This window comes from Musa acuminata, chromosome BXJ2-9 (assembly GCF_036884655.1).
Source record: "Musa acuminata AAA Group cultivar baxijiao chromosome BXJ2-9, Cavendish_Baxijiao_AAA, whole genome shotgun sequence".
Classification (NCBI taxonomy): domain Eukaryota; kingdom Viridiplantae; phylum Streptophyta; class Magnoliopsida; order Zingiberales; family Musaceae; genus Musa; species Musa acuminata.
Window position 1 is genome coordinate 39,802,092 of NC_088346.1, and position 72,089 is coordinate 39,874,180.

A 72,089-nucleotide genomic window follows, 5' to 3' on the forward strand; every position below is an offset into this window, starting at 1 on the left:
GCTGGATGGTTGATGATGCCTTATTGTCAGACAACGATTCCGTAGTCCTAGTGGTGTATCTGGTTCTTAGACTTGAGACACCAAGGATGTCCTGTATGAGTGCTCCACTCTTTGATACCAGACTTATAGGTTTGGCTGTTCCCAGATCTAGTACAGCTGGTCATTGGGAGTGGTAGTCGACCTTACGAGGGCTATTGAGTGTCGATAGAGGATCATCCACTCTCGGTATCATGAGAGGAATATCCCATGTGTTCTTGCTCAGACAAATCCCTGGCCAGGGTCATTCGGGTTGAGAGAGAAAGAGTTCTCCGGGAGAATCCGATTAGAGCGAGACTCGAGTAGAAACCGTATGGGTCTGACAGCACCATGCTCGATATACGGTCTCTGGGATATTAGATGGATGAGGGACTATAGGTACATGGTAACTGAGGACAGACAGGTCCAATGGATTGGATTCCCCTGTATCGTCTGGGGACTACGGCGTAGTGGCCTAGTACTTCCGTAGTCGATGAGTCGAGTGAATTATTACAGAGATAATAATTCACTGAGTTAGAAGGAGTTCTGACAGGTATGACTCACGGCCAGCTCGATATTGAGCCTAGAGGGTCACACACATATGGTAGGCATTGCGATGAGTAGAGGTTCGGATATGAGATATCCGACGGAGCCCTTGTCTTATTGGATGCAGATCCAATACCCACTAGGGAAAGGACCCATTAGGGTTTTGACACGGGATCTCTATAAATAGGAGGGATTCACAGCCTCATAGGCTAGAGTCTTTGCTTGCCTTTCCTATTCTCCTCTCCCTCTTCACCTCAGAGTAGGCCTGGAGTTTTGAGGAGCGTCGTCGCAACCCTACTGTGTGGATCACCGCTAGAGAGGAGGACGCTTGACCTCCTTCATCCTCTCCTAAGGATCTGCAAGGAAACAGGGATATACGATCTCCCTAGGTAACACAATCTCTATACGCAGTTTTGTGTTTTTTGCGGATTTTGCGCACCAATCTTCGCACGACGATGAACATCTTTTTGGGAATCGGGGATTTTTGTTTTCTTGTTCTTCCGCTGCGCATATGATGTCGCCCCCTATGATTTCCCAACAGAAACTACTTGATATATGTTATGATTTAATCTGCATTTTGAGTGACGCAAGATGCTTCGATCAGGATGAAACAATTAAAGCAGGAAAACTCATGTTGTGCCGAAGGAACATGTCAGAAGATTACACGTTGGGCCGATGGATCGGTCGACGTATCGACAGAAGGCTTCGGGCCGTGGACTTGGGCATCGAGCCAAGAAGAGTGGGTATTGTGCTAAGGATATCAAAGTTGTGGAGTCAACTGGCTGATTAGGCAATAGGCCGCAGAAGAGGACGATGCGCCGAAGAATCGAACGAAGCGTCGAGGGACCAATGACATGTCGGACAACTAGGTTAATTGCTTAGGAATAATTGTCTCGATCAAAGTTTTGTTTTACATGTGCAGGAATAACTACAATGAAAGTAAGACATGCAGCAGGAGTTACGCCGGAGTCAAGACTATAATCACGGTGGGAGTTCGAGAGTTCGACGGAAGTTCGGACGGTCATCGGAGGTTCTACGAGAACAAATCCGAGAAGTCTAGGAGCTTGCTAAAGAAGCTCGTCGGAACTCGCCAAGTGGATCATCGCAAGTCCAGGAGTTTGCCGGAAGTCCGCAAGAGCATCATCGAGGGTTCATCGGATGATCGACGGAAGTTCGCCGGAAGCTCGCCGGAAGAAGCGATTGACGCACCGGAAGCAAGCTGTAGTAAATGTCTTAAAAAATTCACAGTTAGCACGATGATTAAGTTAGAAATGGGAGGTGATCCCATTAACTTAATCTTGGGGCAATTGGGCCCTTGACAGACCCAAATTGGGCCGAATGGATCAGCCCATTCAGACCCAGATTTCTTGGCCAAAGATGGCACCGCATGGGTCGACGGTGGCACCGCCCAGGGCTCAGTCTCCGAGCTCTGGCAGGAGGTGCAATCGCCCTTGACAGGAGGTGGCACCACCTAGAGGCTCAGTCTTCAAGCTCTGTCAGGCGGTGCAACCGCCCCAGTCAGGCGGTACAACCGCTAGACCCCGAAAATTCGGGAAATGATAGTTTTGAGCTCGAAATTCAAATTGGGTTGGGGCCTATAAATACCCCACCCTTTCAGCAATGAAAGGGCAACCCAAAGGCACCGAAAGCTTGATCTTTCTCTGTGATTTTAAAGCTTAAAAGTGTTGTGAAGTCTAGAAGTTCTCCTCCCTATTTTCTTCCAAGTTTTGATCTTTCAAGAGAGGAGAGAAAAGTTTGTAAGGTTGTCTCCTAAGCTCGTGAAAAGGACTGAAATTGTAAAAGGGTGGTTGGCCTTTGCCTATTGAAGAAAGGCCTCTAGTGGACGTCGGTGACCTCGTCAATGGAGGAAGCCAGAAGTGGATGTAGGTCAAGATTGACCGGACCACTCTAAAATCGCGGTGCTCTCTGGTTTGCATTTACTTTGAGTATATTATCTTTACTGCAAACCTCCTCAATAGCTTACTACCTTCTGCGAATTTACGATCGTGTTTCAAAGTTCAGTATTTTCTGAATCGGTGTTTAGACGTAAATCAGTTTTATCATACGAATATCATATTTTAGTTTGCGCTTACATTCTGATTTCCATCATAACTGCAAACTGCCCTTATAGATTCGCTTTAACTGCATCTTGCTTGATCACAAGTTAAAGTGATTTACGAATCGGCTTTTCTACCGAAATCGCTCTTATCGTATGAACGCAGTTTTATTCGTCGAAAGTTTTCCACTGCACTAATTCCCCCCCCCCCTCTTAGTGCTCCTGATCCTAACAGTTTGGGGATTGCGACGTAGTGGCCTAGTACGTTTGTAGTCAATGAGTCAAGTGAATTATTATCTCCATAATAATTCACTAAACCAAAAGGAGTTTTGATAGGGATGGCTCATGACCAACTTGATATTAGGCCTAGAGGGTCACACATATATGGTAGGTGTTGCAACGACGAGTAAAGGTTCGGATATGAGATATCCGCTGGAGCCCCTATCTTATTGGATATCCAATTAGCCCTTAAATTATTGGATCCCATGTATGAGATCCATAAGAGCTAATAAGAGATTATTGGGTAGAGACCCACTTATCTAAAAGGCTTGGGTAATTAGATGAAGATCCAATACCCAAAAGGGCAGGATCTATTAGGGTTAATTAGGGGCCTCTATAAATAGGAGGGAACTATAAATGCCCATAGGCTAGGGCTTCTTAGTTCTCACCTCGTATTCTCCTCTCCCCTTGTCCTCCTTAGATAGCAAGTATGGAGATTTGAGTAGCGTCGTCGTAATCCTACTATGTAGATTATAGTAAGAGAGGAGGATGCTTGACCTTCTTCAACCACTCATACAGATCTATAAGGATTTAAGGATATACGATCTCCCTAAGTAACATAGCTATCTCACGTGTGATTTTTAGTTTTGCAGATTTTGCACACCAATTTTCACATGATGATAAACACCTTTTGAGAAATTTAAGATTTTTATTTTCTGTTCTTTCGCTACGTATGTGATGTCGCCCCTATTGAATCTCGAATTTTGATGATGAAACCAATTGATGGTGTTTATTAAATTTGTGTTTTGAGTGACGCAGAAAGCATCGATCAAGGAGAGACAATTAAGGTAGGAAGAATCATGTTGGGCTAGGGTAGAATATATCAGAAGATTAGATGTCGAGCCGAAAGATCGATCGACGTATCGGTAGAAGGCTTCAGGTCATGAGTTCAGGTATCGGGCCAAGAAGAGTAGAAATTATGCTAAGGAAATCAAAGTTGCAGAGGTCAACTGGCTGATTGGGTAATAGGCCCCAAGAGAGGACGATGCGCTGAAGAATCGGACGAAGTGTCGATGAACCAATGACATGCCAGATAACATGATTCAAGCTTTGTAATAATTGTCTAGATTAAAGTAGGTTTAATTTGTGCAGGATTAACTATGATAGCGATCAAGGCATAAAGCAAAATGAAGTCCCGGAGTCAAGAATGAGACTTCGTTGGGAGTTCGAGAGTTCGTCAGAAGTTCGGACGTTCATCAAAAGTTCTGCCGGAATTGACCGAGAAGTCTAGGAGCTTGCCGAAGAAGCTCGTCCAAACTCACCAAGAAGATCGTCGTGAAGTCCAGGAGCTTACCAAGACTCTACTGGAACATTGTCGAAAGATCATCGGAAGATCGTCGGAAGATCGCTAGAAGAAACCCAGACTAACCGGACCGAATTTGCTTAGTGTATGCCTTAAATTTCATAGTTAACACATAATTGGGATTAAAATTGGACCAACCTAATTAGGGCCAGTTGGGCCCATGTATAGACTATGTTGGGCCAAGTGAAAGGCCTAAACAGTGACCCAACATGTGGCACCGTCATGGCACTGCCTCCGAGACTATATCAGGTGATGGTACCACCCAGCACAAGTGGTGGTACTGCTAGGACCTAGGAAACCCGGGATAAGACCTTTTTAGGCTCCAAGTTTAAATCAAATTGAGGCCTATAAATACCCCTCTCATCCTTGGTTAACTCACACAAGAATTGAGTGAAAAAAGTAGAAAAACTCTGTTATAATCTTATGAGTATTAGAAACGAGTCAGCACTAAGAGAGGGGGATGAATTAGTACAGTGGTAAAAATTATGTTGGTTCAAAATCTCGTTGCGATTAAAGTCGATTTCAGAAAGATACTTAGAATTGAAAGCGAACGAAAGAGCGTAATGGATGTAAAGCGAATAAGTTTACAATAAAGATAAATTGCATAAATAGAAATATAAATCAAGTTTATAGTGGTTCGGTCATCATGACCTATATCCACTCTGTCGATTTCTCTTTCGTTGAGGCCACCGGCATCCACTTTCGATCTTCCTTCAATAGGCGAAGACCAACCACCTTTTACACCTCTCTTCTCTTTTTCAGAGGTATAGGAGACAACCTTTACAAACACTCACTCCTTTTAAACAGAATTCTAAACTTAGACTAGAGGAGGGGATCTCTCAAGTGATTGCAATAGTGTTTTCCACCACTTGGGAGACTATGTTTGGGTGGTACCATCATCCAGACTAACGATACCACCGTCTAACACTACCACTGGGCGGTACCACCGCCTGACATTGCCATTGGGCAGGACCATTGCCCAGACTGGCGATACCATCACCTGACATAATCTCGGAGATTGTGCCAATACAGTGCCACTTGTTGGGTCACTATTTGGGCCTTTCATTGGTCTCAACACAGTCCATACATGGGCCCAACTAGCTCCTAATTAGGTTGGCCCAATTCCAATCCCAATTATCTGCTAACTTTGAAATTTAAGACATTTATTAAGCTAAACAAGTCCGTAAGTCTAGGTTTCTTCCGGCGAGCTTCCTGTGATCTTCCGGCTAACTTCCGACGATCTCTCGACAATGTTCCAATGGACTCCTAGAAAGCTCCTGGACTTCACGACGATCTTCTTGGCGAGTTCCGATGAGCTTCTTTGGCAAGCTCCTGGACTTCTCGGACAATTTCGACAGAACTTCCGATGAACATCCAGACTTTCGACGAACTCTCAAACTCCAAATGAAATCGCGTTCTTGACTTCGGGTCTTTATTTTGCTTTATGCTTTGCTATCATAGTTAATCCTACACACATAAAACCTACTTCGATCTAGACAATTATTACAAAGCAAATCAAGTATTGTTTGGCATGCCATTGGTTTATCGGCGCTTCGTCCGAATCTTCGACGCATCATCCTCTCTTGTGGCCTATTGCCCAATCGGCCAATTGACCTCCGCAACTCCAATTTACTTGGCACAATTTCTACTCTTTTTGGCCCGATGCCCAAACTCATGGCCTGAAGCCTTTTGCCGATATGTCGACCGATCCTTCGGCTCGACGTCCAATCTTCTGACATGTTTTCTCCGGCCCAACATGATTTTTCTTGCTTTAATTGTCTCTCCCTGATCAAAGCATCCTACGTCACTCAAAACGCAGATTAAATCATAAACATTATTAATTAGTTTCATCATCAAAATCCGAGATTCAACAATCTCTCCCTTTTTTATGATGACAACCAATTGATGATAGAGTTAACCTTAACTCCTCCTATCAATATGTCATATTGATAAAACTCTTGGATTCAAAAATCCAAGCAACATGTTATCATAAACTTATGTATAACATCATCATACTTCTCCCCCTTTGTCATCAACAAAAAAAGAGAAGTTCAACTATCAAGTGTTTGAGATATTACAGTTCAAATCATTAAATAATAAACATTATCTTCAGTTTTATCATCGTATAAGCTAGCAAAAAATTTAAGTTTTGCAAGTTTGTAAATTTTGTTATATGTGTAAGTTTAACATGTTTTGCTTCTTGAGATAGGCAAGATAGCACTTTTGCTTCTCTTAAGAGTGCAAGCTATCAATTTTGCTTTTTAGCAAGTTTTGCTCCCCCTTTGTCATTGTCAAATAGAGAGGAAGAATACAATGTTGTAACTCTTTTCCCTTTACATCAATTTTCAAATCATGACAAAGGTAAACAACAAAAATGAATGTCAAAAGATCATATATCATTTTTGACAAGTTTCTTCTTTTTGTAAATATAAAGTATGATAGGAAACAATCTTGATTCAAAAAGAAAACTCAAGTTATAATTCTAAAAATTCACAAGAAAAATCATGATTCATTTGACAAAAAGATTATTGATTCATACATTTGAATAAATATTTTTAAACCAACATCACTTCAACTCATCATGCATTATTTCAAAATGTAAAATCATCAAACATGATACAAACATTTGTTTTCAAAACCTTCATCATTACTCCCATGCATGATATTAAAGCATTTATGATACCAAACATTAAATCAACATCTTTAAGTATTTATCACTTCATGATTGTTGGTACCAAGCATTCATCATTTAATTTCTCCTCTTAAGTAAATGACAAGAAGAAACAAGGAGATGAAATGATATAATATCTTGATTGATGCATAAGAAATCTTTAGTTATAAATCTAAAAAAATCAAGATAAAGCTCATTCAAATTCAAATCATAAAATCAAAATCATTTTCAAGAGATTCATAAAAAGGACATAGATAGATTCATTAATCTCTCCTTTTTAGAAAAATGGTAAGAAGAAACATAGGAGTTCAAAAATAAGATCTTGATTCATAGAGAAATCTCATGTATCAAATATCAAGAAATCAAGATGATGATTCATATAAAAAAAATATCACAAGTTATAATAAAGAGAAAATCATCATTTATCTTCAAATCGTTCAACTTGTTAAATCAACAAAGTCACTTTTAAGAGATTCATAAAAATGCTACAAATAGATTCATCAAAATCAATAAGATATAGAAAAAAAAATTAAAAAAAAAATATTTTTCTCGTTTTAGTTATTTCAATTTAAGTGATTGATTTCATATAAGCATACTCAAGTTTTTTATATGAAAACCATACATCATGGTTTAAAATCAAAAGAGTAAATCTTATCATTGAAATCATCAAGATTAATAAATCATAAATTACCCAAAAATCATCATGCATAATTTCGAAATATATATTTATTAAGATTGATCATTATGCATAAAATAAAATCATCAATTATGGTATCAAAATATTTAATATTTTCATTACATCATTAAACATGTAATTTTTATATTTATTTTCAAAATTAGCTAGAAAAAGAAAAGCATGATCCCCAATTTTTTTAGCATTTTCATTCATTAAACATGTAATTTTCAAGAAAAATATTTTTTCTAAACTAAATTAAAAATAACTCATAAAAAACATTATGTAATTTCGAAATAAACTAAGGGGATTTTGATTACTTGTCATCGAAAGTCATTAAGGCGTAGTTTGCAATCTCACCTTTGTTGGTCTGTTCTTCATCGGTTTTCTTGTCATCAGATGAGCTCGATTCGTCTCAAAGTGCTTTCCTCTTCTTGCGTTCGTAGCAAGTAATTGTATTCTTTTTGTTCTTTAATTTTTATTTCATGAACTTTTTAAATTTCATAGTAAGGAGTTCAAGTTCACCATCATTTAAGCTTATGCTCGAGTGGTCTTTAATTGTTCTAAGTCTGAAATCCTTCTTGTTCTTTGGAAGGTTGTCCTCAAGTTCATTTTATGCCACATTAGTCAGGTCATTAAAGACCCGATAAATTCTTTGAGTGTAAACTTGTTTAAGTTTTTTACCTCTTGTACTACAGTTACTTTTGAATCCCAATTCTTATGAAGAGAATGAAAAATTTTATTTACAAGTTCAAAATCCGAAAAACTTTACCAAGTGCTTTTAGACTATTGATGACATCCATAAAATAGGTGTACATATCTCCAATAGTCTCACTAGGTTCCATTCGAAATAACTCAAAATCATGCATCAAAATATTAATCTTAGAGTTTTTCCTCTACTAGTGCCTTCATATGTGATTTCAAGAGTGTACCAAATCTCAAAAGTCGTTTCACAAGTCGAAATATGATTAAATTCAATTTTATCCAAAGAGCAAAATAGAGGGTTCATAGCTCTAGCATTTAAGGAAAAAGTTTTCTTCTACAAATCATTTAATTATTTCATTGGAGTAGAAGACTTTTGAAAATCACTTTCGATAATATTCCATAAATTCAAGTCCAACGAAAGCAAGAAAACTCTCATTCAAGTTTTCCAATATGTGTAGTCTGTCCCATTGAACCAGGGAGGACGAATGAGAGAGTGACTCTCTTGAAAGTTGAAAAGAGCCACTTCTATTTGGGTGTTAAACCAAATGAGAAAAACGTAGCTCTGATACCAACTGTTCGGAACGAGTCGACACTAAGAGGGGTGGGTGAATTAGTGCAGGAGTAAAAATTATGTTGGTTCAAAATCTCATTGCGATTAAAGCCGATTTCAGAAAGATACTTAGAATTGAAAGCATACGGAAGAGCGTAGTGGATGTAAAGCAAGTAAGTTTGTAGTAAAGGTAAATTGCACAAATAAAAATACAAACTGAGTTTATAGTGGTTTGGTCGTCGTGACCTACATCCACTCCACTGATTCCTCTTCCGTCGAGGCCACTAGTATCCACTATCGGTCTTCCTTCAATAGGCGAAAACCAACCACGTTTTACACCCATCTTCTCCTTTTCAGAGGTTTAGGAGACAACCTTTACAAGCACTTACTCTTCCTAAATAGAATTCTAAACTTAGACTAGAGGAGGAGATCTCTCAAGTGATTACAACAACGTTTTCCCACTTTTAAGCTCTTTGTGCTTATGTAAGTTAACCAGGGATGAGAGGGGTATTTATAGGCCTCAAGTTGAATCAAACTTGGAGCCTAAAAATGTCTCATCTTGGGTTTCCCAGGTCCTGGCGGTACCACCGCTTGTGCTCGACGGTACCACCGTTAGGGAGACTATGTTTGGGTGGTACCACCGACTAGCGGTACCACCGCCTGACATTGCCACTAGGTGGTACCATTGCCCAAACTAGCGGTACCACCACCTGATAGTCTCGAAGACTGTGCCACGATGATGCCACTTGTTGGGTCATTGTTTGGGCCTTTCATTAGGCCCAACACAGTCTATACATGGGCCCAACTGGCCCTTAATTGGGTTGGCCCAATTCCAATCCCAATTATGTGCTAACTACGAAATTTAAGACATTTACTAATGTAAACAAGTCCGTAAGTCTAGGTTTCTTTCGGCGATCTTCCGGTAAACTTCCGACGATCTCTCGGCAATGTTCCAGCGGACTCTTAGTAAGCTCCTAGACTTCACGATGATCTTCTTGGCGAGTTTTGACGAGCTTCTTTGGCAAGCTCCTAGACTTCTCGGTCAATTCCGGCAGAACTTCCGATGAATGTTCGGACCTTCGACGAACTCTCGAACTCTCAACGAAATTACATTCTTAACTCCGTGACTTCATTTTGCTTTATCCCTTGCTATCGTAGTTAATCCTGCACACATAAACTAATGTCTTGCTGTCATTAGTTTATCAGCGCTTCATTCGAATCTTCGACGTATCGTCCTCTCTTGCGGCCTATTGCCCAATCGGCTAGTTAACCTTCGCAACTCTGATTTACTTGGCGTAATTTCTACTCTTTTTGGCCTGATGCCTGAACTCATGGCCCGAAGCCTTCTATCGATACGTCGACCGATCCTTCGGCTCGACATCCAATCTTCTAACATGTTTTTCTCTAGCCCAACATGATTCTTCCTAGTTTAATTGTCTCTCCCTGATCGAAGCATCCTGTGTCACTCAAAACGCAGATTAAATCATAAACACTATCAATTTCATCATCAAAATCCAAGGTTTAACAGTGAGAACTCCTTTAAAAGCTCTAAGTGTTAGTATAGTTTAAGAGATGAGTGAAGGGTGTGTAAAGGTTATCTCCTAAACCTGTGAAAAGGAGAAGAGAGTTGTAAAAGGATAGTTGATTTTCGCCCATTGAAAGAAGATCGTTAGTGGATACCGGTGGCCTCGATGGAAGAGGAATCGGTGGAGTGGATGTAGGTCACGATGACCAAACCACTATAAATTGGTTTGCATTTCATTTTGAGCAATTTACCTTTACTACAAACTGCTTTAACTTCTTACTACTTTCACTATGCTCCCATACTCTTTCAAGTTAATATCTTTATGAAACAATTTTCATCATAATCGAGTTTAATCGAAATGAAGATTTTTCAAACCGAAGTAATTTTTTCGATGCACTAATTCATCGCCCCCCCCCTCTTAGTGCCGACTCGTTCCTAACAGGCCCTAAATTTTCCTACATTGATAAGGGTGAACAACAAAATAACATCGAAGAACTCTCACATGATGTTGATGTCGAAGCTGATGATATTGTAGAACAATCACAATTAGAGAAGATCTCAAAGGAAAAGGAAATATGTCATTTTTTATGATTATGTGGTATATCTATAAGAATCAGATTATGATATAGGAATAAAAAGAGACCCTTATCGTTTTCACAAGCCATAAAAAGTAATGATTCTAAAAAATGGTATGATATAATGAAAAAAGTGTTAAAATCAATGGTCCAGAATGGTGTTGGGAAACTCATTGAATTAACCAATAATTATAAAAAAGTCAGATGTAAGTGAGTCTTTAAGACAAAACATGACTCAATGGGTAATATCGAACGGTATAAAGCCAAACTTGTGGCCAAAGGTTTTTCTAAGAAAGAAGGCATCGACTATAATGAGACTTTTTTTCTAGTTTCTAGAAAGGACTTGTTGAGAATCGTCATGACATTAGTAGCTCATTCTGAATAGGGATCTAGATGAGGAAATCTATATGGAACAACCTGAAGGATTCATAGAAAAGGAAAAAGAAAGTTAGGCTTGTAAACTTAAGAAATCCATTTATAGCCTTAAACAAGCTTCTAGACAATGGTATATAAAGTTTCATAATACCATTACTTCCTTTGGATTTAAGGAAAACACTTTTGATCAATACATATATATGAAGGTAAGTGGGAGCAAGTTTATTATATTAGTCTTATATGTGGATGATATTTTACTTGCCAATAGTGATCTTGGTTTATTACACGAAACCAAGATATTTCTCAACAAGAACTTTAAAATAGTTGATATGAATGAGGCAACCTATGTTATTAGCATTGAGATATCCAAAGATATATATAAATGATTATTAGGATTGTCTTAAAAATGATATATTACTTATATCTTAAAGAGATTTATTGTGCAGCTTTGCTCAGCTAATGATATACCTATTACTAGAGGTGAAAAATTCAATCAAAACAAATGCTCAAAAAATGACTTAGAAAAGAATCAAATGAAGAATATTCCCTATGGGTGCGTAGTTGGAAGTCTATTATATGCTTAAACATGTACAAGACTAGATATTAGTTTTATAGTTGCAATGTTAAGAAGATACCAAAGCAACTTATGAATGAAATATTGGAAAGCTATAAAAAAAGTAATAAGATATCTGTAGGAGATGAAAGATTATATGCTCGTATATAAGAGATCAGATCAGTTTGAAGTGATAGGATATTCAGATGCTGATTTTATAAATTACCTCAAAGTAGGAAGTCCACTTTAGGATTTGTATTCATATTAGCTAGTGATGTAATTTTTAAAAAAAATGTAAATCAATCACTTATTATATCATTAACAATGGAAGTTGAATTTGTGGCATGCTTTTAAGCCAGTTTTCTTCTCTAAGAATGATAAGTACTCTAGTGGTTCTGAGCACATCGAGATAAAATACATAGTGGTCAGAGAAAGAGTCCAGAAACAACAAATGTCAATTGACAACCTGAGCACCTGTATGATGATTGTTGATCCATTGACAAAAGCTTTACAATATAAAATATTTAAAGAACATATTCTGAGGCTTGTGAATAAGTCATAAAAGATATGGTGATGCATGTTTAGATAGATACTATTATTGATATTTTTCTTGCTTAACTAAAGTTATTTTTCTGTACTATCCTCTTTACATTTATGTTTATGCATATTATAGTTGAATGCAATAATAGGATTATCTTAACAAGACAAATTACAAGAGTCATTATGGACTATATTAAGAAATACTAACAATGTTGTTGTACATATAAGGGAGTATGATTTTGATGAGATATAATTGCTATGACTCGCATTAATAGTTGGACTTAATATAGTATTATTATGTTTATTAGACTTATTGGCTTGTTTTAAAATTCATGACCATGTATAAAATATTTTTTAAAAATTCTTTGGAATCTAATTAGGTAAAATTATTTTTAAATTAATTTTTTTTATTTATTTTGATTTTAAATATCTCTTTATATCTTATTAATTAATAGGCTAAGTGAGAGAATATTAGATTTTGTGACCCTTTATAATTGGATAAGATATTTATAATATAACTAATTGGATGAAGGATAGAAAGAGATGTGAAGGATCTAGTTCTTTTGCATATTGACCATGATCTTGGATCTAAAGACGGTCAAAACATAAATCTCTTTTTCAGATGACATTAAAATGTACACATTATAAAACTAAATCTAATTTTATTTGATTTCAATTCTAACATTGTTTTCGCATTTAATATAATTTTATTACTTACACTTTTCACTTAGTAATTTCAATTATAAGGATACTAATATGATAATATTATGATATCTTATTAGAGAGATAGATATTAAGACCTGTCAAATGATTCATGAGATATTATCTGCGGACTTTAAGATCAATCTATAACACCTCGGGAAAAGAATATTATAAACCTTTAAATTTTTTATCAATGTGAGACTAATATAACATTATGATATAACCCCCACCTTTTTTTTTATGGAAAGCTTTGAACATTATCGATAATGAGATTGATCTCATTTGGGGTGTCTCATAAATATATTTGATGAAACATGAAAGCCACCATGATTTCGTAGATGCTTAATTTTATAGTAGAGATAAGTATCCCATAGGTTATATAGTATACATCACATATTCACATGGACTCATAGGACAATTACAAACTAACATGTCTAATGAACCAAAATATGGCTATGCAGTTTTTGAGCTTTTAATGTAAGCCAAGTTTACTAACACCAAATGCTTAGGTATGGCAAAGTTAGCGATTGGATAGAAAAGCATCACCACCAAATTGCTTTGGCTAATGCTAGATTTAGTGAACAAAATCCTGTCACAATAAAGTTTGCTGGAAAATATTGAAGTTAATACGTAGTTTTTATTTTTAAAATAAAAAAATTACTATATCAAATGAGACACTCAAGAATTGTATCAAAAAATTATTACTGCTTGCAGAAGTAAAAGGTATTGAGAAATGTGAACAGCTCAAGAATTACAGTGATGATTGAACTTTTATATGAAAAGATGTGGCAGTAGGAACCATTACTTATTCAGTATGTATAAGAAACTTAATCAAATAAGCAGCTCTAATATATATATATATATATATATATATATATATATATATATATATATATATATTAGAGCTGCTTATTTGAACACAGGGAGTGCTAACTTCCAACATTCATTTTCTTTATCCACTTGGACTCAACTTGGACTCAACTTGCATCACATGGACTCAATATATATATATATCCATTAAACATTCATTTTCTTTATCCACTTGGACTCAACTTGCATCACATGTCAACATATATTCTCTTACATAATTTTTTTGTAATACATTCCAAAACTTAAATAACATACTAAATTCTAGAAAACAATTGCAACAAACGTACTCAAGAGAAAATAAATATTTACTAACAGTGAATCTGTGGTAGAGGATATAGTCAATAAATAAATATAAGCATATGAAATATGTAGGGACAAAAAAAATCAACTGGTTCTATGATAACTGTATCACATCAGTAGCATATGGTTACACCAATATTGGTCAGAATATTATGCACATAACTGCATCGTACAGGAGCATAAAAGCAACTCGATCCTGATAATGGTGTTGGAAAAGCAAGTAGAAGACTGCAAGTAAACATTTGAACACAGGGAGTGCTAACTTCCAACAACAGAGAACATTCATAAAATCCAACAATCCATTTCTAAAACCAGACATGAAAACAATGATGCTGAGACATTGGTGACCTCCCTATAAGCAATACAAGCTCCTCTACATACAGAGAATATCAGAAAATGAAGTGATGAGGTAGGTACTGGAGAATTAACAAGCTTTATACACGGAGAGTTATAATATGTACATGAACACAGTCTGAGGTCACTGCATCCATAGAAAAGCAGTAAAAATAGTATTTTGAGAACTAAGATATTCAGCAGGTACATAACTAAGAGAAAAATCTATCTTGCCTCATGAGTTGACACCATTTCATTTCCATCAAAAGATAGCATGCTAAACGCTGGCTGTTAAGAACAAATCAGTATAGATCGTGATAAGTTAACACTATCTCATTTCTATCTAAACATAGCATGTTAAACCCCTGATGTTAAGAACGTAACAGTATATATTGTGATATATGTGGGACTGTGTTGATCCTTGCTACAGGCCTATGACTAAATATTCAATTTTCTAACTTAAGGTACTATTCTGACTCAAATTACACCTCTAATCAAATATTCTGGTTTTCTTGTTCTCCAAATGGTCAGTCATACCAATTAAAGCCTTTTATTTCTCCACCTTGTTTACTGAATTTTCACTTGCATACATGTGCAAGCTCACAATGGATAAATAATTCCTCAGCAAAGTCATCTACAAAACCATCAATCTCCCAGAAGAAAGAATCAGAAGAAGATGCAACATGACTGCATGGTTTGATGGGGAAAACAAAAGCAATAGCTAGTGTAACAATCTGGAGCAATTCAAACACGATAACACTTTTGACGAATTGGCTCAACACATTATGTGATTCCATTTTCAGTCTCAGAAATCCATATCTACTTTCCACTCTCATTAAAAATTCAAGTTTCTTTAAGGATAAACACCCTCGAATCACCTCTCAGATTATCAAAGATTTCCTGAACTTCAGCTACCATCCTCAAGCCTTTAAGAATAATCCCAGCAATCTAACCAAAAAAACAGATTGCTATGGCCTTCAAATTTTTCAAAATTGGTCCAGTGTTTCATGTAATCCTCCATGAATCTTCCATAAAAAAATAAATAATTAATATGAAAATTACACTTATCTATCATTTCAGAGATTCATAAAATCATCCTTAAGTTTTGTCATGGAAAGGTGATTACACTAATTGTTCTATGTTACTCAAGATCTTCCTGCTATCTTCCCACACCTAAACTCTGCAACAAAGAAGTTTTGCATTAGCCCATTCAAGTAACAAAAAAAACCTAACATCTGCAGAACATCCATATGCAGAACAGAAAAATACTTGAAAAAATGATTATTGTCCTAGGGGGAAAAAAAGGAGAGAGAGAGAGAGAGAGAGAGAGAGAGAGAGAGTAATAGAAGTGAGGATTAGAAAAAAAAAAAAAGCATAAGGCAAACATATAAAATAAGAGTTGAATGCTAGAATAGATCCACTAGAAAGAATATCGTTGCCATCAGTTCCAGTAGCCTCTGTTGCATGCTTAATTCAAGGCTGATGTTGAGGACAGCTGCTTGATATTAGTGCAAGCACAAAAAATTGTTCTCATGAAGTGCCGAACTATAAAAAAAACTTCGAACGCTGAATTAGCTAACACTTTCTAAGTGCTAGAATATAATAAGAACTATGTGCCTGCAACATCAACCAACCACAAGATAACACCACATTTCGATTTCTAAAATCAAACCACCATTCACAGATAGTGCATTCTAACATGTCTAATGGAAATTCGTCCACTGCTGTACAAATGCAGCTTCGTGGATGCAGCACAGAAGATACTTCCAATGAGATCTACAATAGATGAATAAATATTCTCTAACTCAGTGCCATTCATACCATATATCAAACCATTGATATAGATGTCATTGATATCTATCACATAGCCTCTCTTTACCAACAGATCTTTGCCAAATCTAAAACAGATTTCTATAGTCAATAACTGGTCAATAAGTACTAAACAGATAAGCATTTGCACATCTAAGACAAAATTTCACCTTTGTATGCCCTAATCATCCCCATGCTCGCTCGATGCTGCCATCGTCATCAGTTACCCATTTCCAGAAATGTCTCCTAACAAAAATTGCCTTCTCCATTGCCTCAATGCCTTCCCCGTTCTCTTCAGTCGAGAATTCGCCCTCCTCCGGCAGTCCCTCCACCTCGGCATCAACAGAATGCAAGACGTATCGTGCCGGAAGGCCTGGGTACGAGGCGGAAGTCCTCTCCTCAACCCTCATATTGTATGACCCCGGCACAATCTTCACGACATCCTTCCCCAATTCCTCACGCACTGCACGGGCGACCGCCGCCTCCACGGGTTCCCCGGGCATCATCTTCTCCGAGAGGGGCCGGTAGCGGTGGCGTATAGTGCCGTCGGAGAGGAGTTGGTGCGATTCAACAAGGACGGCGCCGCTAGAGTTGCGGATCCTCACGGCAGCCACGTTGACAACGCGGAGAAGGGTAGAGGAGCCATCTTCGCCGCCTCTTGTCTCATCCTGGGAGTGGGGGAGGAGAAGGAGCGAGGCCTCGCCGTGGAAGATCTCGAGCCAGAGATTATGAAGAGATTTGGTGCCGGGGGAGGCGCCCCACGAGGCCAAAGCGTCGGAGGGGAGGCGGGGTCGGATCCAATCATTGAGCGACTCCGGCGAGGAAAAGGAGAGGGACGGCGGGGGGGAGTCAGCGCGTCTCATCGTCACCGCGTGGTAGGGGCCCCGATGGCGGCGGGAGACAGGGGCGGAAGTAGATAAGGGTGGCCTGAACAAGCAGACGACGGAGAAAGACGCTGCGGCGGCGAAGAAGAGGAGATTAGGAGGAGAGGGGAAGGGGAAGGCGGAGAGGAGGGCGGCGGTGAAACCAGCGGTGACGAGAGAAGGTAGTGGGCGCATCAGGCGGCGGCGGCTACCGGCGCGTGACTCCTAAACTGCATCAGTTGTGGCTCACGGTGGTCAGCCGAAGACCGACGCCCGATTTAGTGGATTTTCTAAGGCTGGAAATCCTCCAATCCCCGGCCGGCACTTCCAGGATTTGGACCAAATCAACCTTTCATGGCCCAAATTTAATGACAGTCTAAATCTTGATGTCATGCAATTTAATCTAAAAGATTATATTCCTTAATATTATCAACATGTCAGTTTTGAAGTCACTGACCCGATGACTTTTACGAATCTCCAAGCAGCAAGTCCCAGATCGGGCGAGGATAGACTCCATGCTTGCTTTTTGATCAGAACGCCCGAATCATGTAAATAGATGACGTCATACCGCTCACCGGGGACCACACTCTTCCGTCAAACCAACACAGGGAACAGCTCTCGCTAGTTTTGTGGACCCGGCGCTGCTTTTATGTGGAGCGGACTCCCCCGCCCCAATGGCAGGAGCTCCAGACGTGTTTTATTGCCGGTTCATGGGCTCGAATGCCGTTTTCCCCCACCCTTTCTCCACCCCTCTTGTTCAGATGGCCCTCCTCGTCGCATGGCGGACACCGACGGTCATCTCACCGTCCCCTCCTGTCCCTCGACCTCCATGACCCGCTCTATCGCCGGAGCATCGCGGATGACCCTCGTGGATATCTTCCGGTACCGCACGCCCTCCATCTCTGGGCTTCAACGGTGGCGTAAAGATGATTGTCTGCCTGCCGCTCGGCTGGTGCCCTTAGCGCTTGCCATCGTGGTAGAGCAAGTCGCCACGGTTGGGCTCTGTCCGGGGGAAGGACGAGAAGAACCCCGTGACACGGTGGCGATCGAGCGTCGTGCGGATCATCAGGATCTGCGCCCGGTGCGTCCTCTTTTCGTTTGCGTGAAACAGGATTCCTTGGTTCTTGGGTCGTGATGCTAATGGTCACCGGAAGTCGAGTGCATTAGGGTTTCATGGTTCTTGATACTGGTCTTTTGGTTCCAGAAGCTAATGGCTTTAGTTTGATCAACAGGCCCAAGCTTTGGTCAAGAATCCCAAGCTTATCTTGTCTCCCTTTTGCAAAGTTTCCCTGCCTTCTCTCGGTACATAAGAGATTGGGCTGTCTTGAATCGTGTCTGTTGATGTGTAAAATTACGCCTAGAGTGACCAAAAATTGACACTGAGATCATATCAAATTATATTGTTTTTAGCTTCTTTTGTAATAATTTTTTAATCTGTTTGGGTCTGGGCATTCCCTTCTCTATGTTTGAAGATAGGATTATTGCACCGTTCTTCAGTAATCAGGAGGGTCAACGCAGGTTGCAGTAACATGATTTTGAAGTCACTGCGCTGATGTCTTTTACGAATCTCCACGCAGATAGTCCCATAATCGGGCGACGAAAGACTTCCTCCTTGCTTTTTGATCGATCAGAACCGTCCGAATGGGATGACGTCATGACATTCTAGATGGCCTCACACCGTTCTATTCTGTCAAAGCGAACTCACCTGTAATGAGCGAGGCAGGGAAGCGCGAGTGTCTCTCGGTCGTGGGCCCCCAAACGAACGGTTGTGGCTCGCCGAAGAGAGGTGACTTTCATGGGGCTCGCGTTCTTTTTCCGCCTTCTCAACCGCCCATTCTTCTTTTCGGTGGCTTTCGCCCTCCCCTTGGCTGATGTAGACGGCGATGTCGCCGTTCCCTCCTCTCCCTCGACCTTAATGACTTCCACTATGCCGGAGCGCCACTGGCGCTGCCGCTGATGATCCTTCGGGTACCATACGCCCGCCGCCTGTGGGTTCAAAGGTTGGCGCAAAGACGGCCCTATGCCTGCCGATTGCCGCCGCTCGGCTGGTGCTCTTGGCGCTGGCGATCGTGGCGGAGCACGTCGCCACAGTTGGCCTATCTTCGGAGGGAAGGACAAGAGGAGCCTCGTGCCACGGTAGCGGCGCAGCGCTGTGTAGATCATCAGGATCTACGCCAGGTGTGTCCATTTCTCGTTTGCATCAAATAGGATTCGTTGGTTTTTGGATCATAATGCTAAAGATCACCGAATCATGGTTAGTGAGTCTGAGTGCATTAGGGTTTCTTGGTTCTTGAGGCTAATGCATGATTCTTTAAAACTGGGGGATGGGTTTAGTTTGAACAAGCTTGACCAAAAGACTCAATCTTTGTTCAAGAATCCCAAGTTGATGTCGATTCGAAGGTTTCATTGTATGACCATGGGCCCAAGCTTGTCCTGTTTACCTCCTTGCAGAGTTTTCCTGCATTCTCGATATATAAAGCTTCGACGTTCTTGAACTACGTAGTTTATATGTGAACCCATGAAATTCCTATTTTCATACTAAGTTCCCTGTACGATTTTTGTAAATATGCACCTAAACTGACCAAATATTGTTTCGTAAATCTTCAATCAAGACCATACCAAATTATTCTATTTGCATTTAGTTTATCTTCTTTTGTAATCATTTTCTTCCCTGTTTGGGTCTTTGCATTTTCTTCCATATCTAGTTTCTTCTCGTCGTTTCCGTTTTTTGCTTATCTATTCTTTTAATGAAAGAAGAACTGATCATGCAAGGCTCCTCTTTTGGACAGAACTAATTGTTAGAGTTCATAGAGGAACGAACATATCTTGTTGCAGGATATATCTTTGTTCTGAAGGTGGACCAACAGTACACAAACCTAGGTATCAGATGAGGTCAACTAGGAACTACCGAAAGTAATAACATGACTTAACAGTAGTGTATGCCAAAGCTCTTTAATCTTTAGGTTATACATAATTCTTTTCATCTTGCGGTAGGAAATACAAGTGGCTTTATCGGATTATTTCATCTTTCAGGATATACACATTTTCTCTCTTTGTGGTAGGAAATAAAGAGCAAGGTTATTGTAATGGTTGGGTGCTGTATGTGCATGGTACCTTACTTTTAGTTATTATCAACTTTTTAATATCATTATGTGCTGTGCATGGTGCTTTTCTTTAATCGTTACCAACTTATTAATATCATTATGTCCAGTGTATGGCACTTTACTTTTAGTTATTATCAATTTGTTAACATCATTATGTGCAATTATTAGGTGCTGTGCAAAATTTTCATGGTTACTGTTTAAGGAATAGATAGACATGTGTAGTGTGCTTCCCTCGAGAGGATTTATGGTACTCCACTTTAGTTCCACACTAGATGTCATAAAATAATTGAATTAATTTATAGATCTAGATAATTCTACTGTCATTATCTTTGGTTTAAGCATTTTGAGTTTGATCAGTTGGTTGGACTTATGAAGATCAAGTTAATAGTTCAGTTCTATTGGTGAGGTCGTGAAAAATAGTCTCAGAATGGATTAATATTTTCAGTGAAGGCACGTCACAACATGGAGCACCTACCAAGTTAGACCTCGTGTGCACCATACTAATGCGTGATTTTGCGCAACGAATTAAGATTTGATATAACGAATCTTAAGTGGGTGAGATTGTGATATATAGTTTAATTTCACATTGGGCATTGCAAGAGAATTGAATTGGTTTGTTGGGCTAGATGGTGTGCTATTAATATTAACTCGAGCTGAAGAATTTTGTGTAGATGGTTCAAGTCTATAAGTTAATGGGTCGGTTACCCATAGTGGCAAGGTACAAATAGAATTGAGGCAACTCTTTGTATGTACAGCATTAACATGCCTACTTTCAGAATATATGGACAAACTGCACACTTTGTAATTGCTCCTTTATGTTATACGGGGTACTACTTTGACCAATAGGGTCAAACTATAATTAGACACAAGAAACTAAACAAATGCATCCATTGTGCAAGGTTGGATCCAAGTTGATTCATCAACAAAACTTAGTTAGCAACAATTAGAACTGATATCAAGTTGAGGATGACTAAACAAGTTTCTAGGGTTCAAACTAAATCAGTTTTAGACAAATCAAAGCTATTTTCCAAATTGTGGAAGAGATAGTCACCATAAAGGTAAACAGGAGCGAGTTGGGAAAGAGTAAGGAAAGAAGGCATCCACTTTTGAGCATTGATGAGCATCACTAGAGTGTTTGTATGAAATCACTTTTTGTGAGGTTGACTGTGAAGACACATATGGAGAAAGATAACAAAAAATAAAACATTGAGTTGGAAAATCATTGATTTAAATTAGGTTTGCAAAGTATGAAATTTTGTGGCAGAGTATGATGAGTTGGCTCATCAATATACATGCATAGTCATAATCATCCTTGTATATTCAAGTTGATGATGCAAATCAAACCTAACTTAGGAGTATACAACACATGCCCAAGCTTTGCTCAAGGCCATGTTGTACATTGTTATTTTCTGCATGGCTTACCGTTGCACCTTTATGCGAGTATTGTCAGACAGATATAGTTTTTTAAATTGATTAAGTACAAAACAACTTTAATACAATTTCATATGCTTATAGGAAAAAGTATAAATGAAGTTATTTTGGTTACTTAGCTTGTGGGGAACAGAATTGTGAGAACTTCCAAATTCCATGTTTGATGTATTTTCTCTACATTAGTGGTCATGAACATTTTCTTTATCCAATTTCTACTTATTTTTGTGATTACATTTTTCATTGTAGGGCTTTGAATTATTTGCTAAGAAACGTTGAGATAAATGCTTAGAAAAGTACAGGATTGGATTTTGCCTTTTTATCTAATTCATCTTTATTATAAATGGTTGTTTGTGTCTGTTACTCTATCAGATATTATTGGATTAATTGAAAGGAAAGGCCTGCTTCAAGGAGCAGTTTGTAGTCATTGCATATACACTGAGATCATATTTTTCTTTGACTATTTCCAACTATGATTGCTTCCAAATTACATGACAAATTACCACCCTTGGAACTATTACTAGAGAGATGCCGGTGGACATATTTTCTTTTGTCCTAGAAGCCTTTCTTATATTGTAGCTTTGTTTGTGTGATTTAGTCATTTTTTATGCTTTACATAACATACTTTGAATGAAAGATTTTATATTAACATGTTTCCTGTGTTATATATGTTGATAGGTTCTCTAACACAATCAAGAAAGCTCACACTTCATGAAATAAAGGTACAAATACTGGATTTTTTATTTCAATGCTATCATTTGTTTCCTCAAGTTTTTATCTCCTGCAATTGTACTTTTGTGTTAAGATGATATGCCTTATTGGACTCACTTATGTCAACTCACTAAAATTACATATATAAATTATTATGAGATATGGCCTGTCTGCTGTTAAAAAGTACATTTTTGCACTAGTAAGTACAAAATTGAGCATAATGTGTATGATCAACAAGCTTGTCATGGTGATGCAGTTTTTTTGAAGATCATAACTAATTTCTGTAGGCTAGTGGTAAACTTAAATGTCTACAAGCTAAATATCACCTCGTGAACAATCTTACTCTGCTTTTTCTTAAGGTTAATGGTTCTCTTTTATAGAAGTCACATGGCCATATAGAGCTGTTGCGACAGCCATCTTAGGGTAAACAAAAATAGGAGGTTGGTTTGCAACAGATTTCAAAAAAGTTGTTTCTTGATCTAACATCTCAAAATTCCAGTGGCAATATTGCTCCTAAACCATAGGTATTGTTATTGTATGTCTATCTAGGTGCAATTTAAGATTTTCCTGACTAACCTTTTTTAGATTTTGAAACAGCGACATCTCATTGGTTTTAGGGATATGCTTATGGTCTCTTAATTGCGATGTATTTTTTAATTATAAGCTTTATTAGAATTCTTGTATGTATATTCTAGATTACTGTTGTTCCTACTAACAAGAAATATTTTCACTTATTGTTATTAACTTCTTAAGATGTTCAATGATCAGATAAATTATGCTGAAGTGATATTTATAAAATTCAAAATTATTAATTGATATAGAGTGAGAGTTATGGAGTTCATGAACCATAGAATCTCTGATGAGATATCGTATGATAGGTGATGCACTTTGGTCAAGGTTACCTTTCCATCATGTCATTATATTATGAAGGTTTGAGTGAACTACTGTCTATGTTTAGGAGGTCTAGTCTTCAGATTTGGTGTAATTATAGGTATCTTATTGATAAAACATACCGTCTGGACTACTTCATCCGCTCTGCGAAACACAAAGTTTTCTGCTCCTCTTCATGATGGAACTAGTTATCTCCAATGCTAAAATGCATTTACTTCTAGTGGTATATTTGTCAAACTCTAATTTATGTTGTTGATATAGTTAGATTTAATAGTCAATTAGAACTTGACATATGGAACCTAGTTAAATCATGGATAGCCAATCGAGGCCTGACACGTATAGCTGAGTTGATTATGTTTGTCTGTCTAGGCAATGATGTGGTGCCACATGAGTGTGCCTAGTCAACTAGGCAATGCTGTGTCCCTTCATAAACATGCTTAGTCATTATAATGTTCAAAAGGAAATATTTCCCACAAATGTCCTAGGTTGTGAATCCCCAACTAATACTCCGATCTGTCACGGACTTAGCTGGAATTGCCTAAGTTGTGAGGCACCCTTGCGGCAAAGATGCGAACTTAGCTTGCGTTGCTTAAGTCGCGCCTCACCCTTGCGATATACGTCCGCAAATATTAGCCCACTTGCAACCTCTCGTAGGTCCCGAAGGATCTGAAAAAGAGAAAGTTGATTAGTTCGAAGAATGAGCGACGGACAAGTCCCGACGTCTCATGAAAATGGGAAGCTTTACAAGCAATTCAGCGAGCACCTTGCGTGCACAAGAGAAAAGAGAGAGAGGAGGAAAACAAGAACTTTAGAAGGTTGAACGAACAGCTGCAAGTCCACAAACAGCCACTCACCGGGTGTCGGGCGCGATAACAAGTTCCCATCAAGGTAACGTGCGAACTTGCGAAAGATTGTTCAACGCCTGACACTATACCGAAGCCCTATCCCCCATGGTGCCACCCGGGTGGTTCTAGGGTGCTGAGATGGCTGACGTTTTGCGTGCGGCAGTGGGCTATAGAAAACAGCCCGTGTCATGCGAAAATGGAGCTGTTTTGGGTTGTTTTGCTTGGTTCAGTGAGCGGTCGCACTATAGCTCTGCAACTTGTTCGAACGTACATTTTTACAAGCAAACGAGCTTAAAACCAAGCCAAAACATGTTGCCACGTAGCTGTACATGTAAACACAAATGACGAATGGTTCGTTGAACAGAGTTGTTGTGGGCGCATGACGACCGTTCGCGACATTCTCCCCCACTCAAACTGTTGACGCCCTCGTTGACACTTTTTGGTAGTTGTTGATGATTGCTTCATGTCGTAGGGCGTCTTCGGGCTCCTAACTGGCTTCAGTTCAGGGAAGCTTTCGCCACTTCACCAAGTACTCGGTCTGCTCAGCTCTAGTGGGTAGCTTTATCTTGCGGTCCGCTAAAATGTTTTCAACTCGCTTCTCGTAGGAGGCTCTAGTGGGGGGTAGTCGAGTTGGAACACTTCGGGAAGCATCTTGCGGATCCGAGCGATAGGCTTTCAAGTTGCTGGCATAAAGAACATTGTGAATTTTGAATCACGCCGGCAGCTCCAACTTGTTGGAGACGTTGCCCACCCTACTGATAATTGGGAAGGGCCCTTCATACTTGCGCATCAATCCTTTATGTACTTTGTTCCTAAAGAATTGGAGTGATGTTGGTTGGAGTTTGACCAACACCAAATCGTCGATCTTGAACTCTTGTAGTCGCTTGCCCAAGTCTGCCCACTTCTTCATTCTTTTTGCCACCTTCTCTAAGTAAGCCCGCACAATATCTGCATTTCGGTGCCACTCCTTTATAAAGTGGTAGGCGGACGAACTACTCCCAGTATACCCGATTACCATGGTGTGAGGAGTTGACGGTTGTTACCCTATAATGATCTCGAAGGGGCTCTTGTTGGACATTGAGTTCCGCTACAAGTTGTAGGAGAATTAGGCAATGTCCAACAACTTCACCCAATCTCGTTGGTTGGCACTCATATCGTGCCAAAGATATTGCTCTAGGAGCGAGTTTATCCTTTCAGTTTGACTATCCATCTGGGGGTGGAGGCTTATGGAGAAGTATAACTTCGACCCCAACAATTTGAATAGCTCGGTCCAGAATCGTCCTAAGAATCGAGCGTCTCGATCACTGATGATATTGTGCAAGACTCCCTAATACTTCACCACATCCTTCATCATCAGTTTGGCCGCCTCCTTCATCATCAGCAACAATGAAAGTTGCATACTTTGAAAATCGATCGATCATCACGAGTATCGATCCGAGTTTCCCTACTGTTGGTAAGCTTGATATGAAATCCAAGGAAATGCTCTCCCACGACCTTTCTGGTACGGGCAATGGCTCCAACAGTCCCATCGACTTCCACTGCTCCACCTTGTCTTGTTGGCAAGTGAGGCACATTCGAACATATTCCTCCACATCAGTCCCCATCTTCGGCCAGTAGAAGGCCCTCTCCACGAGAGCCAAGGTTCTGTGAATGCTTGGGTGTCCCGCCCAAAGGGAATCGTGACACTCTCTTAAGAGTTTACGCCTCAGATTGTCCACTCGAGGAACATAAACCCTATTTCCTTAGGTATAAAAGAGTCCCTCCTGGGCCCAAAACCGTCGTGCCTTGCCTTCTTTGATGAGCTACATCAGGGTTACTGCTTGGGGATCACTGTACAGACCATCCCTGATCTTGGAAAGGAAGTTGGAGTGCAATTGACTTGCTTGGCCTCTGCCCTCCAATTGTACGACATTCACATGCTCCACAATCCGACTCAATGCATCGACCACGACATTTGCCTTTCCGAGCTTGTACTCCATTGCTATATCAAACTCAGCCAGGAAGTTATGCCATCGTGCTTGCTTTGGGGAGAGTTTCTTCTGAGTTTGAAAATAACTCAAAGCGATGTTGTCTGTCCTTAACACAAATCGCTATTCAAGAAGGTAGTGTCGCTAAACTCGTAAACAGTGGATCACCGCTATCATTTCCTTCTTGTGCATCGGATACCGTCGCTCGGTCTCGTTGAGTTTACGACTCTCGTAGGCCACCGGATGACCCTCTTGCATGAGTACTCCCCCAATAACGAAGTCTGAAGCATCTGTATGGACTTCGAAGGGCTCCCCATAGTCTAGTAATTTGAGCACTGGTTCTTCCAACACAGCAGCCTTCAAATCTTGGAATGCAATTTCACATTTATCATACCACCTCCAAGGCTGCTCCTTCAGCAACTCCATCAGTGGAGTTGCATGCTTCGAATACCTCGTTATGAAGCGTCGATAGTAGTTGACGAAACCAAGGAAGGATCTCAACTCTAGCACCTTCTTTGGGGTTCGTCATTCCGCAACTGCCTCCACCTTCGATTTGTCCATCCGAATAGAGTCATCACCGATTCGATGCCCCAAGAATAAGATCTCCGTTTGAGTAAAGTAGCATTTCTCCCTTTTCACGAACAAAGTGTAGAACCTTGAGAACCTTGAAAATTGTTCGAACGTGCTTAACATGCTCCTCGAGCGTTTGATTGTAGACGACGATATCGTCCAAGTAGACAACCATGAACTTATCCAAATACTCTTTGAATAGCTGGTTCATGAGAGTGCAGAACGTGGCCGGAGCATTGGTTAAGCCGAAAGGTATCACCAAGAACTCAAAGGCTCCATACCTGGTCACACATGTAGTCTTCGCTTCGTCGCCTTCAGCAATGCGCAGCTGCCAATACCTCGACCGAAGGTCGAGTTTTGAGAAATACTTGGCTTTGCCCAATTGGTCGAATAAGTTCGCGATGAGCGGGATGAGATCTTTGTTCTTCACCGTCACTTTATTGAGGGCTCGGTAATCGACGCATAGTCTGAGGCTTCCATCTTGTTTCTTCTGGAAGAGAACTGGAGCTCCGAATGGTGCTTTAGAACTACGGATGAGACCACCGCTTAGCAGTTCACCTAACTGCTTTCTGTGCTTTGCCAACTCTGGAGGGGGCATGCGGTAGGGTGGTCTCGCTGGAGGCTTCACTCTTGGCTCCAGCTCGATGTGGTGATCCACGCCTCTGCGTGGCGGCAGAGTCTTCGACAACTCGGGTGGCATAACATCCATGAACTCCTTCAGGACGTTCGCCACCACAGCAGGTTCATGAATGACCTTCTCATCGAGTGGCTCTAGATTCATAACAGCCATGAATGTTAGTTCACCTTTTCGTATCCCTTTCTTCAGTTGTAATGCCGATATATATTGGGGTTCCCTGGTTCCTTTCTGAGAGACGGGAACCACACAGGGGTTGTCACCTCCCATCATACGTAGGGAGTTTAGGAACGACATTGGCACCAACTTCGTCGCGTGCACGAATTTCATTCCAAGAATCACTTGGAAGTCGTCTAATGGCACCGCCATCATGTTTGTTCTCCCGCTCTATGTTCCGATCTTGATGGGAACTCCCTTAGCCAACTTGGAGATTCGCTTGGCCTCCAAGTTCATCGCCTTCATTCGACTTGGGCTCTTCTCCAAGATCAGCCCAAGTCGCTTTGCTTCTCGATCGGCAATAAAGTTGTGGGTAGCGCCCGTGTCCACCATTGCATGGGTCGTTTAGCCATTGAGCTTTATGTCTACGTACATCAGCTCGCCACTTCCTGCTTTTTGTAGCCTTGTCTTCGTGTTCTCCCCCACTTAACCCCACATGGCGTTCAACAAACGCATTGCTCCCATCTGGGGTCCTTACGACTCCTTATTGTCGTTGTTGGATTCAGAACTACTCGAATTAAGAGCGACAGCCTTGCTCTTGTCCGATCGGGGGGGATGGATGGAAGTTGTTAAAGCATTGAGTGCTTGTTTTTGTGGGCACTCTCTTACCATGTGCGTCCCTTCGCATAAGAAGCATCTGCCAAGTTTCGGGGACTTGCCTTTCGGGCTTGGCCCTTTGTGGGAACTCTTCTTCCTTTGTTCGCCCCCGAGCTCCTTCCCTCGAGAATATTTTGGAGGGCGATTGCCTGAAGATTGTTTTTATTTTCTCGGGTCTTCAGAGGAAACAAAGTCGGTGAGCCTTTCTGCGGCATCAATTGCCCCAATCACATCGGCGACATTCCTTCGATGTAGTTCTTGTTGAGCCCATGGCTTCAAACCATCGAGGAAGCTAAACAGTTTATCCTTCTCGGACATGTCCTGTATGTCCAGTATTAGCGCAGAAAATTGCTTTATGTAGTCTCGAATGGAAGTATTTTGGTGGAGTTGTCTCAACTTCCTTCTTGCGACGAACTCTGTGTTCTCCGGTAGGAACTGAGTTCTCAACTCCTGCTTCAAGTCTTCCCATGTGTCAACTCGATACCGACCTTGTTGGATCTTCTCCCAACAGGTTCGCCACCAAAGTTTTGCATCTCCGTTCAGATACATGGTTGCTATAGAAACTTTGGTTTCTTCATAATCAGGCCTTGTAGCTCGAAAGTTTTGTTTCATGTCAAACAAGAAATTCTCGAGCTCTTTGGCATCTCGGGCACCTCCATAACAATGTAGCTCAGGTGCTCTCAAGTTTTGTGCCGGTGCAACGCGGGTGTTGCTTCCTCCCGTATTCAGGGCCCTCGTGAGCATGGTCATCGTGGAAGTGAGTTCCGTCATAACTTCCTGCAGGTGTTGCACGGAGTCTTTGGTGTCATCTGACAATCGGTCGACTAGGGCCTCAACCTTGTCGATCCGGGACTCCGCTTCTTCTTGCGAGCTCTCTACCCCAACAAGCCTTCGTTGGCCATGGTAGAGTTCCTCTAAGCTCGCTTCAAGAACATCCAAGCGGGTTTCCGCCGCTGTGAGTCTCTCCTTACGGCTCTTCTTCCCGGTTTGCGCTCTAGATTGTGCCTCCTCCGCTCGCGGAGAGTAACCAACTTCTCGCTCATCATGTTCGCTGTCGTGCTCCACTTGAGTGACTCCAATGACATGAGAGCGAGTATGCACTTACAGCCCACCTGCAACTGCTTAGGGCAAGGGTCCGGCTTGCCCCGTCTTGCTCGATTCGCCACGATGCTTTGCCATGGCGAAAATGCGAAGTTCCTTCGCTGCTTGCTCGAATTGCTTGCTCGCTCTGATACCACAATGTCACGGACTTAGCTGGAATTGCCTAAGTCGTGAGGCACCCTTGCGGTAAAGACGCGAACTTAGCTTGTGTTGCCTAAGTCGCGCCTCGCCCTTGCGATATACGTCCGCAAAGATCAGCCCACTTGCAACCTCTCACAGGTCCCGAAGGACCTGTAAAAGAGAAAGTTGATTAGTTCGAAGAACGAGCGACAGACAAGTCCCGATGTCTCGCGAAAAGGGGAAGCTTTACAAGTAATTCAGCGAGCACCTTGCATGCACAAGAGAAAAGAGGGAGAGGAGGAAAACAAGGACTTTAGAAAGTTGAACGAAAAGCTGCAAGTCCACAAACAACTGCTCACCGGGTGCCGGGCGCGACAACAAGTTCCCGTCAAGGTAACGTGCGAACTTGCGAAAGATTGTTCAACGCCCGACATTATACCGAAGCCCCATCCCCCATGGTGCCACCCGGGTGGTTCTAGGGTGTTGAGATGGCTGATGTTTCGCAAGCGACAGTAGGCTGCAGAAAACAGCCCATGGCTCGCGAAAACAGAGCTGTTTTTGGCTGTTTTGCTCAGTTCAGTGAGCGATCGCATTGTAGCGCTACAACTTGTTTGAACTTACATTTTTACAAGCAAAAGGGCATAAAACCAAGCCAAAACATGTTGCCACGAAGCTGTACATATAAACACAAATGACGAACGGTTCGTTGAACAGAATTGTTGCGGGCGCGCGACGACCTTTCGTGATAGATCGGCCATATATGCCCAATCAATTAGGTGTAGTATAATCTAAGCATGACCAATGAGTGAGACAATGATGTGGCACCATGAAATATTCTCCACTAATGTGCCGGGCATTCTTAGCTTGGGGTCTATAAAGAGAGGACCTCTTCAGGTATGTAGACATTCCAAACTCACTCAATTAAACTCACTTTCTTGAGCTTTTGCTGACTTATGCATCGTAAGGGATTTGCGGAGCACGTGCTCGGCATAGATTTGTAAGATCTTTTAGCTTGAGAGGAGCTTGGGAGGAGTTTGCCACCAAGGGGATGAGACTACATTTGATATTCCTAGGGAGCGTCTGGCTTTCAATCACGACACATTCGGAAAGTAGACTAGGTCAGGTCAATATCACTACCTTGGGCTGATGACCAAAACCATCACCAACGGATGCTTACTTGTAATATAATGCATACGAAAAGGTTAAGGTTACCAATTTAAGATCAGTAAGAAGCTTCATGTTTGAGCTTCCTTGTTCTGACATATGACCCTATTTGTGTTGCCATATCATATACATTTGTTGATGCAACAAATGTATCTATCTCTTGAACCTTTCTCCCAAAATCATATCTAGATCTATAACGATCTTTTCTGCCTTCACAACAAGTGCACCTCTGACAAACTTCATGATTCCTTGTCTAGCATGGATGCTACAGCCAAACTCATCTAATTGTCCCAGGAGTAAATGGGTTTCCCTCTTACCTGTCACATGTAATACCCCTTGAATAGTGTGAATTATGTTTATCTTGATGGTGTCAATACTAGCAATTCCGAAGGCATAATTATCCAAAAATATACATCCTCTTAAGATAGGTTCTTATTGTTATATCCAGTTTCTTCTGAAGGTCATGTGATAGGTGCTGTTGTATTCACTAGCTAGATATTAACAAACTGTTATCTACCTTCCAAAACTATAGAGCTCTTGTTTAATACTTCACCATCATCTGAGATGCTTGCTACACGTCCTTGGATATTTAGTTACTCAAAACATTCAATATCCTCTATTTTATTATTCATCATTGTAAGGTGAGAGAATAAAATAGAGTTTTGATATGATCCCACTGTCGTGGATTCTAACACTTGAAGAGTGTGGAGCATTTTCTTAAAATTATTTTGTTGTATAGTGACTTGACCTCGTCTAACTTTTTCTTGGCATCCCAAATCTCCTTTACTTGTTGTTACTGTCTGTCTTAATCTGCTTCGCACTCATATACCTCCCACTGTTCAAGGAACCCTAACCCCACGACTAGGCTCTTGATACCATTGTTGGGGACTTCATAGTGTGAAATAGTATCTTGCAACTAAAATTGAAAATGGGAAAAGTGAAACCAACAATCGGGCTCTTGATACTGTTGTTAGGAACTTTATGGGGTGAAACAGTATCTTGCAACTAAAATTGAAATCTAGAAAGGCAACATGCTTTCAGATTTAATATGGTAATTTAGCCTCCGATTAATAGAAGAATTTCACTGTGGCAGAATATATAGATCTCTCTCTCTCTTTCTTTCTCTCTCTCTCTCTCTCTCTTGTAATAGAAGTGATTTTTTTTTTTGAGTGAGCTTTACAAGTGACAAAATTGTCAATTGAGTTGGCTTTATAAGCTTGCAGAACACTTTGGGCAAGGGAGTAGGATTTGGCAGCCAAGAGGATTCTTCCTTCCCTATCTTTCAGGATGAAGCCTAGACCTGCAACTTCAGTAGAGGAGGTGAAAGAAGCATTGCATTCAAGCATATAGTGGAAGCCGAAGGAACAGTGACAAGATAATCAGAATCAGTTGTTCCTCATCCCCCTCTGCACCATGTATGGCATTAACAACTATATTAATAAGGACCGACTTACCCACTTGGGAGTGGAGGTTCCTCTTTCAACCCTAAACCTTATAAACAACCTTGTTAATCAGTTTGTCTTGGAAAGATAAGGAGATTATGAAAGTACCCAAGTACTTCATATGCCAGGTCCCCTCTTTCATGTTGAAGAGGTTATATATTTTAAGTCTGGTTTGGAAGGAAGTAGACTTGGGGAAATAGATAAGTGATTTTGTTGTGTTGACCTTGAGGAGGTTAAAGAATGCAGAATATGAGTCAAAGGGCATTGAGAAGGTTTCTACAGGTTTTGTCACTAGTTGTAACAGCAAGAATGATATCGTCCCCAAACACAAGATGTGAAATGTTTTGCATTAATAACAATGTGAGAGTTCATAGTAGCGAATGGGGATGGCATTAATAACAGCATTAATAGGATCGACTTACCGACTTGGGAGTGGAGGTTCTTCTTAACCCTGAACCTTACAATTAACGAACCTAGGGGGGGAAGTTCATATAGCTTAAGGTAGAGAGGATGGCTTCCTTTAGGTTGATTTTTTTTTAGGAGGATCAAAGGGGTTTTCCTCTTGGACCTATACATTCAATAGATAAGTTCGTTAACGATGATGATGCTGTCATAGATGTTGCGACCTTGGGTGAAGACAGATTGGTTCTGATTAATTATTTTGTCAAGGGAAGGTTTGAGTCTCAAGCGATTAGTCTTTAAGTTTGTAATTTTGGAAAGGGAGAAAATGTTAGAGATAAATGACTAGGAAGGATCTTCCCCAACTCGGAGGGATGAAATCAATCCTGTGAAAAGCATTACATGCATCAAAGATATGATTTTTTTTTTATTACATCTCGTAATAAAATTGAACGTGTTAAAGCCATGAGGATTAGGACTTTTTCGCTTTCCCAATCCAATTAAGAGTGTCAAGAAATTTCAGTCTGAGTAAAAGAGGATAGTGAGGTTGTTGGCGAGATGGTTCTGGACTTCAGGGAGATCAGTAAACTTGACATTGGTGCTGCAGGAGCAGTAGTGTATCTACCTCAAAGAGAGGTGTTCCTTCTTCTCATTAGTTGAGTTGGCCACGTTAATCTATTATTACACCTTGTAGGCATTTATTTGATATCATCAAGTCCTGTACCTATATTCATCTTTTTGTTTGCTGTCCTTTTTATCTTCCTCATGAACCTATAAACTTTGAGCTTATTACTTTTTCAAAATAAGTGGTTCGGAAAAGTTCTTTCTCTTTTCCCTCGTATTCTTCACAAGAATTCTAATGTTATCTTAAATCTCTACTTTTTCTTTGGTGCTTTAGCCTGGAAGCTTTATATGAAACTACTGTTTTTCATTTAGGGCCAGCATGTTTACGTTTCATTAGATCTTTTTTGAAGATACTTTTTTTTTTTTTTAAGATACCATCGTCAACTTTTAATTTAGTTAAAACCTCAGCACAATCGTGTTCTGTTTTTTTTTTATTTACTTTGCACGCGCGAGTTAGTTCTGTGAATCGTTTTCTTCCCATCTTCTGATTTCCTTAATGAAAACATTGAAGCATCACGATTAACCTCTGTTGTGTGGATAAGCTTTCTCTTGCAATCATGATGAAGTTGGAAAACATTCTTTTTGGAAAGCTTGTTCAACAGCTTTGCCAAACTGCAGTGGAGGAGAACTTGACAGTTGATTTTTTGTACGAAACAGGTAATGCTGATATGGCTGCGCATTACTACTACTGTTGTGGGTCGATGACATCGTTCTGATGCGAGTAGTGCGGCTGATCAACTTTATGCTAGCAATCTGAGAGATGGACGATAATCACGATGATGATCAACTTTTGATCGGAAGTCTATTTACATCGTGAAAATTGAGAAATTGAAACCCCCCCCACCCTCCGGCTTCTCCTTATTCGTGAGGCATATTAAAACGTTGTAGTCTTTTTTTTCTTTCTTATTTTATTATTATTATTATTATTATTATTATATATATATATATATTGGACCGTTAAGCTTGAATGAAATAAAAAACGGATGTTAAAATGATGTTCGAGTGTTCTCAAGCAAGAAAAAAAATGTATTTAGACTTTTTAGGACTTATTGCAAACAATGTCCATATTTACACCAAAACTTTAAAAACGGTACAAATTACATGTCACATGACAATGCATTTCTCTTTGGTTTTTGAGTCGCTTTTCTGTGCAGCGCCAGCGTTTCTGGAGACCTGTGGAATTTTGCAAACCCCTTTTAATTAATCTAATTATACAAGTCAACCAAATACTTCAAAAGCAGAAGCAAAAAAAACATATTACATGTGGGGCAGTAAAAACAAATGACATTCAGCTTTACCCAAATATGAGAGAACGACGCAACATGACCCAAAGCAGTACGACACAACCAAGAATAGTTCCTGAACCCGGGGACTTTGGAGATGGTGACAATAATCTCATAACGTACTTCCAACGTGAGACTACTACTGATGGGTAAAGTAATTTACCATTTTTAATCCCCAAGTGCAAATTGTCCTACTAACACTAAAAGAATAAAATCCAAATAGCAGGTGTTTACCAAATATTAAAAGCTGAATGCAGTTTGGAACATAATCAAGTGAAAAGAAACCTACGATTTGAGGTTGAAAAGCACAAACCTGAGGACCAGTGACAAGCCTTGAACGACCACCAATAGATGACTGTTGAGAATGTTGTTGTTGTTGTTGTTGCTGCTGCTGCTGCTGATGTTGCTGCTGTTCAAACTCCTGCTGTTGAAGTGCTATTGCCAGTTGCAAATCAGAACTGCAAGGTCATGCATAAATAAAGGATTAGTGTAAACACAAAAGAAATAATACAGCCAGTTGGATTGTCATTTCATTCAATTAAAAACCATGAAGAAATTAAGATTGCAGTACCAATAATCAACACTAACAAGGGTCACCCAGCTTTAAGACCATGAACTGATTACAAGTCATCCACCTGAGTTGATCGAAAAAGTTATATAGTTAGTTTGTTAACTAGTCCGGTATAGTCACAAGCCATTTAGTTGTTGTCGGGACTTGTTACTCATCTAATTTTAAGTTTTTATTTGATAATCAATCTCAATAAGGCCAACAACAAATTTTATAATCTTGGAGTTTCAGCCACTTCCAGCTGATCTAAAGCAACTCTGCCAAAAACTCATCAGTTTAAGATTAGTTTCCCCAATTTTCAGGATTTTCATAATTTCAGGTGTGTCCAGTCCACTCATGACAGATTTCGGTGTGGTTCACTAGTTTCAACTGAAGCCAATATTGGATAATATATCATTTTAAATAATATATCACTTCATATCGTGTATGCCACTGGCACAGTAATGGAATGTAAGATAAGCACTGATGAGCAATGTCTCATATGAAATATGAAACAGAGGTATACAACACTAAACCATGCCTAAAGCACTTCAATCATTTGTTAAAAGCATTTAAGTGGTTGATCCATGACTTTAACACAATGACAAACATTTTAAGACATTGGTGGAATGAAATCATGCATGTGTTACATTTAGTGCTAATAATTCCAACATCAATATCAGCTCGATTTGCAAAATGTGGTTATGTTACATCCAGAAACCTAGAATTCAATATCTTCTTTCAGTAATAGGTCCTCAAAATTTCTAATATTACTTCCGAGCTCTCAGCGACTATAGGTTGCTTCAAATAATTTTCTAATTTATGTGAATAAACTTTAAGCCTTTGAGCAGACTATAGTTCATGTAAACATGAGAGACAAATGGGCTAGGTTGAAAGAGAAAATATAAAACTTATGCTATTGTTTTTAGGGTCAAGATTCATTTTAACCCATGTGGTTTTGGTCATAGATCACTTAAGCTCTTATGATTTACTCGTGTCTAAAATAATCCTTACATTTTAAAAAACGTAATATATAAGTCCCTCCCGTCAAGTCTGAGTTAATAGACGTTAGAGTCTGCTTACGTGACATACTGACTCACAATAAACTATTAATATAATGACACGTTTAATTTAAATTTAAAAAAAATTAAGATCCATTTTAGCTCTTGTGATTTTGATCATGAATCACTTAAGCCCTTATGATTTACTCGTGTCTAAAATAACCCATATATTTTCAATAACGTAGCATATAAGTCATTCCCGTTAAGTTTGAGTTAACAAACGTTAAAGTCTGCTTTCGTGGTATGCTAACTCACAATAAACCATTAATATAATGACACATGTAATTTAAGTTTAAAAAAGGGTTAAAGTTCATCTTGTCGAGGAAGAGGACGAGCTCAAGATGGTGGTCGCTTCCACGATGACGCCTCCTCCCGCCTTTGATGGTAGTCTTAATTTTTTTTTAAGCTTAAATTACATATGTCATTATATTAATGATTTATTATGAGTCAACATGTTACGTAAGTAAACCCTAACATCCGTTAACTCTGACTTAACAGGAGAGGCTTATATGGTATGCTTTTAAAAATATAGGGATTATTTTAAACACGAATAAATCATAAGGGTTTAAGTGGTCCATGACCAAAACCATAGGAGGTAACATGGACTTTAACTCTTTTTTAAACTTAAATTACACGAATCATTATATTGATGATTTATTGTTAGTCAGCAAGCCATATAAGCAAACTCCAACTTTTATTGACTCAGATTTGACGGAAGGGGCTTATATGCTACGTTTTTTAAAATGTATGAGTTATTTTAGACACAGGTAAACCATAAGAGTTTAAGTGGTCCATGATTAAAACCATAGGAGCTTAAATGAACCTTAACCCTTGTTTTTAATATGAACTTGAGAAACATAACCATTGATGTGAAGTCATATTAAAAGGAAAAGGTAGATGAGTAAAGAATTCTAACATATAGAATTGTTGTCTTACTAATTATATTATTCCATAAAATCTTCAAATCATGGCTACAAGAAATTGATCAGATGTAATTGCTTTATTTTCAAAAATTGCTTTGCCAATATAACAAAACATAAAACTAAAGTTCTGCCCTAGTATCTTAGTAAGAAGTTCCCCCCTACACTCGTTATCATTGAAAAATGTCATGAAATTCTTGTGAATCAACTACCATATATATTTATATATAATGGCTACTACCATCAACTCCATATATATTTAATGGTTTGAGTTTTGTCAATAGTATAAAACTCAAAAGCCTAAAATAAGTTGTTACTTTTTGACAGTAAAATCTGCTCATACAAGTCAACCAAATCCTACAAATCAGAATAAAAAAGAGAGGTGTAAATGCAAGTATACAACCATCCATCACAAATGAATAACATCATCAGAATAAACCAAAAAAGATATTCACAGTTAAAATGCACAGTTATATGATATAAATATGCAATTTTGACATAGATACCCTTGAAGTTGCTGTGATCTCAGTTAGTGTAGGAGTTCCATAGAGATTTCCAGTGAAACTCTGATATATTAGCCACACACCCTCAAAATCCCACCATCAAAATCTCATCATCCAAACACCATTCTCCAAATCCCATGATTTAAGTTCCCAAGTCCATTAGCAATTTGATATCTTAAACTAAACACTCTCCATATCCCACCATACAAATTCTGGGAATCATTATCCAATGGTATCATGGGCAATTCTGGGATTCTCAACTGCTTAAAATTTCCTATTAAGAAATTGCTACTTAGAATTTGGACACTTATTGGAACTTTTGATAAATATCAAAATTTCATACCAAATGGGACCTAAAAGTAGGGTTTTTAATACCGTTCTGTATCGCCTGGTACAGGCGGTACGTACCGGTCTGCTAGCTGACTAGCATGCAGACCGCTCATTACCGGGTGGTATTAGCCTGACTGCAGCAAGGCGAGGCGAGGAAGAAGAGGGCATTTGAAGAAGAGAGAAGCATCAAGAAAGAGGGAGAAGCATTGAGAAAGAGTACCGCAGAGTCATCGATGCATTGTCACCAACGTCTCGATGAACCTGAGCCCATTGAACCTCGGCGTGAACTTGTCTTCCACGCCCTTTCTCAATCCCGATTCGACACCCCCCTCCCTCGACGATCCCGATCTAGGAGGTTACGGTGAGGAGAGTTGTACCTCTTTGGAGGGGGAGCTAGCGGGGATCAGGGGAGGTAACAACGAGAGCAACGGAAGAGGCAACTGCGAGGAAGGTGGTGAAGACCCCGACCTTCATCTCCGAATAGTCTCCTTCGTCCACTACTTCTACACGGAGAACCTTCCGATATCATCTTTCTTCTCTCGACCTCCTAGACATCGAAGGTCGCAGACGAGGCGACGAGGAAAAGAAGGACGAGGCGACGACGATAAGGCGACCGCTCAGTATGTTATATTTTCTTTATATCTTTATATATTGATTTTTCATTTTTATATCTTTTTTATATATTTAATATCGCTCGATACTAGAATTGATTTTTATATTTTTTTTCTAGACGTATTACTTGGTATGTCGTATCATACCATACCGAGAAAAGCTCAGTACACCGATACGATACGAAATTTCAATCCCTGCCTAAAAGTTTCACGCTTCCAAACAACTTTGAAAGTACTTCTGAATAAGCAACCATGCACATAACAAACTATAACATTCCCAAAAATAATAATAATAATAGATAATTAAATACAATAAATATGGAAAATTATAATTTCTACACTTGTGAGATAACCTTTATTCACTTAACCAACTTAGTGTTGAAATCACTACAGTGGATGTAACAAAGACTAGGTATGTTACCCTTCCTGTCACCTACCTGTAGTCTTAGAGACCAAAAAGAAACACAAAATCCCTAGGGGGTATTCCAGATGCTATTTAAGCATGTCAGGGTGAATAAAAATAAATCTAGATGGAGTAAAAGCCCTCCTTAAGAGGCATTTCTTGCTTCCCCTTCAATCATTTGTTATTTTAATCTTTTAAAAAGTTTGTGTGTTTCTTTTGCTTATATCTGCTAACAACCCCTTTTGATGGTTGAGAACATGATAACTCTTCAAGTGTCAAGAAGAGCAATTACAGTGACATCATGTCACAGTTGTGAGGATATTTTGAAGGATTAGCAACTTTGGAGAGGGTTTTATGAGTTCTTTAAGTTCAATTTAACAATGAAGTTTTCTAAGTAGAGTGGTACTCCAAAGGAAGGGGAATCCATGTCTAAATATGGGAAAAGAGATGACATTTGAACATGAAGCAATGACAGTTAAAGAAACTCCTAGATCCAGTATAAGAGAGAAAGGAGCAAGAATTATTGTATACTACTTTCTTCATAAATGCTATTTGTTGTCGTTGGACTCAGCTTCTTGTTCAGACAGATTGATGGTAGGAAGACATTGTTCCTCCCTTGAGTCACTAAGGTCTCTTGTGATAAATCTATCCATTTGCAAGTAATGTATCAAGGCTGTGATCCAGGTTTAGTTGAGAACTATATGTTTTAGTTTCTAGGTCTCTTGTGATAAATCTATCCATTTGCAAGTAATGTATTAAGGTTGTGATCCAGGTTTAGTTGAGAACTATATGCTTTAGTTTCTAGGTTATCCTTGATTGCCATTTAAATTTATATCAATAAACTTCTATTTGTAAAATTTGCAATCAGCAGGCTTCAACTCAATTCTTGTCTTCACATAAAGATCAAAGCATACACAGTAAATCACAAGACATAAAGTAGTTAGAGATAAGTTATTTTTAAATGATCTTGTAATGATCTTTCCTGAACTTCATGAGTTCAGTTTCCCACGATCTTACTATATATGATCACAATAAGTGATTGCTAAGCTGCAGAACATAGCATGCTCCACAGCTGGTGACAATAGTATCTACTCCAAAACCATTTCCAGTAGCTGGTGAAGGCAGTGTACCTTGAAATTGTGAACATTGTGGTTGATCATGAAGTGCTCAGGAGGGATGCACAATCAAGAAATTGCAGAAGAAGCTTATAGAATAAGCACTTATTGGGACTTATTCTGCAAGATGCAATTGCTCCAAATTCTAAATTTACTTACCTCCTCGATTGTAAGTATGAATAATTGTAAACAGATGGAACACTTGTTCTCCAGACCAAGTATTCTAATCGCAAGAGATACAAGAAATACCATGTGGTATGTACTAGTCTGATCAGAGACCAGGTTGTAAACCAGGTGATTCTGATCAGTATCTTCAGATAAAGCAAAGATAGGCAGCTGAACTGATCCTGAATTATATATCAGACTGATATCATGATGTAGCACTTACAAATAATGATCTACACCTTCTTTAATTTAAACAAAACCTGTCAAAACTCTAATATAACAAGTTGTGATTCTTCATAGGAGAAACAGGTTGAGACAACACCGATAACACGTGGAGTGGAGATGAGGAAGAGAGTGAGATGCGGGAGGCTAGGGCCAGGTCTCTTCTCACTTGTTCAAAGACAGCACCAACGAGGAAAGCAAGGAATGGAGGAAAAAGCTAGAGGAAGAAGACAATAATCAAAAGGCATGTTCCTTCCCCCTTTCTCTTTTCCTGTTTTACTGAATTTCATCATATTTTTATTTTAAATTTTATTTTACTTCCAAATCAGACGGTATGCTGGTACCATACTAATCTGACCAGTGGTTAAGATATTGCCATTCAAACCAACTCCTTGTTCCAGATGATAGGTGGCCAATGGAAAGGATGACCTCTGCTGGTTTAAATGATACAACTTAAAAAGCACATGTGAGCCAAGAAAGAATTGAGTATCTCATAGGTTGTAAAACTCTAACTAAAAAAGTATCTATCCATAAAGGTGTAGCATAGTTATCCCTACAAGATTTCTACAATAAAGAAAATTAAAGCATAAACATTATAACTACTTAAAACTTCATATCAATTTTTCTGTAGTGATGACCTCACTCTGCTTATGTAGGCCATAAGCCATATAAAAGAATAAACCTAGAGTACTAATACAAATTTCCTAATCCTAGTAATTAAACCAAACTTAAAATAAAGGAATCAAAGCTAGCTTCATGTTTCTAACAATTCAATAAATGTTGCCCCTTCAGACAACCAAGATCATGTCATATGACTAATACGGACTCCAATACCTATAGGAATAAAAAGAGTTAAAATTACAGTTATACCCAATATTAGCAAATGGTAGAAAATGATACCCTAATTAATTAACTAATATTGATCTGTATTGGATCTTAGACTTCAATACTTTTCTACAAATACATAAAGCATCACCTAGTAAAATTTCAAAAGGAAACCAGTTCAATTTCCTCATGCAACTTATAATCAAACATATGCTACTACAGACATCTAAGAGATGTATTTCCAAACAAAACTAAATTTAAAAGTACAAATACATACTTAAAAGCCGAACTCGAGGGACCTGTGCTCTCAAGTGCTGCTAGATAATCCTGCAAATTGAGAAAACAATTAATCACATATATATATTCAAAGATTTTGATCTACTGACAGTGCTAATACATACAGCTGTACTCGTCATAGCACTTTGTTCATTCCACGAGTCACGGACTTGATTGTCAGCCTTAAATTCCATAAAATTACCAGTCATGAAAACTGTGTCCCCATTGACCTTAAGGATACAAACAGAAGAAATCAACAAAAAACCATTGTAAAGACCATAATGAATTCAGGCAAAATACTTCAATTCAAAATTTGTTAAGCTAAGGTAATATTAATGAGCAAAGCACACTACATAAAAGAAGAAAAAAGGTGTAAGCACCAAGGATTGAAATTTTGTACCGTATTGAAGTTTCGAGATTCGCTCGGTATGATACGGTACTGTATACCGAGTGGTACATTTTGATATCCCGCTTGATATATATATAAGTAGAAAAAAAAAGGCTGATTGCCTCAATCGCCCTTTTTGGCGCATGGGGAGAAGGTTTCTTCTCCCCACGTGGGTAGAAAACCGACGCAACATCTATATATATATATATATATAAGTAAAAAAAATCATTTTCTTCGATGTCGCCTCGGTGACATCGCCTCTTTTCTGCCCACGACGTTGCCTCTCTTCTCCCCGTGACGTCGAGGATTCTTCTCCCTGCACGATTGAGGAGAAGTCGCCGACAGACGAGGAGGGAGAGCAACACCGATCTCCAGATTCTCCTCTTCTTCCTTCTCTTTCTTCCCTCGGTTAATACCACCCTTCTCCCTCTTCTTTTTCTCCCTCGGTCACTGCCCGATTTAGGACGATAATAGGGCGGAAACAACGCCAATCAATGGTACCGCCCGATAGCGGGCGGTCCGTATACCAGTCTATTGGTGGACCGGTATGTACCGCCCGATATGGGTGGTATTATTCAAAATTAAAATCATTGGTAAGCACGCATCAACCAAACATCAAATAGAGCATACCTCATTCAGCTTTTCCCAAACCAAATCTGGCTGGTTCATATAACCTTGATCAGTAGCCAATAGATACAGTTCACCATTGAACTACACAACAAGTACAAAATTTGTAAGAGATCCCTCAGTATGGATTCAATAAATAAGAATTTCACAATCTTATCCTGTTACAAGTAAAATGTACATAATCAATACAAATCAAAGAAATTAAAGAGCAGACATACATGATCCACTTTATCATTTTACCTTGAACATAGTGCTGAAATGATTATTTCGGAAGAAAACACAGAGTTCTCTCTCCTTAAGGCCTTCTTGCAAACAGAACAGCCTGCAAAAACAGAGTCTTTGAACAATATAAACTCCAATCACATTTACATTGCATAAGAAAATAGCATGCACATTAGAAAGCGATGACACTTCACCCGTAAATTGTCAATTGGCTTGCATTATGTTCCAGAAAATTCTTTATAAGTTGCCCTAGAAACAAATACAACAAACAATTTTCAAGGATTTTTTGTCAGCATTAAAGGAGTCATAAGAACCCCCAATACTAAACAAGAAGCTTTCAATAAGGCCCAGAAATTGTCTTACAATGCTTGTGTGCAACCTCATCACTTGTATTTGCAAGGTGCCTATTCTCTTCTGTTTGTTCAGCCTGTTCAGCAAGAACCATCTCACCTTCATAGACTGGTTCCCGATCTGCATAGATAGTTAGTCCAGATTCAAGGATACATTCTTCTCCTTCATATATCGGCTCACCCCCAGGACATGAAGTGACAACCTCAGAAACATTTGAAAGCTCTTCAATTCCATTTGAGGATTGCAAATTGTATGGTGAAGCTTTATTTAAAATATCAGTGGAATTTTCATGAATTTGAGAGTTGCAAGTGTCTCCAGAGCAAGCTTTTGAGATAGACTCATCATTTGCTGAAACAATCATCAGGTCCTTGTAACTGCAATACCTGTCTGAACCACCATTATCAGGAGACTGGAAATTTGTGGCCTGGTTGGGCATTACCATATCAATTTCCTCTGATTTATTAGATATATCATAAATTACAGATCCTTCATGGTCTGTCTGACACGTATCGTTCCCAGCAACAACATTGGAAAGCACAGAACCATCTTCTGCAAACACAATACCCTTGCAATCAGCAGATGCATTGCATTCTTGCAATGCAAAGGAATCTGAGTGGTTGCTTTTGTTACAATCATCTCTGGCTTGTTCCCCAAAAGTATCAGCACAATTTCCAGCACAAGATCTCTTATTATTTGCATCTAAACCAAGAGATGAATCACTCAAACCACCAACAGATGATACAGAAGCACTAACAGGATTTGAAACTTCATCCCTTGAGAGATTTAAGACCCTCATCAGCTCCTCTTCTTCTTGGATATCACCTTTCCCTTTTCTTTGATCGTCAAGGACTGGAACCTGATGATCATCAAATGATATACCTCTTGAAAGGTTTGGTGAGGGAACTCCTAAGGTAGCAGTTGTAGCTGCAGCAAAATCAACACAATCTTCTTCGTCTTCACCCCTACTATCTCCTTCAGATCTTTTTGTTTCAAAAGCAACAAGCTCAGCAACTAGAGTATTGTACGACTTTGACCCAATTGCAGCTGCAGTATCAGTGTCCTGAGATACAGCATAGATAAGTTAAATGCCTTTGCTAGCGATTCATCTATACTAACAACGGCTAAACTAGTCAGCATTACAACTGTATGCTCAGCTTAGTGCCCAAATATTGACAACTAAATACCAAAAATAAGTGTCGATTTATTTGAACAAAAGAGGTTTAGAATTAATAGGGCAAGTGCTCGAATATAGGGTGAAAGTTTTTAAATTAAAAAAATTCAAGTGCAAAGAAAAAAGGGATGAATATGAGAAATATAAAAATTATAAACTCAACGAAACAAAAAACGATCAAAGTTGAATAGCACCATAGATTCAATATAAAAGAACAGGCACAAGAAACAATGTAGTGAATATCAATGCTGAAGCACTGCAAGCTTAAGTGTAAGTAAGAGGAATAATGGCTTATATTAAGAGGACATGTAACAACCACAGAAATCTTGGAGAACAAAGACCCTTCTTGACATATTCTAAGCATTGTTAGAGATATTAAATTGAACTTTTTGTAGAATACACAATCTCTCATATCTTTAGAAGGTAACACTGTTGCTAGGCTTGCTAATTTTGCCATCCAATCATTGGAACAGGATCTTGAATTGTCTATTGCTCCTATCTGCAGTTTTTGTTATGTTCCAACAAGAGGGGCTTAGGATGTATGCATATAGTTAAGTAAAATATTTACCTTTTATTGGAAAAAAAGGTTACTGTGGATTCTATTTTGTCCACTGTCCAATATATGTTTTACTTCTCATGCTCAACCACAAACAGTTTGGAATCCTCTACAGCTTTTGATTTGACATAAGAACAACTTGTGAGCAGCTTATATTTTTATTAAAGCGGTGTCTCTAAAAAATCTCTATAACCAGTTTAACAACATTAAAAATATATAGAAATATCAGATTCCTATGTTTAGTATACCTCCAATCTTTTGTCTTAATTGATCACATCAAATATCCATCATTGTGCTATCATTATTGATTTGATTCGTATTTCTAGCCATCACATCCAATTTGTATCTACATCCACCCCATCCAGAATTCTATATACGCCACATGTCATATTTGATTAGGATTTCATTTTGAACAAATAGTGTCAACATCTAGTGTATATCAAATACACATACCAGTATATTCATATCTGCTCATTAGAAGTGACTAAAAATTTGTGTTTTTTTGACTACTTGTTCCATATTGTATCTGTTTTCATCCTTGATAAAGATGCAAGTAACAAGAAGTATGAAAAGAAGTGATTCTTTAAATAAAAGGTACCCATTGATAGATAATGGCCCATATTAGGCATGATGCATCCCACAAATAAAGTGAGTAACCAAACCATAAATAATAGAAAAGAACATGATTAATACACAATCTACGCTATGTACACTGGAAGAGGCCTGATAAACAAAAGAAGAAGAATAATAAAGAGAACAATCACATTTGGTATGTAGGAACAAAAGAAGCACTTGAGAAGGTCCAAGATCTTTCGATCTCCCAAAAGTTGATATTACTTAGGTATTTTTAACAAAAATGTAAATCAACTTATCTTCGAATGTAAGAGATCAGAAACAGGGAAGTAAATTCAAAGGATTAGTCAAGAATTTAGAACAGGCAAAGAACTGTATATAGACCAAAACTATGAGAACCACAACAATTAGAATGTAGCAGCATAGGAATAGAGATTGTCCTTGTATGTTTCTCCCCTCCAAATAAATAAGAAAGTTTTACCAAGTTCTCTTATATTTTTTATATAGATTTTTTCGGTTCAAGAGTAGCATAGATATCATGCTTGTTCTTCATGTAAACAAACAGCCACATAACTTGGTTATTCCATGTATGCCATGTGCTTGGTCACACAAGGAATATCCCTAGTGTAACTTTCTTAATGCACATCAGACATGCTATAAACAAATATTAAGAAGTTGAACTTGAGAAAATCATTTTCTACAAACATGAATTAATGCCTGACACTGGTCTTAATTTTACCAAAAATGAACTTTTGATAAAGAACAGGAGGCACTGTATCTACTTAATCAGATAACTCTCCAGCATGTACACAAAATCAAAGCAAAAGCAAGTCAAGTACATCTCTCATGAGCTGTAGAACTTTGAACTGCAATACAATTCATTTTAAAGCTTGCAATTCAAGGTCTTAATTTAAAAAAATAAAAAAAAAGGAATAGAACCAAGATCTCTGGATATATCAATCAAAGATAATGTCTACTAGCATGCGCATCCAGAAAATGTACAAAAAAATGTACACCAGCTCACTGATAAATAGCACTTAGATCTACACATTCATAAAACATTTTTCAAAATAAAATTTCAAAATTACTTATGTTAACTGCTTAGTAAACTAACGGCTCCTTCAAGGATCCCCAGAGAATCAATGAGCCAGAAAGACTTATTTTTTCTTCGCCTGGTATTGTCAAATCTATGAAGCAGAAATCCAAATATACAAAAATGGAGACTGTAAAGTCAACAACACAAAAGAAAATGCAATAAAAAGCAAAGTATGAGAAATGAGAAAGTGAATCAAGAATATTTGGCAGTATGTTTACAGAAAAATCTGGAATAGTAAACAAAGATAACCTTCAACCATCACCAGTAATATGCCACTTGCATTTACATTTATGGCGCATGAAAAGCTCACCAGAGGTTAAATGTTCAAGATTCTAATGCAAAGGCATGCACTCGACTTCCACACATCATGGTAGCAAACCAAAATAATAAATGCAAAGGCATGCACTCAGCATAGCCCAAGCACAAACAAAAATGATGCACATGACACTGTTTCTGAACTCAGAATCCAATACAGTAGTATCTTTAATATAGTTATCCTTTCTTACCAAAGACCATCTGGTGATTCCGTAATTAAAATTAAACCTGATGTTGTGCTCTTCTATATTTCAAGCAATTTAATTTGATTTACATTGAAATGAGCTTACAAAAAGATCAAAACTTGTTAACATCGACTTTAAGCAGATCAAATCAAAATTTTCCATTTACTGAACACTCCACTAGGTAGTTTTTATTTTTACAATTTTAATTGAATAAGAAATAAGCAAACTTATAGTCTGATATTAGGATTCAATATAACAAGAAGGTACAATGATGATGGGTATTCCTCCACATCCTGAATCAACAACAATGATGGGGTTTCCTGTTACGATGTATCTGTTGCACCAAGAAAGCACCTCTCAGATGTTTGTGTTACTCAACACCATATCCATCGGGCAAAATCGATAATATGAAGCATTTGATACACGTACTTTTCTGTGTCAAACATGCATGAACTACCAAAAAATTGACCAACCTGTACTTAATGGATATTGAATCTAAAGAAAAAAAAAGTATTAACATGTTTACTTGAAAAAGAGACTTGCACTGCAAAGCATGAAAAAAGAGAATATATGATAATAGATTCAGTATGATATCAAATAACAAGAATAACTGAAATGAGACAAGAATAAGAAAATGTTATGCACAGTAATTCAAAATATCTAGGGAAAGATGGTCCTGCATGAGTAATTAATCAAAACAAAAAAAAATCATATCTACTTCAAAATTTGTCAATCATCAACTTATAGGGATTTGAAATGGTTTATTCATAACGTATGAACATGATACTGTTACACTATCATGACATGAGTCAGAATAACGTAGCACTAAATTGCGAATAAGCTATTCTATGGATGACATTCAAAATGCAGATGAACACAACAGATAACGAAAAAAGCCATCAGGTGAGGATATTAAACATTTTAAGCATAGCATTTTTTCTAGCATATATTTTTCTGAAAACGAATGTCATCAAACCATTATGTCAAGCAGAAAGGAACCATAGGTTTTTAGGTGTATAGCAAAAAGAAATAGGTAAGCAAATAATTCACAGCAAACAACAAAATACCAACATGGACCAGAATGGCACGGAAGGTTACCTGGGGATCAACAATCCAGCCATGATACAGACCAATATCTAGGAGATCAAATATGGCGCATTCCCGGGTAAACTCAAAATCATTAATCCTACATAATCAAACGCAACTAGTAACATGTGATTTCATAAATTTGACATCATAATTTTTCATAAAAAAATAATACAGATAAAAACACAAGGGTTACAATTTCATATGGTCAGTAAGAACCAAAACTGAGGGCAACATGGGAACGCACTTCCTAAAATGCAGATTTACATCGATCCCGGTCGCAAGACGAGGCAATAGGTCAATTGCATCAGAAATGTTCTGCCGCTGATTGGTGACATAGCCATCATCCTTGTCCTGAATGCAAGAATCAAAAGAATCGTTACACCAAGACATAACTACAAACCAAGATTCTTGTAGCTGAAAATGGAAGATACAAACCTGCACGTTGCTGTTGGAATCGATCAATCTTTCAGCGACAAGAGAGAGCAACTTCTGCAGCGAGACCTCCGACGCCTCCAAGCTCAAACTGAGATTATTCCTCAGCAGCAAAACATTACCTACAAACAGCAAGAAAACATACCCGGATCAAACATCCCAAGAACCATCAAATTAGGTCAATCAGACAAGAAACTTCCAAGAAAGTCAAAGCAACGCCGCATTCGATCGCTTGCGGAGGAACCGGAGGGGGAGGGGAAAGGGCTTACAGATTGCGAGGAGAGGACAGGGGCCGTTGTCGTTCTGGAGCACGATTGGAGTGGCGCGGCCGAGAAACTGGACGACCTTGGTCTTGTAAAGGATCTCCTCCGCCCCCTTCCGCTGCTCCTCCGCCTCCATCACCACCGCCTCGATTTCCTCCTCGGATCACCGGCCGAATCCCTAGCCCTTCCTCTCCACCAACTAAACCGTACAGCGGAGAGGGATCGAAACAACAAGAAGTAACAACAGCTCGGAGGAATTAAAAATGGAAACCCGAACCCCCCCCCTCTCTCTCTCTCTCTCTCTCTTTCTCCCACTTCTTTTTCCTCTATCTCGGAGCTGCGGGGAGAGGTAATTAATTATAGAAGGGGAATTTTGCAGCTCGCATCTGGCCGACGCGATTGTGGCCGTCGGATGCCGGCAGTTCGTGACGCGTTGCGACCGACGGCTGTCATCCAACCGTCGAATCATTGACGAAAGCGAAGGGTGGTGTGGGCGTGGCATGCAACATCGGAGGATATTAAAAATCCTTGCTACCCAATTCCAATCGGACGGCTCATAGGAGAAACACAAGCAGGAAGCGTACATGGTACGCTCAAGATGCGACTTTGACAATGGCAATTAGAGGCATGCTTGCAGAAGATCCTTGCTTCTCTTCGCTGTTAAGCATACGTTGGGAGTTTGTGCCCTTTTTTTTTGCAGCTTCCAGAATTGTTAGTCGTCGACCGGAGAAGAGGCTCTATTTATTGTCGCATTACGGTGGTGGCTAATCCAATCAAAATTCGACATGAGAATATCCGAATCATCAAAACGTTACTGCTCAATCAATTCATCCGAACCGGTTCTGGAACCGGTCCGGTCCCGTTGTTAAATTATGAGAAAAAAAAAATCAAACCGGTTCATTTTTAATTAAAAACAATTTAAAATGTCAAAAATATAATTTAAAATAAAAATCGTATTTTTTAAATAATAAATTGTCGATTTGAATCGATGAATAGCCCATTTTGATTCTCAAAAATAAGGGATTGTAATTAAATCATCTGGATTTAGTTCCCATTCATTATGAAACTGATGAACTATTAGATTGAAGATTCTAATTCGATTTGAAACGAATTGTAATTAAGATTAGTCTAAACACCCAAAAAATTATTTAATAAATATGAACATTTTGACACTTTTTATATATTTATTTATTTCTTTATGATAATTGCATAGTTTTTATCCACAATGTATGTGTTTAAGCATATTATCATTATGTTATTGGTTTGAGTCACGCCCTCACCTTACATACATCATCAACACATTTAAGTTGTGGCTTTTGGCAACAGCTCATGCACTAATTTTCCTTTTTAGAATGAGTGTAACATTTGTATATGTTATTCTTTTAGTTCTGAATATAGATATTAAACTTTACAAAACTCAATGGCAGAAGAATATATTTATTTTTATCAGGATTTAAAGGTATTTTAAGATTCTTAATGAAAGAAATTCTAATATGATAAGTGCTCGTGCACGAAGAAAATGACGATCAGGTTTATTTCTCTTATAAATACCTCATATATCTATAGATTTTGATTGGGAAGAATAAGATATGAGAAACATTTTGAGTGTTTATGAATATTTCTCTAATATATCTAAAGAGGGTGTTATGTGAAGTTTTTAAAAAGAGCGAGAGAAATATATATAGTTAAATTTTTTGAGATTCATATAAGAGAATATATAAAGAAAATTTATAACTTAAGACTAATTTAATTTTTTTTCTATAGATATAAGTAAAACTTATCCAAGTATATTAAATCTTATGTCGACTTTTTAATTTTTTTAATTTTAAAAATCTTTTCTTTTTTTTTTTCTCAATCTTATGCAATTAAAATAACATAATTTATTGTTACTTAGCAGCTAAGGCAGGTGACAACTTCTATTATTAAAATACTTACCAACCAAGGCAGGTGGCATCTTTATCTTTTCAATTTCGTAATTAAGGATAGATTAAAATAGTAAATAAATAAGATAGTAAAAAAGAAATAAAAAGTTTAATTTCTAAGCAAATGCACTTGTACTTCACAAGAGACTATTATGTTCTCTTTAACAACATCTAAACAATAGGATGGGAAAAGTTCTTCTATGCTGGTGTTTAAATTTGATGCAGAGCTGATTATTTAGATGTTAAATATGGAACTATTGAATTGTATAAGGAGTCTTTTGGGTTTGACTGTATGTTTTCAAGCATATAAATTTTATTATATTTTTTTGGAAAGAGGCATGAGTATTTATTAACTGGTTAACACGTTTTATCCCTTTCTTCCAGTCCTGTTCCTTTTGTATTCGTAGGATCTCATGACCGATAGCACTTCATCAATTTTTTAATGCTCCTCCGATGAGGATGGCTTATTGTGTACTAAACCTTTACAGTAATATTTTTTTTTTTGAATCATCTATGAGACTATTTTGGAGGCAAGCGAGCAGGATTTGATTGGTAGTTCAGCTCATCGATCAAGTCTTCTCAGGTTCTAACTGGGGTAAGTAAAACCCCTTTAGCAGAAGTTTTGCTTCAAGGTTAGATGATGGAGCTTCAGCTGGAAGCATGCATGCATGCACACCTGCAAATCCAATGCTCACACTTGTGTGTTTCATTGCTAACTAGCTGCTGCTCAAACACAGAGCTGTCCACTGGACCGGTGCTGAGGCTCTGATGATGGCTGCTGGGGAATGTCATTATTTCAGTGTGTAGTTCACAATGGTTATTAAGTCTGTGAGACTGCTGCCGTAAGGACAAGACTTGCGAATGATCATTTATATAATTTTATTAGTCGAATAAAAACTTAGAGATTTATAGAGTAACGATGAATTATATTAGAGAACGATGCCAGTGATAATCGGATCATATGCATAAGAATCTTTAGGTATAATTGAACAATAAAAAATTATATAAGAAAATGATATCAGTTCAATCAATCCAACTTAATTTAGATTCGTGTGCATAAGATAGATCTATACGAAGATCAAAATCCATATTAGATAGGGTTAATAGTCCCTTCAAGATTTAAATTAATAATAAAATGAAACAGTAGGTGGTGTGGATAAACATTGATTGAACTATATTTTTACGGCATAATGAATCTTTTATAATTGGTTTAGTTTGAAAAATAATTTATAACATGAGTAGAATGTTTTTTAGGACATTTTATATTTATGATTTGGTTATCGAATGGGGCTCCCATCACCTAAATTGTCACATGTCAAACATGAGAATAAACATTTCTTCTATCAAATTCATACTTTTTTTTCTCTAACCAGTTCAAAAGTTATATATATATATATATATATATATATATATATATATATATATATATATATATATATATATATATAGCTAATGATACATCCTTGTATTTTGAATGAACAAATCACAAGTCCATCAATATCTCACTGAGTGCTCCAACTTGACCAGTCTACCAAGAAATTACTAAAATGGTTTATCAACTTCCGATACTGCACGTATTGCAATTTGCTCTAATATAACCCTAAATAAAACTGGAAGATAAATTTGCAGCAGAGATCCAAATGGTAGGAGATGTTTTCCTGCCGAAGACATTGAAGGATTCCTCATCAGACACTTGGGAGGGAAGCAATGTTGCTTTAAGTTAACATCACTGAGGCCAGCATTAAAGATCTCAATATGTTTTCGTTTAGGCAAAGCAACTCAAACTTGAAATGATAAAAATGAGATTGATGATCGTTGTTAAGATTAGCAAGCACTTCTGAAAACATAATAGAATTGAAGTACTTTGAAGAAAAAAAAATAATATAAGCATTGAAAGTTTTCCTTGTTAATTAGGATTTAATTATTTCATAAATATCTTATGTATTGCTTTTCTGGTTTGAATTTTATACCGATAATAAATACTATGGGAATTCATAACAAAGTTTTGTTATAAGATATCAATTAATCCCAGATAGTTGCTGTCGTTGATACCATCTTTTATTTTGTTATATTTAGAATACATTTCATGAGGATGAGAACATTTCCTTCCATCATTGCATTTTGAGCTGTCACCATGTTCTTCTTCCTAAAAAAATGTATTTAATGAAAAAAATACAAAATGGTTGCTCGTTCATTCTCTTTCATAGAAACACGCATGAGAATATTCCACCCTGATACAATGCTAGATTAATAAGAATTATAATTGAATGTATAACCATCCATCAAAATGGTGATGTCTAGCCAATTCGGTTTATAATAAACCGCATAAGTCACACATTGCTGGCTGTCTTCCGAGATCATAATATATGAAAGAGTAGAGAAGGATCCAAATACTGATACTGCAAAATCCTTCGATGTTCAAGCCATATGTGATGAAAAGTATTTGTTATTGTATGATTCTATAAGTAACGTGCCAATCCAACAAAAAAGTCAGGAACGATACAATATTACAATCCTCATATATTTTCTTACGATGAAAGCAAGATTAAAACTGTCTAAATCATTTATCACCCTACATTTTCACATTTCAATAAAACTCTATCGCTCATCTCACATAATCATAACATATTTAATAATTTAATTAAAATTGTAATGCTTTATAATATTCAAATCCATATAATCTTAGAAAATTTAAGTACTTAATAACTGAATTTGAAGCATATTACGTGACTTACTATTTGATATTTGAAATATTTAAGCAATTGGTATACGAGCTAACAATGGCACGATAAGCATCAACAACTCATATACTACCAATAAAATTGATATGTAGCCTTCCAATCTTACACACTTTGAACTATAACTAATATATCAGAAGTATAAATAGTATATATATATATATATATATATATATGATATGATATGCTTACATTTTTAATTTTTAAGATTTAAGTACATGCTTTCCAAAAATATTATTCTTAGTGTTTTACGAAATATTAACTAAGCATACATAAGTATTAGTGTTTACGTTAAGCATAATACAACAAACTAAAGAATGTTAGCGGACTTGAATATGAGATTAAGGTATAGTAATAAGAATGCGTATAATAATTAGAAGTGACGATTGAATTGTAATCGATCTTAAGTAAGAAAGCTTAAGTTTTAAACCTCATGTATATGGAGGATAATAAGCTACTTAGGCATGAATAGAGTAATGAAAAAATAAATACATATGCAAATTAAAAAAAATGTTATACTAAAGGTTGAGGTATATAAGTGAGATTGAAAGATGAGTTTAGATAAAAAATATCATCTTCGTTAAATCAAATTAAACTTAATTAAAGTATCTATAACATTAAAATTATATTAGTTAAAAAAAGAAAAAGAAAACTTGAAGAGATGCCTAATGGGATTGAACCTTAGACATTAAGGTAAACTCTTAAACATTTTAATCTTATTTTGGCCTCATCCTCTTTATCAATCTAATAACGTATGATTCTTTCTTTTTTTATAGTCATTCTTTAACTTTTCTCGTGGAGACTAGGAAACCCTAAATCTAAGAAATATTAAGATAAGAAAAACTTAAGGTTTCAATTTTATAGATTATAAGTTGATTTTTCTAGCTACTTTTGAGTAACATAGACTTCGAATTTACTTTTGATTTTTTGATATATTTTTTATAATTCTCTTGTGGTTCTAAGGCCACTAGTATGATTGAGACATACATAGAATTATTATGTTTTAAATTTGAGGTACTCAGAATCCTTTATTTTTTGTGAAATGGTTATGTTCAAGCTTAATTAACCCTCTTAGGTATATGATTAGGTTCTAGTCTTTTGATATATTTTAAAAGATATATGATTAGAGTTATGTGAGATTTAGAATTGAGTATGTACCATCTTTATATACCAAGACATGAGATTTATAAGTTTAGACTGTCTCAACCTAGTTTTAGTATAACAAAATAGGTGCCGGTAGAATTAGGATGATAGTTTAGCATCTAAATGATTTTATTTTAAGCTAAATTTTGGTGTGTACTTAGTTTATATGTTTGTTAATTTTCTATAAAATTTCATAATAATTCAAGATCATTTGGTTAGCTAAAATAGTGAAATAAATTTTGTTCACAGAATGGTGCAATGGGTTGATTAATACTAACTAGTTCATTTGATTTTAAAATAAATTATTAAAAATTAATAATAAAATATAGATAAAATTTTAAATTTTATCAAACTTTTTCTATAGATTATTATAATAAATTATAATAAATTGTTAATTCAAGAGGTAGGGTTCTTAATTAATGTATCTCATAACCTTATACTCTCAATTTGATAGGTGTATCGCTCTATAGCATAATTGATCATTAAGGAACATGATCTTTCCTTGGCATCTTCATTTTTTATTTCAATTAGGTAAGTATAAATTTAATTTGTTATAAAATAGTGGCCATATTAATTATCATATGCATATGAAATGCATGTTTGGACGAATATGATCATCATGAGCTCAATGTGAATATATATATTTTATAAATATAAAATATATAAACTATGATAAAAATATCTTATATGCATGCATATATGATGATGTGTAATATAGGAGTGTATAGATATATTATAACGTACAATCCACATATATAATATAACGTGCAATGTGAAAATGAATGTATATATTATATTGTGCAGTGTAACACAGGAGTACCTAATTTGCTATAATTAGCTTGTGTGGATCTTGGTGATTCTATGGTATTCTATATAGCCTATAATATTGTCTTATAGCCTTTAACCTAGTCCACTTAAATATAACGTCACATTGAGATAGAATCCTATGGTCCTTAAGGAACTATGTGAACTTTGTACTCAAGTATTCTCCTTCTTAATCTAATCGAAGAGTCTTAATCCTCTTTTCAGGTTCTCTACTTCATTCTTATACTCTTTAAATATATTGAATGTTTCGGACTTGTACTTCATCAAGTACACATGTCCATATCTAAAAAAAATCATTAGTAAAATTAATAAAGTAGGAGTAACCACCTATGACCTAAGTTGACATGGTACCACATCACTATATATAAGTTCTAGTAACTCAGTGGCTCTCTCTCCAGTTCCACTAAATGAAGAGTTGGTTAGTTTTTCACAAAGACAAGGCTTGTAAGTTGTATATGACTTATAGCTGAATAGATCTATGTATCCATCCTTTAACAACTTTTGGATTCTTCCTTCGTAGATGTGACCTAACTTATAGTGTCATAGGTACGTACTGTTCATCTCATCTCATTTCTTCTTGGACATACTTATATTCATGATATATCGAGCAATATCTAGCATAAATAAACTATTATGTAATGCTCCTTTAGTGATAATTTTATCATTCAGTATTATTGAATAATCATTGTTCTCAAAAACTAATTTATATCTATTAACTATCAAACATGAAGTGAAAATAATATTTTTTATAATACAAGAGAACAAATTAATATGCATCTAATGCAATAGTAGCTTCACCAAGTAGATGTAGGGTGACCTCATCAATAACCACTATAGCAACTTTTGATCAATTGCCTATCTTAGAAGTCCATCTTACCTCTCACCAATCTCCTAGGTCTTGCCAGAACCTATAACGAATTACAAATGTGATAAATACTACCGATATCTAATACCCATGTGTTATCATGAGAGTCTAACAAATAAAGACTGATCATGAATATACTTGAAGCTTCTCCAAGCTTCTATTTCGCCCTTTCTGCAAGGTACTCTTTGCGGTTCCTTTTCCAATGCCCGTCTTTGCTATAGTAGAAGCACTGGCCTTTATCTTTTATTAGATCCTTCTTAGCAATATTTGCTTTGCCTGGTTTGCCCTTACCCTTATCCTTCTTAAGGGACTTCTCCACCTTCCTTTTCTTTCTAGTCTCACCAGTATAAAGAATTGGCTTATATTTCTTGATGGTACTCTCAGCCTCCCTCAACATACTTTGGAGCTCAAGAAGAGTCACCTTAAGCTTATTCATGTAAAAATTTATAATAAACTAAGAAAATGAGTCTGAAAGGGACCGAAGTATAAGGTTTATACATAGGTTATCCTCTAGGACCATTTCTAGACATGTGAACTTCTCTATCCACTTAATTATCTTAAGGATATAGTTTTGAATCGATGTCTCCTTTGTCATCTTAGCACAAAAGAGACTCTTGAATATCTTATATCGTTGACTTCTTCCCTATTCCTCAGATAATTTATGGAGATATAGGAGAATGGATTTGACATCCATTCTTTCATATTGTCTTTATAACTTGAGAGTCATGAAACCCAACATATAACACTAAGTAAGAATGGAGTCATCTTTATACTTTACATAGCAAGTGATTTCATTATCGCTTGTCTCTTCCTCGGGCATAGGCATCACTATGTCAAGGACGTACGCGATTTTTTCTACCATAAGAATAATTCTCAAGTTACGATGCTAATCCATATAATTTGGACTAGTGAGGTGGTTGACATCAAGTATATCACGTATAGGATTTGAAAGCGATATTTTTTAAAATAAATATATAATAGAAATAAATAACATGCAGATTTTATGAAAATAAATAATCAAGATATAGACTTTTATCTTAATCTACTCCTACTATTTTCTCGTGAAACATACAACTCCCTCTAGTATGTGAATAAGAGACCCCTGACAGATCTTTAGTGGGGATCGGAATCCAATCGGTATTATGTAACCTCGTGAGACTTGATCAATCACGCTAAGCCCAAAAAGGTAGGCAAGTATTGCCAATCACAACTCTTTGTGATTCTCATCCTATTCGGCCTCCGAACCATTATGGTCTCGAGGGACTCGACTAACCATGATGTTTGGTTAAGTCATCACCATTGATACAAGATAAGTCTGATTTGATAATATACCCTCAAGAGACTTGACCAAACATACCACGTCCTTAGGTCACTGGTGATATCTCTATGTCATAGGCAAAATCTTAAATCGCAATATAGGTGAGCCTCGAGGGACTCGACTGACTCAACTTATGTCGAGAATCGATTTCTCCTTGTAACGATGAAAGGCCACGTTGGTCAATCTAATTGTCTCACATTCACCAACTTAATATTATCGAGAGAGGGGATTTTGATTTAGTCTCCTGATATGATATATCATACACATACATATTTAATATATATCTACATCGCATATAAATATATATAAATATTTAGTAGGTGTATAATCAATGATACATCATATGAGTAATCACACTAGATGATCATAGACCATAACCTAATGTTATCAAGCCTGAGCTAGTGGGCATAATCACTCATATCATGATCTATGTGTACATCGATGCAGCTCCATGCCCTCTGATCATTCATCTCATCCTCATCGATTTTGTCAGCATCTCGAAGCATCTCCATGCATCACAATCATCCGTCTTAGTCTCATGGGTCTCGTTGTCACCTTTACACTCTCGTCGCACCTCCTCATATAATTACAACATAATCACAAGAATACAGACTCGATAATAAATGAGAAAAAATAGAGACATGCAAGCCCCAATAATAATAATAATCATATCACATGTACACATATTATATGGTCCATGGTCATCCATTCACATCACACATCACTATATAAGACTACTAAATAATAATAATAGTTAATTAAAATTTTTAATTAATTAATTTTTTAAAATTCGAGATATATATGAAAATTTTTAATTTATGAAGGGTATTTATGTAATTTAGATAGAAAGGAGAAACCTTGAAATTTCTAAAATTCAAATGGGCAAAATTATCTTTTGTCCAAAAAAATCTCCTTTGTGTTGCGGTCGTTGCCATCCCATTGATGCCCACCAGTACGGTAGTTGTAACTTTTTCCGGTTGTCACCTTCTCGCTAGTGGGTGACAGTGCGACGGCACCTTGCAAGCATGCTGTCGCCTCATGTAGGGCGGTCGAATGTAGCCTGCCCACAAGCACTACCTTTGTAGGTGCCCTTCGGGTATATGACCGCCAGTTGGCACCGCTCTTGCTTGTAAGTGGCCTACTTGCGGGTAGGGCTATTGTTGCCCGCAAGTGGCTAACCCACGAGTGCAGCCTTAATGGGCAAGCAGCTCCTCCACAACCCTTGTGCACATGCCACCTTATTACGAGATATGAAAACTATGTCAAATGTAGCAATAACGTGTAAACCAATTCTATGCAATTGAACACAACACATGTAATTTAAAAATCAATCTTTCACACGAACAACCTGGCTTTGATATCACTATTGGGAAATATGAGGCATCATCACATGTGTAGTGGAAGAATAGAAAATAAAGTCTTTCACAAAAAATGATGGTTTCATCATTGTGCAAAGATTAGTGCACAAAAATAAAAAAACTGTGTACATAAAAGATGTGTTATCTAGGGAAATCATATATCCTTGAAATCTTGTAAATCTATGGGAGAGGATGAAGGAAGTCATCTGGCCTCTTTCTAATGGTGATCCATATGGTAGGGGCTGTGAAAAAACTCATCAAATCATTGTACAATCCTCCTTTCCATGCACACTATGTTAGGATCAAGTTGGCACTAAGAGGGGAGGTGAATTAGTGCTTTCGATAAAAATGATGTTGATTAAAAGATTCATTCGATAAAGCTTGTATATGAAAAAGCGTTTAAACTTGAAAATGTTCATAAGTGATTGAGGGTAGTGAGCAAGTAAATAAGTGGATGATAAGAATGAAAAGCATGAAAGAAATGACACAAAAAGAAAGCACACCGGATTTATAGTGGTTCAATCATTGTGATCTATATTCACTCCCGATTCCTCCTCCGTTGAGGCCACTGACGTCCACTGATGGTCTTCCTTCAACTGGCGAAGACTAATCACCCTCTTACAACTCTTTTTCTTTTTTACAGGTTTAAGAGATAGCATTTTATAAGCCTCACACCTCTCTTATATTAATAACAAAGCTAAAGAAGGAGGAGGATACTTAGTACTTTTTCAATACTTTTACAACCAAAATTTTAGACTTTTATTTACACTTTTCATATTCTTTCATGTAGGAAAGAGTGACGCATTTATAGGCCCTAATGGTTGCAAAAAGGAATAAAAAAGTATCTCATCCCAAGTTTCGGGGTACTAGCGGTACCACCGCTAATATTGGGCAATACCACCGCATGCAGATCAACATTGGGTAGTACCACCATCTAGTTTGGATGGTATGACCGCTTGACAGAGCCTTAGAGACTGGGTTCTAGTGGTACTACTGCTTGACAGGGCAGTACCATCACCTGATAGCATTAACCGCCAACGGTACCACCATCCAGTCTAGGCGGTACCATTGCCTAGATCATCTGGGAGGCTGAGCTTCAAGTGATACCACCGCTCAATTTGGGTGGTGCCACCACTTGACATGGCTCAAAGTGGTTGAGTGAGTCATCTAATCGACCAAATTCAATCCTGTTAAAGGCACACTTGGCCCTTAATTGAGTTGGTATGATTTCTCTCAAAACTAACTCAAATTAAAGTCATAACTATAATATTTAAAGCCAAAACAATTACGATACACATAATCTAAGTTGTTCGGCACATCAATTATTCAACCGAACTCTCGGTGAACTTTCGACGAATTCCTGACGATCTTCCAACGAGCTTTTGATGAACTCCCAGTGAACTTCCAGTGAGCTTTCACTACATCGTCTGATCCTTCGGTGTGTCCCCGATATATGGCCTGATGCCCGATCATTGACTCCGACCCAACTTCGATTCTTCTTTAATCGTTTTGTCTTTCTCACGATCATAGTTAGTGAAAAACTGAGAAATTCAAAAATTATATAAGAGGAATTTATGTATTAGGAAGATTTAACATACCTAATTCTCTTCTGATAAAATAAAATTATTCCTTCATTCAATGGTTTTGTAAAAATATCAGCTAATTAATATTTTGTATCAATATATTCTAGAGATATATCATGATTATTAACCTGATCTCTAATAAAATGATATCTAATGTCAATATGTTTAGTTCTAGAGTATTGAATGAGATTCTTTGTTAAACATATTGCATTAGTGTTATGGCATTTTATATGGATGTTTTTCAAATAAATTGCATAGTTTTCTAAAGTATTTTTCATCTAAATAATTTGTACGTGCTGTAATATATTCAGCTTCAATTGTAGATAATGTAACATAATTTTATTTCTTGGAAGACCAAGAAACAAGTGCATAACCTAAGAGTTAACATGTTCTAGATATGTTTTTTCTATCTATTCTACATCTAGCAAAATCAGCAACGACATAAGCAATTAATTAATTTTTTTTTAATTTTGATATCATAATCTTAGATTAGGAGTTCCTTTTAAATATATGGAAATCCTCTAAATAGCTTTTAGGTGAGATATCCTCTAAACATATTTTAAATATATGGAAATCCTCCGGTCCAATTGCAATGAGATATAGTAAATTACCTATCAAACTTCTATAAGTCTTTTGATCAAAATTTTCTCCATCATGGTCCATATCTAACTTTATGGAAATACTCAATGGTGTATTAATGACCTTAGAACTATCCGTTTTAATAGATCTAAAGTATATTTAGTTTTACTAATAAAAATTTCATCACTTAGTTAATTTACAATCCCAAAAAAAAGTTAATTCACCTATTAAACTCATTTCAAACTCTTGGCAAAAGACTTATATAAAGACTCATTTAAAGAACAAAAAATGATATCATCAACATAAATTTGAACTATAAGAAAATTATTTTTAAAATATTTAATAAATAATGTGGTATTCACCTTGTCTTTCAAAAAATTATTCTTAATTAGAAAGGAACTAAGTCTCTCATACGATACCCTTGGGGCTTGTTTCAAATTATAGAGAACCTTAGATAACTTAAAAACATGATTTAGAATAATAACGTTCTCAAATATAGGTGGTTGTTCAACATAAACTTCTTCGAAAATAAAATCATTTAGAAAATCACTTTTAACATCCATTTGAAATAACTTAAAATTATTACAACTAATATAGATAAGGGAAATCCTTATGACTTCAAATCTAGCTAAAAGAGCGAAGATTTCTTCATAATCGATACCTTCTTCTTAGTTGTGTTAGGATCAAGAACGACACTAGGGGGGGGGGTTTAAATTAGTACAACAGATTAAAAATGATGTTAGTTCTGAAATTTTTATACATTCGATGAAAATCGATATCGGAAATGCTTAACTTTGAAAGTGTACGGAAGAGTGTAATGAGAAGGTAAAGTAAGTAAGACAGTTTGCAGTAAAGGTAAATTGCACAAATAGAAATGCAAACTAAGTTTTATAATGGCTTGGTCGTCATGACCTACATCCACTCCCGATTCCTCTTCCATCGAGGCCACAGGCATCCACTAATGGTCTTCCTTTAATAGGCAAAGATCAACTACCTTCTTACAACTTTATTCTCCTTTTGATAGGCTTAGGAGAGAACTTTCACACCCCTATAACCTCCTCTTTTAAACTTCACTAACACTTAGAGTTTGAGAGGAGTTCACACAAGATTACAATAACGTTTTCTTTTCTTTTTGCTGTCAGTTGTGTGTGATCTGAGTAGGGATGAGAGGGATATTTATAGGTCCTAAATGGATTCAAACTTGGAGCCTAAAATGTTAGAATCGGGGTCAGCACTAAGAGGGGGGGGGGGGAGGGTGAATTAGTGCAGTAGATAAAAACGTCAACTTCGTTAAATCTCTCGTACGTTGAAAACCGATTCCGACGTAAAAGCCATTTCGTAAAGATAATAACTTCGAAAGTGTATTCGTAGAGATAGCTTGAAGGCAGTAAGCACTTAAAATGGTTTGTAGTAAGGAAATAGCAAGAATAAAATACAAGCCGAGATTTAGAGTGGTTCGGTCAATCTTGACCTACATCCACTTTCAGCTTTCTCCTTCGACGAGGTCATCGACGTCCACTAGAAGCCTTCCTTTAATAGGCGAAGACCAATCACATTTTTACACTCCTCTTCTCCTTTTTCCGGGTTTAGGAGACAACCCTTACAAGCACTCACTAGGTGCTACCACCGCTTGCAAACTGACACTGGGCTATACCATCACTTAGTCTAGATAGTACCATCGCTTGAAAGAGCCTTAGAGATTGAGCTATGGCTGTACCATTGCCTAATAGGGTGGTATCACCTCTTTGTCATAGACAAACTTCGAAACAGGATGTTTGATGTAATGCTTATGTATGTCCGTGTCTTTTGGTATGTTCATGCTTTGTACAACATTTAGAGGGACGACCGAAGGCTTAATAGTCTTATTTTAGTTGGGTTGGTGACCGCTTTAGGCTTGTAAATAAAGGTTGTGTCATGTGGACACGTGTGAGAGATTGTCGATCTATAATGTATTATTTTACCCTTTGTTGTGCAATTGTTTAGAGCTTGTAAAGTTTGTTTGTAATTTGCATTGTCTATGAAGTATTTTTCGGAGATATTTGCTTGTGGATCCCGATTGAAGCGTTTTCTCTAACCCATTCTCTCTTTCGTGGGTCCTAAGGGACATGGGAGGCTTCGGGGAGGCTGACTTTTACGGACGGACACGCAAGGGTGCCGCACGACTTAGGCAAAACCAGCTAAGTCCGTGATAGATGGTATCAGAGCGGGACAAAACACTCATAGAAACACTTAGCATGCAAACGTGGGAGACCTAGCGGGGCTGCGTTGAGGGCAGTCAGCACACGCGAGACCATTTGAGGAAAAACAAGCATGGAGATGTAGGGAAAATAGTCGCTCGGAGGAGTGGGCATCTGAGATTGGCATTCAGAGGAATGGCCAACCCTTCATGCAAAAGGCACCACGAGAACAGACAAGCTTGGAAGAATGCGGAGCGCACAAAGGTTGGGATGGTTGAGTTTGAGCTACGACTCAACGTTGACAATAATACTTAATGGTGCTCAAGGCAAGCGAGGCGCTTCGTAAAGGATGAGACCATCCAAGGTGGAATGAGTTGCTCAGCGATCGAAAGAGTTGTGCAAAGCTCACAGAGATAAGGGGAATTGCTAACTCAAAGAATTCGATACTCATGCATGGGCTTGTATGTGGACGATGGAATGTTCGCGGCCATCCCAAGACGACCGAAACTCGGCGCCATAGAGCATTGAAACTTTCTCTTCGACATGTGAAGGATACATCCGTAGGAGGCTGAAGTGTGCAACGAGTTCAACATGTTGCCAGACCTTGAGTGGTGCAGCGGGGGATGTATTAACGTGGAGTCGCAATCTAGCAAGTGCGTTTGCAGGAGACAAAACAATGCACAGTTTGTTCAGCAAATCAGAGTATTCCAAGGGGAAGGTGGTCTCCGAAACAAAGAGAGATGTTGCTCCAATGGGACAGTTATCCAGGAGGGATAAGTCTTGGCTCTCTAGAGGGAGAATCATGTGGGACGAACCTCACATGTTGAGGAGGAGTACCTCGACAAACAATAACTCCACGAAGCTCAATGGACTAAGCAAGCGGCGAGGAGTTGTCGTATGATCTCGCTCGAGAGAATACATTGGTGGATGCATTGCGAGATCAAGTGGGGGAGCGACCCAAAGCAACCCAAATGAAGGTACACTTGGAGTCGATATGGAGATCAGACTCAAGGGAGGGCTGACCTGTGGAATGGTAGGCGCGAGGGCCACTATCGACTCAATGCAAAAATAAGGAGCGGAGCAACTTGGGTGTAACTTGGCGAAGTACCCAAGCCGCATGAAGGGAACCAACATAGAAGTTGGAACATGGAGCGGAGGCACAATGCTTTCCTTAGACAGAGGTCAAGGACATGAACTCTTGTAGAGGCAAGAGTAGAATCATGTTGTTCCATGGGTTCTTCATTTTGACGAAGCGGACTCACCTTGCATGGTGTCAAAGACGAAATGAGCTTCTGGGCACATGCACCTTATCTTGGAGAAGCACTTGATGGAGGAACTAAGGCGACTCAATTTGCGAAGGCGAAATTGGGTTCAAAAGGCCTTAGCACGGGGCAAGAGGACTCAGAGGTGGGTACTCTTGAAGAATATGCCACAGTGTTGCCATTCAAGTTGCCATGAAGGAAGTGGTGCGTAATGGAGATTGTGTTGGTAGGGGCAGAGGCCCAGGATTCAGACAATGCTGCACAAATTATAATGAAGTCGGTGGACTTCAGGAGCTACTAGACGATGGACTATCCTAGAGCGGTGCTTCATCTAGGTGTGACCCAAGAGTGGGTGGATGAATGTCGATTGCCAAAGGAACGAACAAAATCGAAGGTGGAAGTGACCCTGCGATGTATTGGTAGAGGCCACACATGGAGGGACCACAATTCGAGTTTATTCCACAAGGATAAGAATGCAATGGAGATGTCACCAGGAGGTGACATGGTGCAGCGGATCGTGGTGGAACAGTTCATGGTAAATGCGATACACACGACATAGTCCCGTGAGGGACTAGATCATATGGAGGTATGATCGAGAACTACTAGAAGCTCCACTTCGGTGAACAACAAGACGGTAAGAAGGGTTATGGATTCAAGGAGTGAAAGTCATGGTACCGCAGAGGCGGGTCTTCCGTGCGTGCATCGAATTTTGCATCGGATGAAAACCTTGGTCATCAGCATATGGGGGCTGGGTTTCACTAAGGGAAAAGTTTGAATGCAGGTACCAGTGAGTCCTATGGGAGGGACTTGATCATGCAGAGGTATGATCGAAGCAGTTGGAGAGTTGGACTGCTCCAGAGCTCATATTCGCTTAAAGGAGCTCGGCAAGTCAAAGGACAAGGTCGAGTAAGTGAACGTTGCTACCAAGGAAGCTAAGGAGAACAGAATCGGTGCAAACCCTACAACGTGATGGCAGAGGCTATGCATGGGAGTTGCAGTCTATCTTTCCATCGACCAAACAGACTGCTTGGAGAACACAAAGGTGTTGAAGTAGGGGGTCGAAAGGGGCGAGGAAGCGACGATGAGTCTAGAGGGACTTAGCTACCCAAAATCAAGCATCAGTTAGAATGGAGGTGGACTCAGAGGAGTGCCACAGAGACATATCTACTGATCATGAAGAAAAGGGATGCAGATGCGAGACGACGGATAGTAGTGCCATGGGCATGGTAGCGCCATGGTACAACAGAGGTGGGACTTCCATGAAAGTCATTGATCCCTTGCTCTTATGGAGGCAGAGCACTTGGTTGTGAAAGGGGCCGAGGAGGTGGAGCATGCAAAGGCCATCTCCAAGTATTGTGACAAGGCTGAAGGGCAGAGGCCAAGAAACGTCGTAAGACCGGTGTCAACAAGTTTCTCAGCAAGATAGCCGAAAGTGAAGGACTTCGGGTCATGCAAGAGTGCATGACCAAGGAACGAAGTAGTCAATATGTGGTATTATAACTTCGCTACTCAAGGGAGTAGGCGGCAAGGTTGATGGAGAAGACGATACAATCCCAAAGGCGACCTCATCTATTAGAGAATTACTCTAAGTTAGGATGAAAACTTCCCGCATTCCAGAAGTTCGATGGCATTGAGAAGGTGAATCACAGTAGCTAACTCAACGCAAGGAGTGCAAACACTTCAAGTGCTTCAAAAGTGTGAGCAAAGAGCAGGCGAAGGCCAATAACCAGCTCGATGCATGAAGTACAACCTCGAGGAGGCGGGCAAAGTCAAGTAACCTTTGCCTTCTCAACTCTTAAGAGAATGGGCGAAACCGAGTACCCCAATTCTCTTATCTATCCAGCATAGGAGCTCTGCACAAGTTCAAAGACCTTTCGAAGATAACGAAAGACAATAGTTGTCAAATCCTCACCAACGGTGATCAGTGCTACTGAGAGTAGATTATCTGCTTCATTTCCCAACGAAATGTCAATCGAAAGCGGAAGTGATGCGAACCTACTTGGATGTAACAACTAAGTGAAAGAAGAGTCAATGAGCAAATTTTGTGGAAGAAGGACCCAAAACTTCAGAAGTTTGCGAGACGATGCTCGTTAAAGCTCCAACAAGCATCCACCCAGTTCAAGCAGCATGAGGAATTTGAAAGGCTAGCGTAGTAAGGATGGTCTTTTCCTTCATCCGGGGGATTCGCAGGAATCAACAAGGATCAACACAACTCAGCCAACCCCACACCAGAGTCAGAGTCATTGGTGAGTTGAAGCAGCATGGCAGATCAAAGGTTCGACTACTCAAAAAACAGCAGCATAGAGTAGCTAGGATCCAAGAGGTGCATTGCAGTTGGAGCAGAAGATTGAAGACTCAACAAAGGCGAGGAGTTGCAGTGTCGACAAAGGCTTCGACGAGGACGTCGAAGGAATAAGTGGGGGAGAATGTCACGGACAAACTTCGAAATAGGATATTTGATGTAATGATTATGTATGTTCGTATCTTTTGGTATGTTCATGCTTTGTACAGCATTTAGAGGGACGGCCGAAGGCTTAATAGTCCCATTATAGTTGGGTTGGTGGCAGCTTTAGGCTTGTAAATAAAGGTTGTGTCATGTGGACACATGTGAGAGATTTTCGATCTGTAATGGACCATTTTACCCTTTATTGTGCAACTGTTCAGAGCTTGTAAAGTTTGTTTGTAATTTACATTGTCTATGAAGTGTTTTTCGGAGATGTTTGCTTGTGGATCTCGATTGAGGCGTTTTCTCTAACCCGTTCTCTCTTTCGTGGGTCCTAAGGGACATGGGAGGCTTCAGGGAGGCTGACCTTTGCGGACGGACACGCAAAGGTACCGCACGACTTAGGCAAAACCAACTAAGTCCATGACAGCTTGGTAGTATTAATTATCGATGGTACCACCACCCAGACCACTTGGGAGGCTGAGCCTTAAGAAGTGGTTCCATCACTAGTGTCACCTGTAATATCCATCACTTTTTGAAAAAAAAAAGATTATTTGTAAAGATCTATATATAAATATAGAAATTTCAAGCAGTTAGGATGAAAAATAATAATAATAATAAGGGGAGGGCGAGGTGGTGGCGGTTTTATCCCATGCTCTGTTTCCCACGCCCACAGAAGAGAACCTGTGGGGGCATTGGGGAGAAGAAGGGAAGAAGAGGAGAAGAAGAGAAGAAGAAAAAGAAGAAGAAGAAGAAGAGGGAGAAGAAAGGGAAGAAGAAAAAAAGAGGAAGAGTGGCTGCGGCAAAGGCTGCAGCGAGGAGGTGTGGGGCGTCGAGAAGAAGAAGAGAAGGAGAAGAGAAGAAAAGAAGAAGAAGAAGAAGAAGAAGAAGAAGAAGTAGAAGAGAGCGAAGATGGAGAGGAGAGAGAGGTGGCAGCAGCTAGGGCTGCAACACCTCTGTTTCCCGCAGGAGAAAACAGAGGAGAGGATGTGTGTGGCGTTGGGGAGGAGAAGGGAAGAAGAGGAGAAGAAGAGAAGAAGAGGAGGGAAGAGGTGGCTGCGGCACCTTTGTTTCCCACGGGAGGAAACAGAGGAGAGGATGTGTGTGGCGTTGGGGAGGAGAAGGGAAGAAGAGGAGAAGAAGAGAAGAAGAGGAGGGAAGAGATGGCTGTGGCACGTCTATTTCCCGCAGGAGGAAACAAAGAAGAGGAGGCGCTGTGCGTCGAGGAGGAAAAGGGAAGAAGAGGAGAAAAGAGAAGGGAAAGAAGAAGAGGCTATGGTCGTGGCTGCGGTTGCAACAGTTGCAGCTGGGAAAGAAGAGAAGGAAAGGAAGAAGAAGAGGAAGAAAAGAGGGAAGAAGAGGAAGAGGGGAAGGTGGCTGTGGTTGTGGCAGCGGCAGCTGTAGTGATACGGTTATGGCCACAGCAGCAGAGGCAACTACAACGACAGCGATAGTGGTTGCGGCAGCTGTGTTTGGGGAAAGAAAAAGAAGGAATGAGAGAAGGGTGGAAGGAAGTAGTACAATGAAAGAGGCTGCGGTGGTGGCTGTGGCTGCGGTTATGGCTACAACTGTGGCAGTGGTAACAGCGGCCGGGAAAAAAAAGAAGGCAGATGTAGAAAACAAAACAGGGAGAAGAAATGGAAGAAAAATAGAAGAAGAATTCAGGTGTACGCCTTCTTCGGATCTTTGGATTAAAACCTTCGAAAGGCAAGTGTTCCGATCCTTCCTATTGCAAGTGTTTTGTTCCTTTGTTCTGATCTTTCATATTACAAGTCTCTTGTTCCTTCTTTATTCTAATTTTTATTTCTGCATTTGTTTTGAATATGAGAAACTTTGAATTGTTCTAGCCTTGTATTTGATATATCTCCTATTTAGACGTAACGATTTGAATCTGTGAAACTTTTGAGATTCTGACCTTTCTACCTTGTTATGGTTATAACTTCATGCACTGACCTCTGATTTGGACAAAACTTGTTTGATCAGAATATAGACTCATAAAATTTTCTTTTGGTAGCTTATTTTAAGAATTCAGAGTAAGTTTGCCTACCCAAACTTCTGTTTCAATTGAACCTATAGATTCTGTAAAATAGGGATCATAATTTATGACCTTTTGATACTAAATTGCCTATAAGTCCTTATTGGAAACTTTGATTTATTCAAAACTTATTTCATTGGAAACTAGACTCGTAGATATTTCTTTTGATTCTTAGATTGAAAGATTTAGAGTCCAAATGCCTGCTTGGTTATCTATTGAACTGACCCTATAAATTCTGCAAAACAATGATTTTGTTTTCTGACCTTTGGTTACTAAATCAACTGTAACTCTCTGTTGGAAACTTCGATTCATACAAAACTTATTTTATCTGAAAATAGATTGAAATATCTTTCTACAATAGCTTTCTTGAGTATATTGGAGCACAATTAATAGTTTGAATCATTTGTTCAATGTAGCTCTCGAATTCTGTCAGAAATCGAGCTTTGGTCGATTTCGCATGTTTCAGTTTCATTCATTTGGAAATTGATTTCATTTAGCTTTATTTATTCAATTAAGCTTTATGTTACTGTTTTGAACTCTTGTATACTCTTGTTCTTAAATTATTTGCATTTTTGAAACACATTGTGTAAAGTTTATGTCGTATCGTATCAACTTGTATAGGCATATGTATATCCTATTATTCTGCATTTACTTTCGATATGTGCCTCTTCCAGTTTCATTTCCTTGGATATTGAATTCATCTAACCTTCTTATTTCAATTGAGCTATATGTGATTGCTTGGAATCCTTGTATTCTCTTGCTTTCATTTCCTTTTAAATCAGAATACATTTATGAAAGATTATGTTTGCATCGTATTGACTCGAAAGGCACATATACATTTTGTACTTTGGTGTTTATGGGATATTGTGAACCTTTGCCAGCAATTGTAAAGGGAGTTATGCATAGAGTTCACGATACTCTATCGGCCCCCTTTGACTTCACTCAAACGTGGGTGGATGGAGCTCCCAGACGTGGGAGACTTGTGTTTGGTGGTCATTCAGAAATAAATGTACCATATTATATTATAGTCCCACTTTACCTTCTATGTGTTTGATATGATATCCAAAGCTTTGGTTATGTGTTTCTATATGTGTTTTGGATGAGAATGATATGAATGTAATGTCAAATTTGACGTTTGAGCTTTTGTTCCATATTCGTTCTTTGATATGTTCCGAAATAATTCATATGTCGTTGATATGCTTTGAAATATTTCACATACTATTGATATGTTCCAAATGTTTCATTTGTTATTGATATGCTTCGAAACATTTCATACGCCTTTGATATGCTCCGAAATATTTCATTTGCTATTGTTATGCTAAGATATGTTCCATATGTCGTTGATATGCTCCGGAACATTTCATACGCTATTGATATGCTCCAATTACTCTATGCTCCATTTGTTATAATCCAAATACATTTTGAATGATATGACATTTACGATTTTGTATCTAATGAGATGGTATCCAGAGAGTTCTTGTATTTTACCTTGCATTGTGATACCTTATTTGTTTGAAACTGTCACTTTTCATTCTGGATATGTTTTGTCACTTGCTGAGCTATTTTTAGCTCATTCTGTTGTTATATAAATCTTTTAGGTTAGTTTGTCACATTCTGATATGTTTGTATTGTGCTGAGGTAGTGGAGAGCTATTCAGAATTGTGGGCAAATCTTATTGGTTGTTATGTTATTATTGTATAAGTGCATTTTGTATAAAATGAAATGTTGTTGATGAATCTGAATTGATACGTTGTGTAAAAGTGTTAAAAAAATCTCTCTTATTTAGAATTTCAAAATTTTAAGTTTAGTTTACAATGATATGAATTGATGATAAATTGTTGGAGTCTTGATTGTATAAATTATTTAACTTGTGGATTTATAACTGTTGTTAATATTTTGTTAAGTTGGCTTGGGTTTCCATAAATATGAATTATCGAGTGATGTGATATATGTTTATAAACTGCACAGGTTTTATAGATGTGAATTTAATTGAATGTTTTTCAGTATCCTCAAATGTTAGTTTGGATCTTGGATTATTATTGAATTATAATATTATCAATTTTGAGTTAGGTTCACACCTTCTAAATAAGAATTAAATTCAGGGGGGCGTGACACCACCGCTTGACGTAGCTTCAAGTTGTTGAATAAACCATCCAACCGGTCCAAATCAGCTCTGTTTTGGGTACAATTGGCTCCTAATTGAATTAGTAGAATTTTTTCCAAAATTAACTCAAATTAAAGTCCTAACTACGATAGTTAAGGCTAATACAATTACGATACAAGTAATCTAAGTTGTCTGGTATGCCAATTGTTCAACCGAACTCTCGATGAACTTCCGGTAGAAGCCCAGCGATCTTCCGACGAGCTTTCGGTGAACTCTAGATGAACTTTTGGCGAGCTTTCGGTAAACTTCCGGTGAGCTTTCGATGAACTCCCAATGAACATCTGGCGAGCTTTCACTACATCATCTGATCCTTCGATGTATGCCCCGATTCATCCAGGCCGATGCCCGATCATTGACTCCGGCCCAACATTCAATTCTTCTTTAGTTGTTTTATCTTTTTCATGATCGTAATTAGTCCTACATCACTTATCTCAACACATGGATTAGATTATTAATTCATCAATTGATTTTATCATCAAAATCTAAAATTCAACATATATTCCTCTCATGACACCAAGAGTGGATGATCCTCTATCGACACTCAATTACCCTTATAAGATTGGCTACCACTCTCGATGACCGATTGTGCCAGATACGAAACATTCAGACCTATAACTCCGGTGTCAAAGAGTGGAGTACTCATATATGATATCTTTAGTGTCTCAAGTCTAAGGACCAAACACACAACTAGGACTACGGTATTGGTATCTAACAATGAGATATTATCAATCATCTAACATTCAATGAGCGAATCATTTAGTGAACTCATTATATCCCTAATGTCCCCACACAAACAGCTATAAGACTAGCCACCTCCATCATATAGATAGATATTTAGTACACTAGTCTATCTAGTTATTTCAATGTCCCTCTCGAGTAACTTATGATCAGGAATATTTAAGGTTTGTGTTTATAGGTTAATTGATCTCATTATTATGATCTCATCATAATACAATTCTCATCACATAAATCCATAGACATCACAATATATATAATAAGTAATATAAAGTGAAAAAAAAATATAATAATAATAATAATAAATAAAAAGATCGTGTAACGTGTCACATATGCTATCATTCACGTGATTAATTT

The 72,089-nt window shown here is 38.1% G+C and overlaps 2 protein-coding genes and 1 long non-coding RNA gene across 4 annotated transcripts; 1 reads left to right on the top strand and 2 right to left on the bottom strand.

The window, feature by feature from the left end:
• Positions 1-16,357: 16,357 nt before the first annotated feature.
• Positions 16,358-17,585, bottom strand: LOC103998546 (uncharacterized). The gene has a single exon (XM_009420040.3). It carries the CDS (start codon positions 17,436-17,438, stop codon positions 16,566-16,568), a length of 873 nt encoding a protein of 290 aa, XP_009418315.2. The 5' UTR covers positions 17,439-17,585; the 3' UTR covers positions 16,358-16,565.
• Positions 17,586-17,941: 356 nt separating this feature from the next.
• On the top strand, positions 17,942-34,051 carry LOC135623427 (uncharacterized). Of its 2 annotated transcripts, none has more exons than XR_010491377.1 (4): positions 17,942-18,324; positions 18,821-19,421; positions 22,454-22,497; positions 33,714-34,051. It is a non-coding gene; the product is annotated as an uncharacterized LOC135623427 (long non-coding RNA). The 2 variants fall into 2 exon arrangements; XR_010491376.1 differs by lacking the exon at positions 33,714-34,051 and adding an exon at positions 31,815-32,255 and having other exon boundaries at positions 17,943-18,324.
• An 8-nt stretch (positions 34,052-34,059) lies between these two features.
• LOC103998579 (uncharacterized) lies at positions 34,060-48,912 on the bottom strand. Its single transcript, XM_065126383.1, has 12 exons — positions 48,592-48,912; positions 48,326-48,444; positions 48,135-48,241; positions 47,900-47,987; positions 42,918-43,965; positions 42,749-42,803; positions 42,573-42,654; positions 42,336-42,416; positions 41,443-41,547; positions 41,319-41,368; positions 34,653-34,797; positions 34,060-34,229 (listed from the first exon to the last, which is right to left on the bottom strand). The coding sequence occupies exons 1-12, from the start codon at positions 48,719-48,721 to the stop codon at positions 34,161-34,163; spliced, it is 2,079 nt and encodes a 692-aa protein (XP_064982455.1). The 5' UTR covers positions 48,722-48,912; the 3' UTR covers positions 34,060-34,160.
• Positions 48,913-72,089: the final 23,177 nt, after the last annotated feature.

What these genes read in the sequence shown, in the direction of transcription:
- LOC103998546 (XM_009420040.3), bottom strand. Translation starts at nt 17,438, where the DNA reads ATGCGCCCACTACCTTCTCTCGTCACCGCTGGTTTCACCGCCGCCCTC.
- LOC103998579 (XM_065126383.1), bottom strand. Translation starts at nt 48,721, where the DNA reads ATGGAGGCGGAGGAGCAGCGGAAGGGGGCGGAGGAGATCCTTTACAAG. An exon ending in TTTGGGAAAAGCTGAATGAG is followed by an intron (nt 41,548 to 42,335) that starts GTATGCTCTATT and finishes TGTATCCTTAAG; the next exon opens with GTCAATGGGGACACAGTTTT. An exon ending in GGCTTGTCACTGGTCCTCAG is followed by an intron (nt 34,230 to 34,652) that starts GTTTGTGCTTTT and finishes AAAATTCCACAG; the next exon opens with GTCTCCAGAAACGCTGGCGC.